Genomic DNA, 72,089 nt, shown 5'->3' with positions numbered 1-72,089 from the left:
GCATGTGGGAGACCCGCGCGTTGAGCGCAACCAGATGGTCATAGGGGTCCCATGGCGCACCCAGATTCTTGTATGCCTGGGCAACCCGGCGCTCTCCAACCTTCTTTGCAGCATGCGCCTGGAAGTCCAGGAAGAGCCCTATGAGACAAAGAAACGAAGCTAAATACATGCTACCGGAACAGATAAGCTTATAAGCAGGAACCGAAAAGGAAAAAAGAGAAACTTACGAAGGGCAAGCGCGTCAGTCTGCTTAACCAGAAGGTCGTACTCCTTCTGTTCCGCATCCAGCCGCGCGGCCTTGTCCTCAGCTGCCTTCCGCGCCTTGGCGGCCTCTTCCAGCTCAGCCTGCAACACCACGTTGGCATTGCCGGCATCCTCCAGCGCCTCATTCAGCTTGGCCTCCGCAGCGGACTCAGCAGCCTTTAGCGCCTGGGCATGGTCAAGACCTAGCTGGATAAGCTGGTCCTTGAGCTCCTTGTAGCTGGCCTTCTGGGCGCTCAGCTCCTCCTAGTGCTTCCGGCTAAGTTTATCCTTCTCCTCTGAAACCCGGAAAGAAAGTGTTAGCCAAGTTGTACTGATACAGGGCAGAAAAGGCAAGTTAACCGGAAAACAGGAAGCTGTACCTTGGGCGGTAGCAAGCTGCGTCTTGAGGGCCTCGATAGAAGCTTCTGGGATGGCTGTTGAAACAGAAAATCATAAGTGTTAAGAATTGAGAGAAAGAAAGGTTTCTGGTATAAAGATGCCGGAGGCGCAGAAAGTTACCTTGGCACTTGCTGTGTGCCTCAGCAAGGTCCCGGTGCTCCCAAAGAAGCTCCTCAAAGAGGATCTTCCGAGCGTCAGCCGTGGTCTATTCGAGAAAATAATGTTAGCTAAGAGCAAAGATCTTAACCCGAAACTCGGGGACTGGCTATGCCGGTTTCGCACGTTTCTAGTTAAGTTTCGCGCTAAGAGCTACGCTCTCAACACGAAACTCGAGGACTGGGAGGATAGACAAGATTCAGCAAAAAAGAGAAACCGGCATAAGTTGAAAGTACAAGAAAAGATAGAAAGAAATCAGAAAAAGAGGAACCAAGATAAATCAAAAAATGGAACAGGCTTTGTGAAACTTACCATCATGTTGTTCGTGGCATCAAACCACGCGCTGTCCAGCTCTTTGACGGCCCGACGCAGCCGCATGAAGTGCTCCTCTGAGCACCGCGCACCAACAGGGTCAGGCGCCGGTAGCCGGTCCTTGCCCAGGCCGCGGGTCACCTTGGACATGTCCGCGGCGTTCCACTTCTCCGCATAGGGCAACAAGTGCCCCAGCTCCCGGCCTTCGCGCTGGAATGCGGTGATCCGGCCAAGCAGGCCGGTGGCCTTCTCGCCGGCAGCGCTAGCGGCACGGGAGACGTGCAGCACCAAGGGCCGCTGGCCGCCGGAGGAGGCGCTAGGGGCCGTTTCCTTCCCCTTGACGAGCGTCAAGGTGTTGGGCGGCGGCGTCGTTGAAGTGGCACCGGCTGGCTCGGCGTGGTGGCGTTGGCGTAGTTCTGGGAGAAGGGGAGCGTCAGGCGCGTCACCCGGGTTGGAGCTTGCCGGCGCGGAAGTTTGCGGCACGGCTCTGGAGGGGGAAGACATCTTGGTCTTCTTCTTCTTCTTCTTTTCTAGGACGGGAGGAACCAGAGGTTCCGCCCGCCCGACAGCTTCTTCTCCGGCGCCGATGTTGCTGGCACCGGTGTCTTGGGTCTCGGGAGGGGAGACAAGTTCCTCCTCCGCGCGGTGATCTGGCGGTGTAGGGGCCGCGCGCCCCGAACTTGTAGTTCCTCCCAGAGGGGAGGCAGAGGTGTTGCCAGCACCAGATGGTGCCGGGCTTGAATGAGGAGGAGGAGTTGAGGTCCTTGCGGATCCGGCAGAGCCCTCAGGCCTGGGGCCAAGCTTGAGCGCGGCGCTGAAAGAGAGAAAAAGAAAGGGTTGGAGAAAAGCAACCGGAAAAAAGCTTGGTAAAAACAAAACAAACAGAAAGACGGGGCCTTACCCAGAAGAGGTCGGCATCTGCTTGCTCTTGTAGCGCCTCACGCCCGCGACCTTCCCCGCAAAGGGTTCAGTCCGGAAGCGCTTGGAAGCAGGGCCCTGGCTCGAACCAGCGTCAGAGGCCGGAGCCTTGTTCTTTTTGCCCTGGGCCATGAGTTTCTCCACAAACTCGTGGCCTGCCTCGGCCTGCAGGGGAGGAACGTGCTCGTGGACCTGTGGGTTGATTTTGGCTGAGGGAACATCTACAGGGAAACAATAATAGAAGAATATGAGAGATAAAAAAGAAGAGCTACCTCGAGCAAGGTCAGGTCGTCAGACGAACCGGAAGGTTCCGGTGGAGACTTGCCGAGGCGCGAGGCTGGAGTCCGGCCCATTTTCAGATCCTGCCAACGGATGAAGGGGTCCGGGTCAAACTTGTCCAGGGCACGCTTCCGGCAAGGGCCTCGCCGGTCTGAATCAATGCGGGCGAAGCGGTCCTTGGCCTGAAAACAAAAGAAAAAAGGATTAGTCACAATATATAAGTTACCGGTAAACCGACCCGAGTTGCGTAATTTCTTACTTCTTGGGTCGGAGGGTTAGTGGAACTGAGAGGCCGGAGACCCCATTCCCAATCGTCCGGCATGGCAGTCTGGCAGATCTGCCTAGCCTTGAGGACAATGTCCTTCTTGCTGAGAGGGATTCCGGTGATCTTGGTAGGATCACCGGGACCGTACATCTCGCTCATCTTATGCATACGGCGCTTGAGAGGAAGCACTCGACGCGAGATAAACGCGCGGATAATATCGTCGGAGCAGATGTCGGTATCCTTCATCAGCTGCTTCATGAAGCGTATAACCCGGTTGGTCTCTATATGAGATTCCTTCGGATTGTAGCTCCAGTTGGCCCTCGTGGGCGGCGCCGGATTAAAAGGCGGCAGATCGATGAGATCTGCGGCGCCGTTGTTCTTCACGTAGAAGAAGGTCCCTTGCCATAACCGGCATGACTCGAGACCGGAAAACTTGAAGAAAGGGCTCCCTTGGCGGGAGCCAATGATGCAAGACCCGCATTGTACGGGAGGTTTGGGTTTAGGGATTTCCTTGCCCTGAACGGAATTGATCCGAAGAGCAAAGAAACGGGCAAACGTCTCGCGAGTGGGACGAATGCCGATGTAAGCCTCCATAAAGGTGGCATAGCAAGAGAGGTAGAAGATGGCGTTGCCGGGAAGATGGTGAGGTTGGAGTTGGTAAAAATTGAGGAAAGTCCGGAAAAAATCAGAGACAGGAAGGCCGAAGCCGCGCTCGAAGTGAGCGACAAAGACAACACGTTCGCTGGGTCGAACCGCCGGCTCAATCTCGCCGCCAGGAAGCCGGCAGGATACTCCTTCCGGAATCCTCCTGGACCGATAAAGCCAGTCGATTTCATACTGGCTAACGTTGGAGCCCATCCAGGCCCCGCGTGTGATGCCGGCGGGATCTACGCCGGAAGCTTCGCTAGAGCTACCGGTTTCTTGGTTGCTACCGGAATCAATGTCCATCTGGACAAGATCGGCGGTTAGTCCGTCGGAAGATTGGCTACGCCGGCTAGCGGAAGAAGAGGCAGAAGAAGAGGTAGAGGAAGATTCCTCACTAGACATGAAATTTGATGCAAAGAAACAAGAATCCCACGATTTACCCCCGCGCGAAGATCTACGAGTAAGAGAAAAAGCAAAGGAAAAGGAGAAATAAATACACTAGCAACTCAAGATCTGGAAAGCAAGCAAGAGAGGAGCAAATGCAGATTGAGCCTAACCTGAGGCGGCGGAGTCGCTGAGGAAGAGGCTCGCCGGTGAAATGGCGAGCTTGAGGTTGGCGAGGAAGTCCGTCGACGGCGAGGTGAGGAAAAGCTCGAAGAAACGCCAATGCCGCAACCGCGACAGGAGCGCCGCAGAGGTTCTTCGCGCGACGAAGTCCGGCGATGTCCGGCAAAGCTGTAGCGAAGATTCGCCGGGCGGCGGAGCTCGAGCAACGAACGAAACGGCGGAGGCGCAGAGAGCAAGGGGCACTGTGCGCGAAGAAGTGGGGAATGCGAGAAGAAGAAGAAGGAGCGGTTTCGCCTTATAAAGGAAGAGAGAGAAGTGGGCCGAAAACCGCTGGGCCGCGACGGTTCGCTCCACGGGCCGCCGCGTGGCGTAGCGATACACGCGTAAAAGCAGGAAGCCACAGGGAGGTACACAGGGATCCAAAACGATGGTTGGGATCCGCTGTGAAGCAATTAATGCGCGCGCGGAAGCCGAAGGGAAGTGACCCCTGACACTGGCGCGTTAGTCACAGTGCGCATGTCTCTGACAGACGCGGGGCCCGAGATATTCTCGACTTCGCCGAGGAGGTATTTGATGACTAAGATGCCGGAGGATAAGATACCGGAGAATGCCTTGCAAGAGAGAAAACGTGAGTCCGGGTAAGGATGCCGGATCTAAGCTAAGCGCCGGATAGATTAAACCGGTATCCAAAGACGTGAGAACCTGGCATGGTCTGTTGGATAAAATCCGTCAGACTATACCAGCTTCGGGGACTAATGTTGGGGGGATCACCCCCGATATGCCAAAGGCATGCCAAACCGGATGGTTTAGGCCATCAAGATACCGGTTAAATGTTCATACCGGAGCACGAAGATAAGAGTTTGGCTAAGTAAAGCTAAGCCGGTATCCCCAAGAGGGTATACCGGAACCGGGTAAGGAAGATACCGGGATACCGGAAGGATGAGCATGTCGGCAGAACTGGTCAAAGATTCTCTCCAGAGCTAGAGGATGAAGATGAGCTAAGCAAAGTAGCTTTAAACGAAGGGCTGACGATAAAGAGGAGGATGACGAAGAAAGAAGCCGGAGAACATCAGCCTCCCTGATTAAAGAGGACCCCGGTGTCATCTATGATTAAAGTAACTTTGTAAAGTAGTTTGTCTAGTCAAAGATGCCATTAGGGTTTCTTGCCCTGTAAGCCACCCTCTCCCCTATATAAGGAGAGGGGGCACACCCGTACTCGGGATCGATCAAGCAACGAACACATATACTGAGAAACTTGTAACCTGTGGAGTTCAATAAAGAAGATGATCTAGAGCGAGTTCTTCCTTGTGTCTTTCTTCTTCAACCTCTAGCCTTGGCTAAGTTCTTGAGGAAACCATCCGGAAGTTCATCACATCTAATCATAAACCCTCCCCGAATCCTCTAGCGTCCATTCGGCCCCAACTTAAGCCATCCTATGGCATCTGTCTGTTCACCACGACGACACCTTAAGCTTATAGCGGTGCTGGCGCAACAATTCTTTGAATATGGAAGCGATGACAAACTTTACATCCTCATTATCCTCATCAAATTCAAACCTTAACTGCTCACAACGGTGGAATGATTGGTGAGTTATATAGCATAGAAACAACAGTAAGCTACAAGAAATGGGACAGATCAATGTGGAATAATTTATCATTACCAGGAGAAGCATGACTTACATGTAAATTATGCACTAAACTCTCGAACTGTGAAGGGGTGTCAACGTGCTGCTTCCACAATGGGAAGGTAGGAAGTTCATTCCTGATAAAATATCCAATATGTGATACAAGATATGAAGATTCATGCGGTTGAAGTGGCCTTCTGCCACCTACAATAGATGTGATGCGAAATCTTGAACCCATTCCGGAAATCTTAGCTGCAAGTTTTCTTCCTACTGTTGGCCCCCTCGTTTTTATTGATCGTGGCGAACCTACCAAGTTAATCATTACATCAAGCTATCATGGTATATAGATACATAAGGGAGCATTAAACTACAAGTCTTGAAAAAAGTATTACCTTTTTTGGCGTGGGTCTCGTCATCGGGAGAGGAGTTGTCTTTTGCAGGACTAAGGGTCGGAGGGAGATCATCACCCGGTTCTTTGGTGTTGTGGCAACTCTTGTTTGGACATTTGAGCTGTATCATCCGGGACTAGCATCATGTGTCCTTGGCCATTATTACCTACCACCACTCCTGATGATGCCAATTGTTGGCTCGAATTTGCTGCGGAAAGCTGGTTCTGTTGGCAATTGTTCTTTGAGAAAGCAGTATTGGCAACTGGTGGTTGTGGAATGTGTGGGCTGGTACATCTTTGGGGCTACTTACATACGATTCGATGGTTTGTGGTTTTTACGAGACCTTTTCTTGTTATCATTCTCGGCCTGTTCGCCACCTCGTGTCAGGTCTTTTGTTAGACCTTGTAATAGGAGGAGCAGCATGAGCATCAGGCTTAACCCTTTTTTATTACGCCTTTGTCACCCATCCTCAGGTATCAGCTGAGGTTCTGTTGAGTGTTCTTCCTCTGTTCGTTCTTGAAAAGTTCTTGCTCGAATCTGCGGATGCTGTCACACATAAATGATATTTCAATGTACAATATTATATGATGATGATATGCGAGATGGAATGGAAAAACGATAAGGCAACATATGCCAAAACATATATGATGCGTTAACTAAGCGAGGAAAAATTTAGTAATGAGATTGAACATGGCATGGGTAACATATTTGGTAGGACTGGGATACAACTATTGGCAGTTGGGACAAATAAGTCGATGACGGAGACAGAGAAAACTCACCTTGTTGTGTTGCGAGAGGATAGTCGACCGGGGCATCTTCTTGAGTCAGCTCGCCATCACAATCAGCGGGATCAAATTACGAATCGAGAGGAATGTTCCGTATCCTTTGTGAGGACGTGGGTGGCATTTTTGCACTAGACCTTGTAGAAGGATGTAGTGTTAGGCCCAACGAGGCTGCAACTCGGCTATTATGCAGGATAGTTTGCCTCCGTTGCTCTTCGTACTCATTCTCGAGTGGAAGACCTAACATGCATTGGCGAGAAATGCAGATGAGATTTATCATGGAACTGTGCATGTAAGAACAAATTAATAGTAGAAGTGAGACTGCTCAAAAGGTGTAATGACAAACAAACTATGGCTCAAAAATAATTGATGTTCATATTGTCAAGCTTCATGCACTAGCCAATGCAACCGGAAGTCCGGACTGATGGAAAGGGCAAACAAATTATGGCTCAAAAATAATTTACGTTGGACCTTGAGAGGGCAGCGACAACAATTTTAGGATAAGTATATGAATGTCAAGCTTCATGCAGTAGCCAACGCAACCAAAAGTCCGAACTGATGGAAAGGGCTAAGCAATCCACATATACACTCAAACACATATAAGTGTCATTTCATGCCAATGGTTAACCATATGGAATGGCGTGTGCTTAATATAATTGCCTAGGGTCTTCCAAGTTCCAACAGATCGGTCTATTGGATGAACTTGCTAGAGCATGCAATTCGAAATGGTATCAGACCTACAAGGTCCTGAGTTCAAATCCTAGCAAGTAGCAACGCTTGATATTCAAAATAAATATTTCCAGCCTTCCTAAAAAAATATCTAATGATACATGCCTAAGGCTCGGTCTATTGAATGAGCGGTTTTATCACTTAGCACCACAAGTTGGGGATTTTTTATCACAAAACACCAACATTTGGGGAAATTATTTCACATAACACATTATTTGTCATTAGTTGGCTTGACAAGAGCATCACCCTACAGCGTGACACCAATTTACAGTACGTGAGCATGTTTGCTACAAACAAATGAATTTTGGTGTGAAATTTTGTAGACACTCTGTGGAAATGATAATATGAGTCACACTTGTTACATATGCTACACACAAAATGAATTACCATATGACAAATATTCATTGAAATTATAACCACACAAGAACATGAGATTTGGGTAATATATTCTGCAGCAGCATAAGGTTTTGATAATGTGTACCAATACAACTACCCTGGACATAAGATTTTTTTGAACTGTCTGGACATAAGATTAAACTACTAGTGTTGACAAACAGCTTTGTATTTAGCGTTTAACAGAAAATACCACAAAATAAAGTCTAATTGTCTTTCACCTGCTGTCACTCTTAAACTGACGGTGGCCTGAAGTCACTAATGGGCTATCAAACAGAGATCATGTATTCTGCGAAACAATTACCCCAAATGTTGGTGTTTTGTGATATAAATTTCTAGGGTTGTGGTTCTGTGATAAAATAAAATCCCGAACTTCTGGTGTTAAGTGATAAAACCTCATTGGATGAACTGGCTAGAGCATGCAATTCCACATGGCGCACAAAGAGTTGCAAATAGAAAAAATACAGGCAGTTTAATACTATCAATAAATTGCTCTGCTAGCTTGACTGCTATCATAACCTTTGTAAAACGTACTACCACCATCCCGAAGTTTTTACCAAAAATCATTATTAACATGCAAAATACAAATTTAATATCATTAAATAGATAACGAATATATTTTTAAAATGCGGTATCTACGAAATATTATATTTCTTGATAGATTGTTCTGAAAGTTTGGTCAAACTTTACTTGGTTTGACTTTTATAAATAAGCCTTCAGGTTTGGGGTGGAGGTAGTATACTTCAAACCCCAAAAAAGTACCGCACAGATGTGATATTTGGAAAAGAAAAGCGTAACGAAAGCGGACATAAGCTCTGCCTCTTCATCAGCAGATGTAAGGTTACGATCAGCAGAGTTCCGAGATAAAAAATACGAGCGGTTTAATACTATCAACAAATTGCTCTGCTAGCTTGACTGCTATCATAACCTTTGTAAAATGCATACTTCAAACCCCCAAAACATATCACACAGAAGTGATTCTCGGAAAAGAAATGCATAGCGAAAGCGGACATAACCTCGATCTTCCTCTCGATCAGCAGATGTAAGGTTGAGATCTCATATAGCTACGCGGCAAACAACTATCTACACTGATCTAATATCTGCAAGAATGCATTGCAAGAAAGCAACGAAAACTAGTGTCAGAAATCAAATGCATATAACAAAAGCGGACATGTAAAGTATTCATCAACCTTCGTCTGAGGCCAGGGCAGATTTACTCTTTGGTTGGGGGTGGTCGATTTTGGGGCCGCGTTTTTTGCCCATCTCGATCTCCGGTGAGGTGGACTAAGAGTCGGGGAAGCAGATCCGGAGCAGATATGGCGCGGTCAACGTCGGCGTCGAGGAAGCTAATCCGGCTTGCTAGACAGCAAGGGAGGTCCGCCGGTAAAACGTGGTCGGTCACTACGGTGGCCGGTGAGGAAAAGCGATGATGGTGAGGAGGGGCGGTAGGCACGGCCGTCGTCGTGGGAGTGTGCCTGGTAGAAGCATGAGAAAGATGTGGTGTTCGAATTGTGCTCTACAGGGAAATATCCTCTGTTGACCGATGTTTTATAGGCCGACGGGCAAACCGCAGGTTTTGGGGTAGCTTGAAAATGGGACGCGCCAACAATTTCGGCGCGTGTTTTGCGGCAGAGACGAAAGTCACCCATAAGAAACTTTCCTCATGGAATACCTTTTGCTTGTTGGTTGGTCGTGTGGACAACATATATAGTGGGAGATGCCCATAGCTAGCTAGGCCATTCATATCAAACTCGAGTGATTATCACTAAGTTTACAATGAATATATTTCATGACACTCGCTATTGGCCGGATAGTAGAAAACATATTTCATGAATATCCCATATTAGTTAATTTATATTATTTCAATTGCTAAAATATTTTCATATTCTTTTAGAGTTCTAAAAACACACTACACAATGACAATGGATATTACCACTACCTTCTAGGTCCCGGCCATCAGATTTAGGGCTCCTTTGATTCATAGGATTTGCATAGGAATTGTGTAGGATTTGGTTCCTATGGAAAATTTTCCTATACATGTTGTTTGATTCATAGGAATATATCCTATAGGAAAAATTCCTATGGAAATCTTGTAGTGTAATTCCTATAGAAAAAAAAACATTAGCTCATACCTCATGAAAAATTCCTTTGCTTCAATCAAACATACTTCATCTTCCTATGGGATTCAAATAGACATGCCATTTAATCCGATGACTTTCCTATTCCTATGCTTTTTCTATCCTTTGAATCAAAGGAGCCCTTAGAGAAAAGTAGCTTAGCCAGAGATTTAGACCTTTGTGCAACAAATACATGAGTTGGTGATATGTGCAAAAGAACAGGTTAACTGAGTGTTCTGTGCAACAACGACAACAATAAGTGGAGTTTCGTGCAAAGGATAAAAGGTGCAAAAGGGATCACACGAAAGGAGAAAGAGAAAGGGAGAGCAGTGCCTCACTGGGCCGCTGTTATTTATGGTGAAAAGAAATGCTTCACTTTTTTCGGTGAGTGATGTTGACTGGCACACAGGGTTTCAGTTCTGTAGACCTGCAGTGCAGGCTACGCGCCCGTCTAATATTCTTTTTTTTTCAGCGACAAATGGAAGAGAGAGAGAGTCTTGACGATGCGTCTTTACTTGACAAAGAAGATTGCTGGGAGTTTGCCTACCTACCGCACGTGACTTGTGCTCACTGATGTGTGGGACCTACACGCATGGGAACCACACGTAAGTGACCGACCTACTTTATTCTAGGGGTGCCCGTCAAGCTAATACATAGTCTGCAACATGAAACTCTATTCGCTTATAAAATCTGAACTTTGAAATCCAATTTAATTTAAGTCTATTATTGGTCATATCAAGTATAAAATTACATTCTGAAACTTGTTCAACGCTTTCTCATAAATTATTATGGTAGTTTTTTAAAATCAAATGCTAATTGATTTGAGATAAAAACATATATTATTGCACAACAATGGGATATTAAAATATCTATTTGTAAATAAAATTAAGAAGTCAATGTTGTGGTAAGTTAGGAGGTTCAAAGGGTAAACCAAATATAACGTTTTGTTCAATCTCATAGTTAATATTACCAAGTTTGATTCTCCCTGGACATCATTGTTTGTTATAGTGTTCCCTAATTGGGCATGGTGGTGCATCTTGCCATTTCTAATACTGTTGAGGACTAGACTTTTCAAGTTTTCGGTATAAAAAATCATTTTTCATTTTCTAGATGATAAAATATGTTTATTTTGTGCATGGGGTAGATAAAATATGGGTCAAAATGGCGCATCTACATTTTAAAATAAATTAGGCCATATTTTAATGCCAATTCCCAAATTTACGGTTTTTAGTGCTTTCTAGCTAGTTTCGCACATTTAAATGACTGTATGCTGATTTATTAAAAGTAAATCAAATTTGAATTGTAGGTGTGTTATAACTTGGTCCTACAAGTCCCCACAAATCATTTTTAGATACATATTACTTACTATATATAGAAACCAGTGATAGTACTAAAATATTCAACCCCTTTGCAAGGATAATCATGTCGACCATTTTGACCTGGTTTAGAAATAAATAAATGAAAATGAAGAAAACCTCAAAAATGAAACCCTTCCGCATGGAGTGTGCTTGTATGTGTTAGTTGACAGGGAAAATAATAAACATGTGATAGGGTAGTGAAAAACAAAATGTCTTCACACAAAGCAGACTATCGTGTATGAAGATTCATGGTTTGCAAGCCAAATGATATAGTTATGGCCATATTTGTGGCATACTTTGTTACAATGTGCCCAAATTGGTCATGATGGTGCATCTTGCCATTCCCAACAATGTTGCTGACTAGACTTTTCAACTTTTCGGTATATAAAACTCATTTTTCAATTTCTAGATGACAAAATAGGTTTATTTTGTGAATGGGGTACATAAGATATGGCTCAAAATGGCGCCTCTACATTTTAAGATAAATAAGGCCACATATTAGTGATAATTCCCAACGCTTTACGTTTCTTAGTGCTTTCTAGCTAGTTTCACACATTTAAATGACTTTATGCTGATTTATTGAAAGTAATTCCAATTTGAAATGTAGGTGTGTTATAACTTCGTCCTATAAATCCCCAAAAATCATTTTTGGATACATATTACTTACTATATACAGAAATATGTGATAGGGTAGTAAAAAACAAAATGTCTTCACAAGACGGACTATAGTGTGTATGAAGATTCATGTGCTTTGGTTTTCAATTTTTGATTTTTTTCTGAATGTTTATGCCCATTTGAATCTTGGTCAAATCCTAGGTTTGACCAAGATTTAAGCAAGTTTAAAACACATGAAAATGAAAAGGTATGCCTGGATCCTTCTTAGTCATTCTAAAATGAAGCTTTTGGGGGGTTCTTGAAATCTCAATGTTTGAAACCCAAAACCACTTCTCTTCATGGTTGGCTTCATAAGAAAGAGTTTAGGGTTAGGGGTAGATACATGATTTGTCGGGTTTGAATATGTCTAGAACTTGATTATCAATTTGAATGCTTACTATATATATGACTTAAGAATACTATGTGCTTTGGTTTTTCTTTTCTATTTTTTTTTGATTTTTTCTGAATTTTTATGCTCATTTGAATCTTGTTGGTCAAATCCTAGGTTTGACCAAGATTTAAACAAACTTAAAACATGAAAATGAAAAGGTAAGCCTGTATCCTTCTTAGTCACTCTAAAATGAAGCTTTTGGGAGGTTTTTGAAATTTCCATGTTTGAAACCCAAAACCATTTCTCTTCATGCTTGACTTCATAAGATAAAGTTTAGGGTTAGGTGTAGATATCACTACAAGAAAAGTTCTGATAGACAACGTCTCAAAATCGTCCGCTAAGGGGTATTTTTCGTCGACTATGGGCCTAACCCGACGATATGGGTTCTGTTGTCGAATCTGCGTCAGGCAAAGTCATACGACGATTTTTTCGGTCCGTCGCGCTTGGGCGCCCTTCCGCCACGGAAAATCGGACCGTTGCCCAAGTGTTTCCGGGAGCCCGTTGACTGCTGACGTCATGCAAAATGACACGTGGCAGACGCTGTTAACTGGCAGTTAACGGTGTTAACAGTGAAACCCGTGGTAGATGGTAGGCCCACACGAGGGCTGCCACGTCTTAAGCGGGCCGGCCCATTAAGTTTGCGGGCCGGGCCAGCTGACTTAATTTGACCGGTCAACTATATAGCTGGGCTGGTCCATTAGTTACGTGGGCCGGGCCTAACCTCTAAGGTTGACTGGTCAAAATTTAAAAGGGCTGGCCCACTAAGCATGCGGGCCGGGCCGAATGCACTCGTTTGACCGGTCAACAGGCAAAAGGGCCGGCCCACAAGACATGTGGGGCCCACTTTCCTGTTATCTGGCCGGCCCATTTAACAAGTGGGGTCCACCTTAAAGCAACTGGGCCGGCCCAAGAAGTTAGTGGGCCGGCCTAATTAGCACGTGGGACCCACTTTCCTGTTAAAGGGCCGCCCATTAAGTGTGTGGGGTCCACCATATAGCAAGTGGGCCGACCCAACAAGTTAGTGGGCCGGGCGAAAAAACAGGTGGGTCCCACTTTCCTGTTAAAGGGCCGGCCCATTTAGTATGTGGGGTCCACCATATAGCAAGTGGGCTGGCCCAACAAGATAGTGGGCCGGGCCAAAAACACATGCGGGTCCCACATTCCTGTTAATGGGCCGGCCCATTTAGTATGTGGGGTCCACCATATAGCATGTGGGCTGGCCCAACAAGATAGTGGGCCGGGCCAAAACACAGGTGGGTCCCACATTCCTGTTAATGGGCCGGCCCATTTAGTATGTGGGGTCCACCATATAGCAAGTGGGCTGGCCCGACGAGTTAGTGGGCGGCCCAATAATAAATGTGGGGTCCCCTATCGTGTAACCGGGCCGGCCCACTTAGCAAGTGGGGTCCACCATAAAAGCAGTTGGGCTGGCCCAACAAGTTAGTGGGCCGGCCCAATAATCTTGTGGGGCCCGCTTTTCTGTTACAGGGCGGGCCCAGATGTGTGTGGGGTCCACATTAAAGAAAGTGGTCCGGCCCAATTAGACGGTGGGGTCCACCAGAAATCAAGTGGGTGGCCCACTCGTTTAGTTGCTGTTTATATGCCGGCAGAATAGGCGCTTTAGGATTTTGCGGGCCGGCACTTATGTGATTTCGCTTAATTGGGCCGTTTAAGGGATGGGAATTTGTGATTTAGATACTGAGAATATATACGCAGCACATGATTTCTGTCGGATAGCCTCACTTACCACAAGCACCATAGAAAAAATGCGCGAAGAACTATAAAAACTAACTAAATATTACATCAGCTGCAAGGCTTTGAAAAAATATTACAGAACCCAGAGAAATTGAATGGTAATTAAACCTAGCAATAGAATGAAGCCATTCGGCAATCTTTTAAGTTGTCCATGCACCACCTATATCTGAAACAAAGACCTTACAAGTTAAGACATCAACAATGGAAAGGCAAAGACACTACAATATTGTTTGCCAAAGAATTTGGAACTCATCATTTCGTCGTTATAAGAAGATCATTGTAATGCGCACAATAAGCAAACAAAGAGTGCATGCCGCATACCAACAGCCAATATAACGAAAGCACGTTAAAATGAAGCAGCAGAGACTTACTACTGTCAAGTCCCATGCAAACCAACATGTTCGGGGAATAACATTTGGCTATAAATTTTGTAACAACGATCGAGCAAGATGAAGTTATGATTGCTACATCTCTGAGCGAGAATGTAAACCAAAAATAGAAGTTACGATGGCAAAAGCTAAAGAGGAGGGAATGTGAACCAACATGTGCCAAGTGCAATTACTTCAAATTGGCCGTGAACTAAATAATACTCCTGAACTTATAGTGAAGGGGATGCAAATCAAGATGTTTCGGGATATAAACTTGTAATGAGCAACACATAGAGGATAGTTAATGCTGGAGCTTAGGATGGACCAGATACAGAATATAGTGGGATCACCTGTGAACTTGTATAAGAGGGAATGCAAACCAATATGTTCAGCATTCCATATGTGAGCGTCATGCCAAGTCAGAGAAACAAGTCAATAATGCAGCTTTTGAAGAACAAGATGGCACACAAAATTATTATCTAGTAGTATGACAAGTTTATTTGTACTACAGGCTAGATAGCAGAGTGATAGCATGCCAAACTAAATACTTACGGTCATAGCTAGATAGCAGAGTGATAGCAGCTTTTGAAGAACAATATTGGCATGAACAAAATAGTAGCAGCCTATAATTTTTGTAACAACGACTGAGCAAGATAGAAGTTATGATGGCTACAGAGCAGGGAATGCAAACCAAAATGTTCAATCGCTTAAAGTTAGCAATGAACTAGAAAATAGCAAGGTGTTACCGTCATAGCTAGGAATGAACTAAAAGAGCTTCAGACAAACAAGCATCTGAACCCAGAACATGGCGCTAAAACAAGGGACTTACATTAGGAGAAGCACTCTGTGGGAGTCACGACGAGATCTTCCTGGGGTTGATAGATCCGGTGATGAAGTACACTACATGTGCTACTTGGGGTTGGACAGACGGCCGTTACAATTCATGGTTAGTCATCTCATCTGCAAAAACGTAACGACGCGTCGTTAGCACAAACAGGTTCCCCCAAGATTAAACAAGAACTTGCAGGCAAGCAATAGAAAAGCGACAGTAGAAGAGTTTAGATCATGCACGGCGCCGGTGAAGCAGATCCGGTTCGTGCACAACGGTGTCGGTGAGAAAGATCCGATGCGGTGGACGATGGATCCGGCGAAGCGGCTCCGGTGGGGTGGACGATACCGCAGCTGAAGCGACTGCGGTAGACTGCTAGATGAGCATATGGTTTCGAGGTTCGGCGGGGATGATCCGATCCGGTTGATGACGGCGTCGATGAAGCGGCTCCGGCAGCCGGATGACGAGGATCGCGAGGCCTCGGGTAGGCCAGGGAAGTCCGGCGGGGATGTTTCGGTGCGGTGGTTGTGGAGGTGGTAGAGAGAGGGACTTGAGAAGTTCCGGTGGGTGGTCTCAGAGGAGAGACTGAGGGAAATGAATGTTTTTGGGGAGGGTTTCCTGGGCTAGGGAGGTGGTGATCCAAAAAATGACGGGCAGACCCCCCCCCCACCAACCGACTTTGCTGTCATCTCCACAGGGGTAGAATGGAAATTTGGAAGCGTGTGAAATTTTTGTATTTTGTAGGCGGGAAGTTTTGCCGCTATGAGATTTTGAATTTCGCTAAGGTCCAAGTATAATGATAAAAAATTGTGAGACCGTACTAGTACCTCTGTTCAAGGCCGAGTGCAAAATCAAATCATCATCACCTTGAATATTGGTCACTACCATGGTCATGATCTATCTCTGAAATTAGCGTATCCGCTATATCTTGCAAAGTATAATGATAAAAAAAATTGTGAGACCGTACTAGTACTTCTATTCTAGGCCGAGTGCAACATCAAATCATCATCACGTTGAAAATTTGTTACCATGATCATGATCTATCTCTGAAATTGGCGCATCCGCTATATCTTTCAAAGTATAATGATAATAAAAATTGTGAGACCATACTAGTACTTCTGTTCAAGTTCGAGTGCAACATCAAATCATCATCACGTTGAAAATTTGTTACCATGATCATGATCTACCTCTGAAAATGGGCGCATCCGCTAAAACTTGCAAAGTATAATGATACAAAATTGTGAGACCGTACTAGTACTTATGTTCAAGGTCGAGTGCAACATCAAATCATCATTACATTGAAAAGTGTGTTACCATGATCATGATCTATCTCTGAATTTGGCGCATCCGCTAAATCTCGCAAAGTATAATGATAAAAAAATTGTGAGACTGTACTAGTACTTCTGTTCAAGTTCGAGTGCAACATCAAATCATCATCACGTTGAAAATTTGTTACCATGATCATGATCTATCTCTGAATTTGGCGCATCTGCTAAATCTTGCAAAGTATAATGATAAAGAAATTGTAAGATAGTAGTAGTACTTCTGTTCAAGGTCGAGTGCAACATCAAATCATCATCACGTTGAAAATTTGTTACCATGATCCTCTGAAAATGGGCGCATCCGCTAAAACTTGCAAAGTATAATGATACAAAATTGTGAGACCGTACTAGTACTTATGTTCAAGGTCTAGTGCAACATCAAATCATCATTACATTGAAAATTGTGTTACCATGATCATGATCTATCTCTGAATTTGGCGCATCCGCTAAATCTCGCAAAGTATAATGATAAAAAAATTGTGAGACTGTACTAGTACTTATGTTCAAGGCCGAGTGCAGGATCAAATCATCATCATGTTGAAATTTGTTACAACGATCATGACATATCTCTAAAATTGGCGCATCCGCTAAATCTTGCACGTGGCGCATCTCGGTGCGGAGCAACAAGCTGGTGCTATCAAGGTTGAGGCGTCGGTAGCGTCATCGGGCTCTCCTCTTTTGATAGATCTTCTACATGGCGTGGCGCACCGCCCACCGAAGCGATCCACATGTGAGATCGAGGTGGAGACGTCGCCGGCATCCTCGAGGCGCGATCGCCCTTCTACGAGCCAGAGTCGACTCAAGGTATGAATCCATGCGTTGTCGCGTCCCTTCTGCATATGAAGTGGGATGCCTTAGATTTATTGTTCTTCTCTTATGATTATTTCTAGCCGGACATGTGTGCTCTTTCTCTGCATATATTGCTTGAAAATCTAACCAAGTTACTTAAATTTACTTCGTTCTTAATCTTGCGTGCTAATTTTGTTATTTTCGCTGACAGTGGTGCGCGCAAGGAAATTTATTTCTGGGTGTGCTGAGCTGTTAGGCCTAAGTCGAAATCCTCAGCTAAACAAGGCCTCAGCTTAACACATAAAAAGGTGTTCAATCTCGCCCACAATGTCCTCTTCTTTCCTCTTCCTTTATTGGAACTTGTTTTGCAGACAAGGAAAGTGGCACGTGTAATGTGAGTAAAACCCTCTTAGCCAAAATCAGCTACGAGCAAGATTTTATGTATTGTAGATTCCCCAATTGACTCTCATCCCCAATGTAGTCTTTTTTATGTCAGTATAGACTTCTTTACTGGATGTATACTATCGTACATGGCATGCATTTGCCTAATGAGGAGCATTGTATTGCCATTCTAGCCAACCTGATCGATCTGTCAAGCTTCATGCACGAGATGCCATGTTTAATTTACTCCCTCGCTCCGATCCATATTTCTTGGTGTAAAATGAATGTGAATCGGAGGGAGTACTCTTCTTAGATAGTACTATACCAGTTCAAAAAAAAGTACTGTACTACTACATCACAAATGCATCAAAAGAGTACTACATCACAAGACCACCACGGTTGTACTAGTAGAGTTTAATGCTTAACTTCCAAAGGGAATAAGATTACACATATGAACTTTAAACAGGCGCTGTCCGATGTCTGCTTTTTTGGGAGCACAACATAAATAATACTACCCCCGTCCATACATAAGTGACTAAACTTTGTCTGAAGATGGTTTCATCTATATATGTTTTTAGTGTGTAGATACATCCGTATCTTGAAGGAAAAAGGTGAGCCGCTAACTTTTTGAATAGAGTGAGTAATACAATTCGGATAAACAATGGTGTAGTAAAACAAATACTCCTGCCCATCATAAAACAAAACACAGACTGACTCAAATATATGTACAGATCACAAAAAAGGTTTCATCGAACCCGAACATATACATGCGAGATGACCGTTTGATCACATAAAACAAAGGTTTCGTGGCATATTTATGCCCCAAAACAAGCGGACGTCGGACAGGCGCCAACGTACTAGCAGCTGGCACTATGGAGCTGCAGTACAAACAAATGGTGCAGCGACATTTCCACCAGAACGAAAACTAAAAGACATCAGACCAAACAAAAGCTGGGCTATCACTTCTTGCCCAAACAAGCCTTGCTCCTTCATATGCGACTTCCTTTTCTCTTATGGATGTTGAACTTTGAATTAGATGGGTTCCTGATAGCGCGTTCTTTTTCATGTGCTTGATGTTGCACTCTGGATCAGGTCGGTTACTGTCAGGAAATGAACAAATTGATCAGCAAAAGTCATATGTAAATGAATGCAAAGGTTACATATGAATGACTAACCAGTCCTAAGCGAGTAGGGATGTAAAGTGCACCAACGTCTAGCAGAATTGTACTTTCTCCACGCCCGAGTTGCTCATATCTAATTGGAATACTCCCTCCTTTGCCCGTACAACCAGCTCATTTTTGTCCTCAAATACGCAGAGTAACCTTACTGCATGTTTCCAATTGTATGGAAATGATGTGTCAAGGCCAAAAAAAGTATCCAATTCAAAATTTATATGACATGTCCATGACTCGTGATCGCCTATTGATGATCTTGTACTGGCCCATGTTTGTAGGGTGAAGTCTCTTATAACAGCAAGGGCAACATCTCCATTATGTCCCTTGAAGATGTGAATGTTAAGCATGAATATATCATGCGTCTCATGAGGGAACTGAATATATTTCAGAGCCTTCTTTGCATGGTCAAGCTCAATGATATATCTAGACTTCGTTGGCCAATACAAAATACCCCCTATGAGAGTTGCCGGTCTACGGTCAATCTCTGACAGCATCGGAGTTGATCGAGCTAGAAACTCCCATTCTTTTGAATCTGGTGAGTAGATATGAGCCTGTGCATCGTAACGTTTAATTGTTATCCAAACAACCGAGAACTTGCCACAATGTGTAAACGGTTCAGAGTTGTTTCTCGAACAGAGAATTGAGCCGCTGCTTTCAATTGTGTGATTGCGCCACAATGGTGGTTCTGGTATCGCTGTGAGAACTTGCCTAATTGGATCCCAGACTGATATATACCCACTGGATACATCAGAATGGAGTAGCACCATACCATCGCGGCATCCCAGGACATAGATTTTGGGACCGTTCACTTGAGACGGGATTGCCAGCATCTTCAAGATGGCCGGGTGAAGATCATGCTCTGTGATGAATCGATTGTCCTCGGAGTTGTTGGCGAAAAACCCTAGCAACGGGTTTCCTCCGTTGTGTGACACAGTTAGCTTTATGAAATAATTGATTCCCATACATTGCCTCCATGCTTTCTTGGTGCCTGATGCAGCTAGTAAGCAGGTTGGATGGGGAGGAAGCCTGACAAGAATCTGAGAGACTACATCTCCAGGCAGATCGTTGATTGTTGTGGGTGTCCTTCGACTGAAGCTGGTAGGATTATGCAAATCGCACGATGCATCGTCAAAATTATGTAAACAACACACTGCATCATCTATTTTTTAAAACAAAATGCAACATCTAATTTGACTAAGCAGCAAAATGCATCATCTAATTCATCATCAAAGTTTCCTAAACTGCACGGTGCATCAGCAAAATCAAAATAGTGTAAACAGCACAATGCATCAGCAAAATCAAAATAATGTAAACAGGACAATGCATCAGCAAAATCAAAATAATGTGAACAACACAATGTATCAGCAAAATCAAAATAATGTAAACATGACAATGCAATTGTAATCCTGTTGCATAATCAATGAAGCCCTTAATTTGCAAAAAAAAAACACCACAAAAATAGGACGCACCAACGGAAGGTAATCTCGCATATACAGTAATAATTGCTAACGTGTCAACACGATTGGAGGAAAAAGAGACCTCTACAGGACCCAAAACACTGTGGTAACATCAGATGGGGGTTAGCTTTGATATAGGTAATAAAATGTAAACAGCACAATACATCATCTAAGTTGACAGCAAAATTCTTCATCGAAATTTCCCACACTGCTCAAGGAATCAGAAAAATTACCTAAAAGGCTAAAAGAGCAAAATGCATCATCAGAGTAAAATATATGTAAACAGTACAATGCATCATCCAACTTTTGGCTAAACAGCAGAGAGCATTAGCTAGGTTGACAGAAAAAAACAAAAACAAAAAAAACCATGAAAAATTCCTGAAGAGGTGAGTGCATCAGAAAAATTACTACCTAAAAAGCATAATGAATCACCCAAATTACAAAAGAAGCAGAATGCATCATCAAAAATACAAAAACATCTCAATGCATCATCACGTCTGGTTTGGGCAAAAAACCCAATCCACCAGATCTAACCTCATTGCAGTTGGGGAAGGTAGAACTTACAAAGGGGTTGACGAGTCACGATCATATGCAACAAGCGCCGCCTTAGATGAAGTCACCATCCAAGCTCTCGACGCGTTCAAAGCAGCCTGCTTCGAAGCCTCCGACGGTTCTCCCGGCTGCGCCGCCAAAACTCTCGAAGCACGCGCCAAGACTTTCCAACAAAATGCAGCTTCGATACGAGCATTTGCCAGCGCCACAGCGCCCGGGCCCGTCCTAGCCACCGCCTTCGCCTTTGCCTCCGCATCCGCATCCGCATCCGCTTTACATGTCTCCGCCGATGCATGCAGAGCATCCGTCTCCGCTTTCCATGTATCCGCCGACGCAGTGTAGGCATCGAGCGACGCCGTTTTCATTTCCTAGAAAACCCAGTAAGTTACTCACATTGCAATCCCCAAATTAAGGTTATATCGAACACAATGACCGATGAACCTCTGTACTCGCCGGAGGTTGGAGATGTACATACCTGCGAAGATCGGTCCGGTGGTGCTTGACGGTGGTGCGTCGGGGACGGGGGAGAACTCGGCGGGGAGAATGGTGGCGCGGCCCAAGACGGCGGCGCGGAGAGGGGCGACGGTGCGGTCATCGAACCTCGGCAGACAGTATTTTGTATATATATATGAGAAGAAGAATAATGTAACACCCCAACTTTCACAACCTTGATTAATTGCCCTTATTGCAAAAATTAGGGGGAACAAAAACTTTTTCTAAAGACTAATTAGATGAATTGCCTTGATCTGTTTGTTGTGATGAATTGCTTTGATCTGCTGGTAGATGAATTGTATTGTTTTGCTTGTTGAGTTTTGTCTTGAGTACCTCAAAGAACAACACCCCTAGTGGTTAAACAAGCAACTCCCCGAATAAAACACATGTGTGGCTTAGGAAGAATTGTTTTCCTTCTTACTACATCAAACCTCTCTCCTGATGACAACATGGGTGTGCCATCTTGATTTTTCTCTTTGTGGTACAAGATAGCTCAATCATCCTTAATTCACAACTTGGTGATCTCAACGCATGGATCTCATCTGTGCATCTCCCTCTACAATTTCCACATCCTGCATGTCTCATTCTACCCTTGCATCACATATATTCAACTTGATCTTATACCCTATCCAATGATTCAACTCTAGATCACTTCCTTCTACTTTTACCTCTTGTTTTTATTCAAGTTTAATCTTCACAAAACCAAGAGTGGGAATGATGGATACATTCTGTAGCCACCATCTACCCTTGAGAACACTCCTCCCTAAATTAGTTTCCCTCCTCAAAAAAATCCTACAGTTTTCCTTCTCTAGTTTTGATCACAAAACTACTTCTAGTTTTATTAAAACTTTCCAAGATTTCTCTTCAAAGAAAACAAGGAACTGAAATGGGTTTTGTTTTTCATCCCATTTCTACCAAGTATTGATTTATAAAACATTATTTCTATTTTTCTTTGTTTTAACAAAAAGCTTGTTTATGGTACCTATACCATTTCTTGTTTTCCTCTTGCTTATTTTTACCTTTGAGAAAAAACTCTACCTTACTTGAGAAAGTAAGTAGAATATTTTGAACCCCTATGTTCCAACTAGTTTTATCTCAACACTTTCAAACTTCATTCCACTTGAGTTCATTCCCAATTGTCCCTAGACAATTGAGGTGTTTCAAATACTTTTCAAACAAGATCTATTTCAAATGACAACTCTTGCACATCTTATGCACATCTCTGATCCACCACATTGTATCCCCTCCATCCTCCAATTCTGGATCAAATGGATGATCATTTGATACTTTCAACTCACTCCCTATTGACCTCTCATTTGTAGAGCAATTTATATTCTTTTCCATCATTACCTTGACCTCATGAATTCATGATTTAAGTCCCCATATTCTTCATTGTGAGTATATGGTTACTTCACTCACCATCTCTCTTAATCTTGCTCTACCATTGTCTCAACCACCATCACCACCATCATCTCTTGGCCAATTTGATAATTTGATCAAAGTACTTTATTCTCCAACATTGCCACCAATGTTTATTATCACCTCTCTCCCAAATTTTAATACATCATCAAACCATTTTTAGCTAACCCCTCAAATACTCAACATTGGTCGACATTCATGAAGTGGCATTGCACTTTGTTTGTTCACTTGTGGTTGTCAAGAAGGAGCCGGCCATGGCAAGAAAATTCGGCCAGCCCTCCCTCCTCATTTCCTTCTCTTCCAAGCCTTGCCTCCCAACTACCCCAATCACTAAATGGGCAGCCACCCACCTTGGCCAATCAAATAAGGAGGCAGCCACTCCTCTCCCTCTATAAATTGGCCCTTGGCCGGCCACTCCCTCCTCCTTTGGTCATTTTTCTCACACTCCACTCCCTCACACTCTCCTCTACCTCTCCCCCCACGAAAATGCTGCTGCCCCTTGCTCCCATGGCCGGCCATGGCCATGGCAAGCCACTAAGATGAAGCTCTCCCTCTCCCTCAAGCTCCTCCTCACCATGAGAGCCTCCCTCTCCTTCTTCTCCCCAACCCTAGATGGTTTTCTCTCCTCTTCTTCTTCCTCCCTTGCTAAGATTGGATCTTGATGCAGGTGCATGTTGGTCCAAGCATGGAGAAGCTTGAGCTATCCTCAGATCTGAAGTTCTTGAGCAAAGTTCGTCCAAAACCTTGCCGTAATTTCTGTATCTTGCTGTTTCAGATTCTGGTACGAACTTGTAAAATCCGCCAAATCTTGTGTGCAGATCCAAATCGAGTGATTCAAAGTTCCGCAGATAGGTATTGAAAAGATCTACAACTTGGCGTTGGTCTCATCCTCAAATTCGTTACGGATTTTGCATGGTAAATAAAGTTCTGCAAACATGCAGAATCACTGTTTGTGAGATTTCTTCCGTTTTACAAAACCTTTTTGAGCAAACTCAACTGCGGTTGAAAGCCCTCTCCCGTACCTTCATTTTGGCGGTGGTTTCACTTCGATTGACCTCCTGAAACTGAAATGGTTTGCAGATCAAGTTCTGGTCAGATCTGACTTTGTCGAATTAAACCAGGAGCTTGGAAACTAATTTTTGAATGAAACCAACTGGGTAAAAACCACCTATTCAATACCTTTCAGATGCAGCAGACCTCATATTTTTGTGATTTCTGTATGATTTTTGGTGAATTAAACTTGTTCTGTGTGTTCTGCAGACATGGATGTTAGATTTTAATTCATCAAAAATCCATTTTTGAACCTAATTGAGTGATTCCAATTCTGTAGGATTACTGAATGTTTTCTTAATCATCTCAAACAAGTTTCAAACCTTTATCTGTTCTGCAACTCCATAGTTAAAGCAAATGGTGAAAACATGCAGTAAACTTGTAAATCCATTTGTGAGAGTTTCAGAAACAATTTGAACCCAAATCCAATTGTGTGTGAATCTCTGTTTAAATATCTTTCAAATGCCAGTGGCCTCATATTTTTAGGTTTTTTCTACGATTTATGGCTTACAGATCTTGTTTTCTGTACAGTCAGATTCAAAGAAATTCCTAAAATTGTAGGTTTAATATTTTTGGGTGATTCCAATTGGGTTAGTCTTGTATTAGTACTGGATATCTAGGAAAAATATTATTAGTCTCTGTTCATACATATTTGTTGCTGTTAGTAATGTTTATGTGTGACATGCATTGTTGAAACAAAACTTTTCGGTTTATCTAAAACCCTTGACCAACTCATTTTAGTAGAGGTGGGCAACCTTTGTTTTATGCTTGCAAAACAAAACCTCTGCAACCTAACATTAGCTCTTTTGTTTTGCTTAAGTTTCCAAATGATGTGGAATATGGTTTGCTTCCTATTTTGGTTGTAGTGTTATGGGAACAAATTAAGTTAGGAAAACTGTTTTCTACTTTTTCAAAAATGTTTGAAAATGCTTTGTGATTGTATTTGATGTCAAACTAATGCACTTGTCCTCTTTAGGATGTTATCTACCAGGGGATATTTGGTTTATACCATAGTGATACCCGAGAGAGGCAATTGCTAAGTTGTGATGCACTCATACCTTTACTAGGTAAATAAATGGGGTTTTCTAAACTAAAACTCTTAAAGTTGTTTTGTGGTATCTATAGGTCCTTAGTATGTTATACCTTGGCTGCATGGTTAGTTTTTGATTGATGAATGTTGTCTTGTTGATGCAATGTGATTGATTGTGTTCCTTTTATATTTTCCGGCGATAGATGCGAACAATTCCGGAGAAGAAGAAGTGGAATCGGACGAGGATTTTATTTATATTGTTGGGATTCTTATATTTATGGAGTTGAAGAAGTCCGGGGACAAATAAGCCAAGGCAAGCCATCTTTTGATCTCTGATTTGGTGTCTAGTTGGATGTCATTTGTTGATGTCCAAAGCACCTTAATTCTATGTGTGTTACTCTCTCTATTTATGTCATCTATGTGTGATTTCAAGTGGGGAACTCCCTAGTGGTGATACTCCACTATTGTCATGGTGATTATGGGATGCATGGTATCATGGCCGTGCTATTTCACTTGGTTATCTTGTATGCTCAACTTGAGCATGTTCCATCTCAAGATAGTAACTTACACCACATCCACCCTCTTTGTAGTATAGAGGTATCAATGTCATGATCTTGGCGTATTCTCAACTTGAGAGAAGTATGCCGTGTACCCATGGGAAAGTAGGTTGGATAGTGATACTCCACCATCTAACTTGTACACTTAGCACCACCAATCTGAAAATGTTTCCTCTTATGTTGTCATTATACATGCTTACCTTAAGCAAGTATGATCCTCTTTACGCCACTCACACATCCCCTCATGGGCGTGATGACCTTCATCTCGGCCATGGTGATGTTTTAGTTCCATTCATGAAACTATAGGATGGGAACCCCTCAAGGTTTACCTTGTTGTAAATGTTTTTGAAAACCTTGGGTGAGTTGGACTTACCCAAGTGTGTGTTATGAAAGGAAAGGATCTTGGCAAAGATGGTTGAAAAGAAAATCTTGTTTTCGAAAACTTTGGCGCCTAAGTATTCACCCGTGACAATTAACCCGCGCAACCACATTACCCTGGAGTGGGACGGGGCTTAGCTCGTAGTTTGTTCTTCTTAACATGGGACACCGCACAACTATATAAGGGTAAGGTTACCCCTGAATCCGGATTGTCGTTGGTGGAGACAATAGTATAACGGGAGGCCTTCGGGGCTGACCCGTCCGGAAGACACTATGGGTCTCCTGGCTTGGCGGTGGAGCCACGCTCAAAGGAGGTGAGCTGCCACGGTGCCGGGGAGGTACATACTCCATAGGGTAGGATCCTGTGCTAAGTCGAATAGGCGAAAGGCTATGTCCGAGTTTTTGTCATTGCATAGGTGATATGCAGGGATGATGCCCAAATGATAAACTCGCGGATCTTGTGGGGAAAGTGTGCAAACTCTGCAGAGTCAAATCTATTCGAATAGCCGTGTCCGCGGTCATGGACGGTTGGAATGGCTGTTGCTTAGCCTGATGAGTTTTTGGTTTACAAAAAAATTGTTTGGAAAATGAAAGAAATGAACTTGTTTTCGAGTCTTAGGAAGGGTACGGGAATGGTTTGGTTGACCATATGGAGATGGTCGGAAAGGAAATAAATTGGGTTACCCCCATCCTAGTGTTTTATGTTGTAGAACTCTTTTGAAGTATCTTCTTCAATAAAGATATAGATATGTCATAGGATCTCTCTAGCATTCCCATCAAATGAGGTGGCGATATGCTAACTCTTCTTCAATAAAGATATAGATATGTCATAGGACTTCCCTAGCGTCCCCATCAATTGAGAGGGCGGTATGCTACCTTCCCTCTTATTAGGTTAGCATGATGTCTTTGAAAACACCATAGTATCCGCATCACTTGAGATGCCGGCATGCTATATCCACAAGCAAGAGAAACTGATCTTCTCATGCATGCTATTTCCATAAGAGAAACTATTCTCTCCCTCTTGTCTTCTCTAGTTAGACTTGTATTCACCTTCTTGATGGTTTGCGAGTACAATTCCCAATGTACTCACGGCTTTGTCCCTGGCTATTTACTTGGCCAGATTTGGAGGAACACGACGGATGAAGAAGGAGTTGGCGACGTCTATGCGAGCTAGGAACGTCTTCCCAGTCAGTTGCCTGTAGGGTTATGGCAGATGACTTGGGTACTGCGCTGCTGAAGTGATGATGTTACTCTGATGTTTAGTTAGGCCCTCCGAGGCTATTATGTAAGTACTGGTCATGTGACCATATTGTAATTTTCTTATTCCGCTTTGTAATGGATGGTGTAATTTGATATCAGTTCGGTTATGTGTTCACGGCGCACTGATCATGGGATCGTGAACTGTATACATAACAGGGAATTTCGGACAGCTAGTCCGGGGTCCCCACAGAGCTGGTATCAGAGCTATCCTGACTCTAGGAGACCTTAGTTAGCATGGACGTTAGTTAGGAAACAATTACTTGGGGAAAACTATTTATGAAACAAATTGTTTCTTTAGTCAGAAGTATAGCTTCTACTACTCTTATTTATTCAAAGCTTCTAAAATTCTTATCTCTCCGCTTTATAAAAAGGTTTGAAAATCCTTACTCTATTGTCTCATCCACTTCAAACCTACATGTTGGACGATGTCCCCAACTCAGACCGAAGACTCGAACTCGAAGATGGCTCAATCCCTCAGGAAGACTCATATATCTCCAACCGCAGCTATTGAAGATTGGAGGCAGACTTAGTGTGCACATAAAAGAGATAATAATATCATGTCTTTGGATATCACCAAAGTCTGTCAGGGAGCTGACCTTGTTCCTCCGTGGACTTGCACTTTTTGCAGTCATCAGGGATCAAGTCCTCAGTTTCTTGACTAGTAATTTTTAGGCCAGCCACGAGAAGATATCGACTTCGGGAGCACCTCAACAGCTACCTCTTCGAAGACCTTATGTTTTCGGGATGTCGAGAATAGAAGTTCTACATAGATTTCTCCTCCGCTTCAACATCAACGACTCAACACCCGGCCCCTTCACCACCAAATGCTACAAGGATCCAAGTTGATGTCGATGCCAGCAAGATGAAGACATCGACATATGTGACCAGCCCCAAACCTATAGGATGGATAGGAAAAACTCAATCGCTTCGATTGAGCTACCCCCACGTGTTAGGTATCTCTAGATACTTAGAGTGCTTTGTTTGGTATGCTGATTGCTTGTAGTTCCCTAATGTGCTGCCTTGAGTGTTTGTATCTGTTTGTTGTGTGCATGTATGTCTTGCTATTTAGACGTTCCCGTCCTTTTTAATTGTTTGGAATTTGTAAAACAGAAATTAAAAATGGAAATCTGCCAGTGTACTGTTTTGCTAATAAAAATAGTTTGGTAGCTCCGATTGATGTGATTCCAATTGCACTAGAACCAGTATGAAATTATCTTTCAGATGCCACTGACCTTGTATTTTTAGGATTTTTGTGCAATTTTTAATAAATAAAACTTGATCACTGTTTCTGGTTGGTATTTTGAGTCTCAAAAATTGAAAAATAAATATTTTTGAATGGTTCCAATTGTGTTGATCTTGTTTTGTTACGGTGCATATAGGAAAAATACCAGTAGCCTCTGTTAGTGATATTTTGTCTCTGGTTATGATTGTATGGGTGCCACATGCAATGATAGGATTAACGAAAAGGCTCTAACTCTAGCCCGTTAGCAGTTGTTTTTCAACCATCAGAGGAACTAACCCTACCCTGATCTACGCTAACTTCCTTCAAGATCAGCTGGAGCATCTCCACTACGCCAAGAAAGAAGAAGCCCTACCTTCAAGAGTGACTGCACCTCTACGAGAAGACCTACAAACTTGGTCCGACCTTGGAGTATAATCGCGCTAACCTCTAGGATATCTTCTTAAAAACCACCCCCTAACACACCATCTAATTAGATGAGAGAACATTAGCGTAAAAGCCGAGCTACATCACATGGTTCATCTGGTCCTCATCAAGTGAAGCTCCTGAAGATACCTCAAGAACTCAAGACTAGGTGCAACTTACCCGTTCACCAACTGGTATAAGTCAGCACCGACCCTCAAGCTGAAGATTGTCTTCGACGACCCCTGTTGCTGCTTCATATGGGTACCAACCAGGCGTTTCATGAACTTACTAACTCATTGCGCGTCCCTTATGGTTTAGTTAACACCGTGAGTGCCCCTTGAAGTTGTGGTCCGCACGTCGCCCCTGAAGATTCTTCAACTGAGTACGGAAGATCGATGACTTCTTCAGAAGCCCCCGACAGGACCGCAAGGTAGACGCTCTGAGTTTTTCCGAAAGCCGATGAAAAATCTTAAGGGTGGAAGACTTCGTCTTCCACTAAAAGTTGGAGCTAACCCTCAAATTTTTAATCTTTCTAAAACAACGATGGAAACGTGGGATGCACTAACCCCTCTTGAAGCCGTGGACTACACAACGCCCTCTGAAGATGTCAAATCAAGACGGGAGATCAATGGCTTCTCCAAGAAGGCCCGACAAGACCCGTGGCCGAAGCTTACAGTTTTTAACGCCCCCTCCCCGATGAACGATTTTAAGGGTGGAAGACTTCGTCTTCCCTTAAATTTAAGCTAACTCTAAAAAGTTTTCAACCCCGCTAAGGCACCATTGGAGTGCACCAAATTTTCTGAGTCGTGAGCTCCACTAGGGTCGTTAAGAAGCTACAGGTCTAACATCTGCAGGGAGTAGTCAACCTCTTCATGAAGCTCGCCATCGGCAGGAATCCATCATGTCTGCGAGAAGATGAAGCAACGACCTTCTCTACAATGGTGCATCTACAGAAGGATGGAGTCTAACTTCGTTAAGCTTTACAACCCCTCTAGTTCTGCGCTCAGTAATCTCGGGACGAGATTATTTTAAGGGTGGAAGATCTGTAACACCCCAACTTTCACAACCTTGATTAATTGCCCTTATTGCAAAAATTAGGGGGAACAAAAACTTTTTCTAAAGACTAATTAGATGAATTGCCTTGATCTGTTTGTTGTGATGAATTGCTTTGATCTGCTGGTAGACGAATTGTATTGTTTTGCTTGTTGAGTTTTGTCTTGAGTACCTCAAAGAACAACACCCCTAGTGGTTAAACAAGCAACTCCCCGAATAAAACACATGTGTGGCTTAGGAAGAATTGTTTTCCTTCTTACTACATCAAACCTCTCTCCTGATGACAACATGGGTGTGCCATCTTGATTTTTCTCTTTGTGGTACAAGATAGCTCAATCATCCTTAATTCACAACTTGGTGATCTCAACGCATGGATCTCATCTGTGCATCTCCCTCTACAATTTCCACATCCTGCATGTCTCATTCTACCCTTGCATCACATATATTCAACTTGATCTTATACCCTATCCAATGATTCAACTCTAGATCACTTCCTTCTACTTTTACCTCTTGTTTTTATTCAAGTTTAATCTTCACAAAACCAAGAGTGGGAATGATGGATACATTCTGTAGCCACCATCTACCCTTGAGAACACTCCTCCCTAAATTAGTTTCCCTCCTCAAAAAAATCCTACAGTTTTCCTTCTCTAGTTTTGATCACAAAACTACTTCTAGTTTTATTAAAACTTTCCAAGATTTCTCTTCAAAGAAAACAAGGAACTGAAATGGGTTTTGTTTTTCATCCCATTTCTACCAAGTATTGATTTATAAAACATTATTTCTATTTTTCTTTGTTTTAACAAAAAGCTTGTTTATGGTACCTATACCATTTCTTGTTTTCCTCTTGCTTATTTTTACCTTTGAGAAAAAACTCTACCTTACTTGAGAAAGTAAGTAGAATATTTTGAACCCCTATGTTCCAACTAGTTTTATCTCAACACTTTCAAACTTCATTCCACTTGAGTTCATTCCCAATTGTCCCTAGACAATTGAGGTGTTTCAAATACTTTTCAAACAAGATCTATTTCAAATGACAACTCTTGCACATCTTATGCACATCTCTGATCCACCACATTGTATCCCCTCCATCCTCCAATTCTGGATCAAATGGATGATCATTTGATACTTTCAACTCACTCCCTATTGACCTCTCATTTGTAGAGCAATTTATATTCTTTTCCATCATTACCTTGACCTCATGAATTCATGATTTAAGTCCCCATATTCTTCATTGTGAGTATATGGTTACTTCACTCACCATCTCTCTTAATCTTGCTCTACCATTGTCTCAACCACCATCACCACCATCATCTCTTGGCCAATTTGATAATTTGATCAAAGTACTTTATTCTCCAACATTGCCACCAATGTTTATTATCACCTCTCTCCCAAATTTTAATACATCATCAAACCATTTTTAGCTAACCCCTCAAATACTCAACCTTGGTCGACATTCATGAAGTGGCATTGCACTTTGTTTGTTCACTTGTGGTTGTCAAGAAGGAGCCGGCCATGGCAAGAAAATTCGGCCAGCCCTCCCTCCTCATTTCCTTCTCTTCCAAGCCTTGCCTCCCAACTACCCCAATCACTAAATGGGCAGCCACCCACCTTGGCCAATCAAATAAGGAGGCAGCCACTCCTCTCCCTCTATAAATTGGCCCTTGGCCGGCCACTCCCTCCTCCTTTGGTCATTTTTCTCACACTCCACTCCCTCACACTCTCCTCTACCTCTCCCCCCACGAAAATGCTGCTGCCCCTTGCTCCCATGGCCGGCCATGGCCATGGCAAGCCACTAAGATGAAGCTCTCCCTCTCCCTCAAGCTCTTCCTCACCATGAGAGCCTCCCTCTCCTTCTTCTCCCCAACCCTAGATGGTTTTCTCTCCTCTTCTTCTTCCTCCCTTGCTAAGATTGGATCTTGATGCAGGTGCATGTTGGTCCAAGCATGGAGAAGCTTGAGCTATCCTCAGATCTGAAGTTCTTGAGCAAAGTTCGTCCAAAACCTTGCCGTAATTTCTGTATCTTGCTGTTTCAGATTCTGGTACGAACTTGTAAAATCCGCCAAATCTTGTGTGCAGATCCAAATCGAGTGATTCAAAGTTCCGCAGATAGGTATTGAAAAGATCTACAACTTGGCGTTGGTCTCACACTGGTGGAAAAACAGGCTTCGGGTGAGCCCCATAAGTCGCGATGCTGCAGGATCCGCGACAAATGGTACCTTTAGTCGCGGTTCGGGAGGAGAACCGCGACCAAAGGCCTGGGCCCAGGGCGCTCGGTGGCCAGCCGGTGCACGTGGGGGGTCTTTAGTCGCGGTTGGCCAGGCCACCCGCGACTAAAATGCCGAAGGCCTTTAGTCGCGGTTGGCCAGGCCAACCGGGACTAAAGCCCCTCCCCTATATATACCCATCCAGCAGCCAACACTTAGCCATTTGGTGCCATTCTCTTCACAAGCTCACAAGTGGGTGTTAGGTTTGCTTTTGGTTCCTCTTATGCACATAAGGTGTTTGATGAAATGCCCCAAGAGCATGAAACAAACATGATATGAAGTGTTGGAGCCACACTTGAGCTTTCTCATTTATTTTTTCCTCCTCGATCGCGGTTAGCAACTTGAACCTTTGATGTGTCGTTGATAAAATGTGCATGTGTGTGTAGTTCATTGTTTAATTTATATTGTTTGTAGCTAGTTAGTTTAACAAATGCATGATGGTTAATTATATATTTTATATTATAATAATGCAGATGAATCGACAATGGATGTACGGTAACCGACTCTCCGGCGAGTTCAGTGCGGGTTTGAAAGATTTCCTCGTAGTGGCTAATGCGAACAAGCAGGAGGGTTTTGTTATCTGTCCATGTGTTAAATGTAAGAATCAGAAGGGTTACTCTTCCTCAAGAGATGTTCACATGCACCTGCTTCGGCACGGTTTCATGCCAAGCTATAATTGTTGGACCAAGCATGGAGAAAGAGGGGTTATAATGGAAGAAGATGAAGAAGGGGATGATTTCATCGATGAAAGCTATCTTGCTCATTTCGGTGATACTTTCATGGAGGATGCTTTGAAGGTGAAGGGGAAGGTGAAGGGGAAGGTGAAGAAGAGGCACGTGATGATCCCGTTGATGATCTTGGTCGGACCATTGCTGATGCACGGAGACGCTGCGAAACTGAAAAAGAGAGGGAGAATTTGGATCGCATGTTAGAGGATCACGGGAAGGCGCTGTACCCGGATGCGATGATGGTCTGAAAAAGCTGGGCTGCACTGCTGGATTTGCTGAGATGGAAGGCACGGGCAGGTGTAGCTGACTCGGCATTTGAAAACTTGCTGAAAATGTTGAAGAATATGTTTCCAAAGAATAACGAGTTGCCCGCCACTACGTACGAAGCAAAGAAGGTTGTACGCCCTCTAGGTTTAGAGGTTACGAAGATACATGCATGCATCAACGATGCATCCTCTACCGCGGTGAATACGAGAATTTGAATGAATGCCCGGTATGCACTTTGCATTGCGTTATAAGATCGAGGCGATGACCCTGGTGACGATGTTGAGGGCCGAGAAACCCGGGAAGAGGGTTCCCGCCAAGGTGATGTGGTATGCTCCTATAATACCACGGTTGAAACGTCTGTTCGGGAACAAAGAGCATGCCAAGTTGTTGCGATGGCACAAAGAGGACCGTAAGTCGGACGGGGAGTTGAGACACCCCGCAGATGGAACGCAATGGAGAAAGATCGACGAGAGAGTTCAAAGATTTTGCAGTGACGCAAAGGAACATAAGATTTGGTCTAAGTACGGATGGCATGAATCCTTTTGGCGAGCGAGCTCCAGCCATAGTACCTGGCCCGTGACTCTATGCATCTACAACCTTCCTCCTTGGTTGTGCATGAAGCGGAAGTTCATTATGATGCCGGTGCTCATCCAAGGTTCGAAGCAACCCGGCCACGACATCGATGTGTACCTCAGGCCATGAGTTGATGAACTTTTACGGCGGTGGGGCAGACCGGGTGTCCGTGTGTGGGATGAGCACAAAGAAGAGGAATTTGACCTACGAGCGTTGCTTTTCGTAACCATCAACGATTGGCCTGCTCTTAGTAACCTTTCGGGACTGTCAAATAAGGGATACAATGCATGCACGCACTGCTTACATGAGACTGAAAGTGTACATTTGCCAAATTGTAAGAAGAACGTGTACCTTGGGCATCGTCGATTTCTTCCGAAAGGCAAGCATTACAACGGCAAGGCAGATCACCCGCCGAAGCACTGCGGAACACTGCTGGTGCTGAGGTATTTGATATGGTCAAGGGTTTGAAAGTCATCTTTGGAAAGGGTCTGGCGGACAATCAGTTCCGAAGGAGCTGACGGGCACGTAGCCATGTGGAAGAAGAAATCTATATTCTGGGAGCTAGAATATTGGAAAGTCCTAGAAGTCCGCTCTGCAATCGACGTGATGCACGTTACGAAGAATATTTGCGTGAACATCCTAAGCTTCTTGGGCGTGTATGGGAAGTCAAATGATACAAAGGAAGCACGGCGGGACCAGCAAAGTTTGAAAGACCACGATGACCGGCATCCGGAACGGTTTCAAGGTCGTGCCAGCTACGCTCGACCAAAGAAGAGAAGGTCATCTTTTTTGAATGCACGAGCGATATGAAGGTCCCGTCGGGATTCTCGTCCAATATAAAGGGAATAATAAACATGGCGGAGAAAAAGTTCCAAAACACGAAGTCTCACGACGCCACGTGATTATGACGCAATTGCTTCCGATTGCTTTGAGGGCTCTGCCGGAAAATGTTCATTGCCCATTGTGAAGCTATGTGCATTCCTCAATGCAATCTCTCGAGAAGGTAATCAATCCAGAAGTTCTACCACGATTCTGAACGATGTGATCCAATGTCTTGTCGGTTTCGAGTTGGTGTTCCCGCCATCCTTCTTCAATATTATGACGCACCTCCTGGTTCACCTAGTCGATGAGATTTCCATTCTCGGTCTGTATTTCTACACAATATGTTCCCCTTCGAGAGGTTCATGGGAGTATTAAAGAAATATGTTCGTAACCGTGCTAGGCCGAAGGAAGCATCGCCAAGGGCTATGGAAATGAGGAGGTAATTGAGTTTTGTGTTGACTTTGTTCCTGACCTTAAGCCGATTGGTCTTCCTCAATCGCGGCACGAGGAGACTAAGTGGAAAAGGCACGATCGGAAGGAAATCAATGATATGTATGGACGGCCATTCTCACGGTGAAGCACACCACACGGTTCGACCAATTCCAGCTTGGTTGCTCCGTACTTTGAGAAACACAAGAATATTTTACGCTCGGACAACCACAGGAAGCTTGAATCCTGGATTAGGAAGGCCCACATGGAGACTTTCGGCAGTTGGTTGAGAAAACATTTAATGAGTGACAATAAGGTTGTAGATCAGCTGTACATGTTGGCCAAGACACCATCTTCGACTATAACGACTTTCCAAGGGTACGAGATAAATGGGAATACATTTTACACGATCGCCCAAGATAAAAAGAGCACCAACCAAAACAGTGGTGTCCGCTTTGATGCGACAACCGAGAATGGGCAAAAGGTCACATATTATGGTTACATAGAGGAGATATGGGAACTTGACTATGGACCCTCCTTTAGGGTCCCTTTGTTCCGGTGCAAATGGTTCAAGCTAACAGGAGGTGGGGTAAAGGTGGACCAGCAATACGGAATGACAATGGTGGATTTCAACAATCTTGGTTATCTTGACGAACCATTCGTCCTAGCGAAAGATGTCGCTCAGGTTTTCTATGTGAAGGACATGAGTAGCAAACCGAGGAAACGGAAAGATAAGAAAACGATCGGTACATCGTTCGATGATCCAAAGCGCCACATTGTTCTTTCGGGGAAAAGAAACATCGTGGGAGTGGAGGACAAGACAGACATGTCGAGAAGATTATAATATGTTTGCTGAAATTCCGCCCTTCAAAGTGAACACCGACCCAAGCATTAAGTTAAATGATGAGGATGCTCCATGGATACGGCACAATCGTAAGCAAGCGGGGACACAAGGGAAGAAATGATGTGTAATAATTTATTGTACCAAACTGTGTTGAATGAATCATGTGGATTATCTTACCCGTGATGTGTTTGGTGTCCATTTTCGAATGATTCAATTGACTCGAGATAGCAACGATGATACATGAAATTTGGAGTGACTAAGTCATACTCCTGCATACATGAAAGTTGGAGTGACTAAGTCATACTCCTGCATCTGAAATTTGGAGTGACTAAGTCATACTCCTACATACTTGAAATTTGGAGTGATTTAGTCATACTCCTGCCTAGGCGTATAATATGCATACTCGTAGTCTTCATAGCCGCCGCCATTGTCTTGGTAGTCGTCGCCTTCTAAGTTGCCGCGTCGTCGTCGCTCTTTGTCGTCGCTCGTCGGGCGGCGCTCGTGGCTCGGGCGAGGGTAGCGCGGGCGGGGGATATCGCCGGCCGTGATGTAGTCCATGACGCTCTGCGAGTCCGGCCGTACCACCATAGCCGACGGCCGGCCTCGTGGAAGTTTCCGGGAGGCGGACCGTCCTCCTCATACAGCGAGCGCCCTCTCACGCCGATTGATGAAGAAGGCGTCCCAAGTATGCTGGTTATCGGGATGCCGGCGGGGATTCATCCGCTGCTCGGCGTGAGGTCGAGGTAGTAGTGGTTCGTGATGGCCGCCGGCGCGCGGTACCACGAGGGACGGGAGGGACCGGCACGCCGCCGGCGCTTAGGCTCCGGCCAGCGAGGACGCGGTAGCCGGAGGGCAAGGGTAGTTCGAGGCGCAAAGCTCCTCCACCTGCTGGTAGGTTAGAGTGGGTGCGGTGGAAGCCATGAGAGAGTGATGAGAGATTGTAGAGATGTGATGCTGGCCAAGCCGGGCTACCTATATGTAGTGACAAATGGCGGGAAAAATGGGAGCGGGAAGACAGGAGGCGGGAAGAAAGAGGCGGGAGAAAGTGGCGGGAAGAAATTGGCGGAAAAAATTGGCGGGAAGAAAGAGGCCGGAAGAAATTGGCGGGAAACAATTGGTGGGAAGAAAGAGGCGGGAAGACAGGGAAGAAATGGCGGGAAGACGAGGAGGGAAGAGGGGGTCGGCGGAAAGAGGCGGGAAGAGGGGGCCAACGAACTTTTGAATTGAATTAGTTTTATTTTTTTGAATTTTTGATAATTTGTATTTTTAAGATTTTTGAATTGAATTAGTTTTATTTTTCTGAATTTTTTGATATATTATTTGTATTTTTAAGATTTTGAATTGCATTAGTTTTTTTTTCTGATTTTTTTGATATATTATTTGTATTTTTAAAATTTTGAATTGAATTAGTTTTATTTTTCTGATTTTTTTGATATATTATATGTATTTTTAACATTTTGAAATGAATTAGTTTTATTTTTCTGAATTTTTTGATATATTATTTGTATTATTAACATTTTGAATTGAATTAGTTTTATTTTTCTGATTTTTTTGGTATATTATTTGTATTTTCAACATTTTGAATTGAATTAGTTCTATTTTTCTGAATTTTTTGATATATTATTTGTATTTTTAACATTTTGAAATGAATTAGTTTTATTTTTCTAATAATTTTGATATATTATTTGTATTTTTAACATTTTGAAATGAATTAGTTTTATTTTTCTAAAAATTTTGATATATTATTTGTATTTTTAACATTTTGAAATGAATTAGTTTTATTTTTTCTAAATTTTTTGATATATTATTTGTATTTTTAAGATTTTGAATTGAATTAGTTTTGTTTTTCTGATTTTTTGATATATTATTTGTATTTTTAACATTTTGAATTGAAAAGAAAATTGAAAAGACCTTTAGTCGCGGTTGGCCACACCAACGCGACTAAAGGTCTTTCCGCGGAACCGCTCAAATCCAGCGAAAAGACCTTTAGTCGCGGTTGGTGTGGCCAACCGCGACTAAAAGTACCCTTTAGTCGCGGTTGGCCACACCAACCGCGACTAAAGGTGCCGCCCTATAAATATCGCGCGGCGCGCGAGCGCGATTCGATTCCCCTTCTTCCTCCTCGAAACACTTTGCCGCCGGCTGCACGGACGACGCCGCCTGCGCCAACGACGCCGCCTCCGTCGTCGTCCCGCGCCGGCCGCCTCTCTCGCCGTACGTCCCGCCGCCGCCGCCGTGTATGCTCGTTAAATCGTCCGCCGTGACCGCCGGCGCCGCGCCCGTGTTGACCGCCGCCGCGCCGTGACGCGCCACAGCGCGTGTCGCACGCACCGTGCGTCGTCGCCGCCGCCGCCGCTCGCGAGAGAGAGGACGTACGCGCGCGCGTTGCAGGTGCCCCCGCCGGCCGTCGCGTTGCGGGTGCATGCCGCCCGGCCGGCAGCGCGCGTCGTTGAGAGAGAGAGAGAGAGGCCGGAAGGAGAGGCGCCGGCCGACCCTTTTTTTTTTAATTAACTCACAATTTGTTAATCAAAATTGTAAATCTAAAATTTTGTTAACTTAAATTTTTTTAAACTTAAAATTTGTTATTCAACTTAAATAACAAATTTTGTTAACTCACAATTTGTTAACCTAAAATTTTGTTAACCTAAAATTTTGTTAACTTAAATTTTGTTAACTTAAATTTTGTTAGCCGGTCGATAACTAAGTACTTAACTCACAATTTGTTAACCTAAAATTTTGTTAACTTAATTTTTGTTAGCCGGTCGATAACTAAGTACTTAACAACAAAATACTTAACAAAAAATAGTACTTAAAAATTAAAACTTCAAAATTTGTAACTTACAAATTGTAACTTAAATGAAAAATAGTTTTAAGTAATTTGTAACTTCAAATTTTTATTCAACTTAAAAATATTGTAACTTTAAATGAAAAATAGTTTTAAGTATATTGCAACTTAAAAATAGTGTAAAATTTAAGTTTAAAGTTTGTGTAAAAGAAGAACTACAATTTGACTTAAAAAAAATTGTGTAAAAAGAACTAAATTTTAACTAAGTCAAATTTATGAAAAATCCCGTGCTCGTCGACTTTTCTTCCCCGTACGTCCTCCTTCCCCACCGACGGCGCCCACCTCGGCATGGGAACGAGAGGGGGGCGGCGAGGGTTATGTGTCGGCGGCACCGCCACCGCGCCCTTTCGCCACCGGTTCGCCACCGCCACGCGGTCATTGCGAGGTCGATCGTCCGCATATAACACGCGTCCCCCCTCTCGCCTCCCGCTCGTCGCCCTCTCTGTTTATATGTAGAAGAGATGTGATAATGCATATACACAATTAATTTGTTTTGACTACATGTTTTCGGGGTGACATATGGCTGACGATAGAGCTGACCCGATTCTGGCCAACTATGATCCGGAAGCTGAAGACCATATGTTCGGCATCATAAAAGGCGATATTCTATATGTGCCGACCGGAGAAGAAGAAGATGATATCTCTTCTTATCTGAACCTTGAGGGTGAAGATGAAGGGCGCCGTCGACAAGCGAGATGATGCCGAAGAAACGTCGATAAACGACGATCTTCAATTGGAAGTAGCAACCACCTCCGGCGCCGAGGTATATATATATACATATTGAGCGTCTGGTGATACAAACTAACTGATTTGAATAAATGTGTGTGTACTAACGCGCGCGACTCTCTTTCTTATTTTAGCCCTCGGCCGGATCGTCGAACAAATCGAGTACGTCGTCAAAGCGTGGCGCAACCAAGACGATGAAAGCAGGAGAAACATGCACCATCGATGTTGTCGATGAAGCAACCGGCAGGCCGCTGGAGCCCAGCAAGAACGCCACCAAGTTTGTCAGCCAATGCGGAGCCGTTGTTAGAGACAACGTCTCGATCACCCGCCAGGAGTGGAATGAGCCAAAGAAGGCACGTGTTGGTTTCACTTTTGTCGATAAGAGAGAAAAAAAAGATTGCTTCAACAAGCTTATGGAACATTTCGTTCTACCTCCGGAATACCGCAAATACGATGAGGAGGGTAACAAGATTGCGGAAAACAAGGAGAGGCGCAAGCTAGTCAAACAGTTCGCTCTTTCTAGGATGGCCAACGCATTCGGAAATACAAGCAAAATCTAGCCCATGACTTTGTCAACCAGGGCAAGACTCCGGATTTCATAGGACAATATGAGAAACTGCAACATGATTGGCCAGAATTTGTGAAGCAAAAGAAATCGGAGCAGTTCCTTGAACTATCGAGAAAAAATAAGGAAAATGCGGCCAAGAAGGAGTACTATCATAAAGTGGTGCGCGGAGGGGATCGCTTTTGGCAGCCTAAGTGGGCGAAGAGGGAGAACGAGCTGAGGGCGCGAGGAATCCGTCCAGGTGCGGAGGGATGGGACCCAAGGGCCAAAAGCTGGTGGTACGGGCATGGGGATCGGCTGAACCGGAGACAGGGAGTGTGTTTATCAGGGCAAAATAATTACACCCACCCAAAAGCTTATTGAGGCAATGAGGGAGGCTCAAGAGGGGAGGATCAGGTTCAACGAGAGAGAACGACGCCACGACAAAAGCCCTCGGGAATCCTGAACACGGAGGACGTATACGAGGCATGGGGCCCATTCCGTGGAAAATAGGGTTCCCCGGAACGATGACCCGTACGGTTACGAAGCCGTAAGAGAAAGATGGATCGGGATGCGAGATGTTGTGGCGAAGTTGGTAACTGAAATGGATGTGATGAAGAAAACCGTGAGTGTACTAGTCGCCGAAAGAGATGCAGCTCGGGCGCGACATGCTGAAGATCATCCAATGGATCTCGGAAGCCAGCGAGAGAAGAAGCAGCGTGGCTTCCACGGAGGCCTCACCGGCTGGTGCACCGACGATAGAAATTACTGCACCGGAGCCTGCGGTGGTCGAAATTACTGCACCGGAGCCTCCTCGCTACCCCGTGGACGATATAAAGGAGATGAAAGCATGTCATCTGTATTATCCTATCGGGAACATGTCCATGAAGGTAGCCATCGGCGGTGCTTTACCACCTGGAGCACTCCACCACAACAACCCCATTCAAGATGGCTATGCTCGTGTGACGGTGGAGGAGATAGTCCAAGGGTTTGAGAACCTGGACATTGACATTGCTACACACGAAGGGGTGAAAAGACTTGGAGATGTCAAGCGCGAGTTCATTCTATGGCGAAGAAATTTATCAAGTTTCCGGCGAGGCGCCAACAAGTCCACCCCGTACGGTGGTGGTGGTGGCGGTGGCGGTGACGGTGGCGGTGGCGGTGGCGGTGACGGTGGCGGTGGCGGTGACGGTGGCGGTGGTGCTTCACCTAATACACCTCATTCACGTCAGCCCACGCCGCCGCCCGATCCTCGTCCGGCGGGTGATCAGACACCGGTACCGCCCCAATCCACCTCCGGCGAAGAAGCGAAGCAGTCTGGGTTATTAACCCGGACCCTTACGTACCTAAGAAAACAAAGGTACCGGAGGTATCACGAAGCCTCTCCCCACGAGGCCTTGGGAAAGTAGTGCCGAGGAAGTCGAGGCGGGCGCGGCTGCTGATTTAGAGAAATGGAAGGCGGCGTCAAGAGGAAAATAGAGGCGAGCCCAAGCCGGTATATTCGACAAGGAAAAGCAGTGGGCTAAGTCATTTTTGAACACACCGTCCCAAGCCGCGAAGAATCTGCACGACGACTATTTACGTGAACTTCGTAGGCAAGCACTCGCGTTCAAGAACAGGAAAGAGTTGGCGGAGAAGAAAGCCGTGAAGGACGAGGCCGAGTCAAAATTAGAAAGGGGGAAAGAAGTTGCCCAGCTCGGGGAACAAAGTAAACAATCGATCGCCCCGCTCATAGTGGAAGCCGCCGTTCCGGATGCCCGGGATATGGTAGCAGCTGCGGCAGCACTTTGTGGATTGACTGTAACGAGTGCCGAGAGAACAAGCGGCCGAGTTAGGTATCACTCTTCGTGCCTTTGCTAGGCCTTGATGAGGCGCCAATGAAGGACGTAGTATTTACATATGTGAAGAATGGCCCTCTCGTCGAGCCTGCGCGAGAAGGGGATCTACCTCGACAAATGCTAGGTCTGCTAAATTGGTACAAGGGTTACATAAAACATAAAAACGCCAAAGACTATATCTATGCGGAAGTTAGATATGAGCATCACTTCAAACATTACTGGGTACAAATTCCTACGAGTGAATTGTTCCAGCTGTTCAATCTGCGCGACCTCGACAAATCTATCATCGGTTGCTACGTTACGTAAGTGATTTATTAATTTCTACCCCATCTCGTTCATTGCCTGCCTTGTCCTAACTATCTTGTTGTGTACGCTATTATGCGAGAATGAAGAAGCGGGAAATGCGAATAAGGAACATCCATGATGTTGGGTTCATTGACCCACACATCGTTAATTCACATGTGTTAGAACACCACCCCGCCGACGTGGAGGATGACCTGTGGCGGTTTATTAGAAAACAGCAACGAAAAAGTGATATTCTATTTCCTTACCATTTTGGGTGAGTGTTTCTGTCTTGAGCACATTCTCTTTTGTTTACTCCATGCATGGTATGTGGCTAATCGATGAGTTATGCATGGTGTGCATGTATCGTGTCCGCAGGTTCCACTTTGGATTCTTATGGTAATTAAAGTTCAGACCTCCTCGGTTCTCGTCCACGACTCTCTGAATATGGATCCGGCGCTTTGGGGCGACATGAGAAAAATGTTGCAAAAGTAATTATTTTCATTCATTTGCGCTCTATATCGATCGGCCTATTTCGTTCATCATTTCCTAATATCAAGTAACTAATTAATAACTCTCTTGTTTATTTAATTTTCTTTGCCTCGTAGGGTTTGGAGACGGTTCGTAGATACCAAGGTCGGTGAATTCAAAAAAGAGCTATCTTTTAAAATGGCGGTGCGGACGGCGGGGATACTCAGCCACCGGGGACCAATCTATGTGGATACTATGTTTGTGAGAGGATCCGGAGATACGCAATGAGCGGGACCAGACGTGTGAGAACAACATCACGAGGAATAACCTCCGGAAGACGCTTAGTCCAGAAGCTCGCTTCCGACCACTTCAAGAGGAACTAGCTGGATGGTTGGCGAGGGAAGTCATCGATCCTAAAGGAGAACACTATTACGATGACGTAGAACTTTATATGCACCAGAATTTGTAACTAACTTGTTCAAAATTGTATATGGTCATCCGATATTGAATATATATTGTATATGGTGATCCGATATTGAATATATATTGTATATTCCTCTTGAATTCTTTTTGGTTCTAATTTCAAATTTGTTTGAAATTGTACATTCATATGCATGTATGTATACAGTACCGTAGAATATGTGAAACTCCTTCAAAATTAAAACCCAAAAGAAATAAAATAATACAAATTAAAAAGAAACCAGATTTAGGGGGAGGGGGGCTAAAACCCTAAACCCTGCGGAGGCCTTTAGTCGCGGCTGGCCAGAAGAACCGCGACTAAAGGTCCTCCGCCCAGCGCTCGCTGCGGCCACGTGGACGGGCCTTTAGTCGCGGTTCGTAAGGAACCGCGACTAAAGGGGGGGGCCTTTAGTCGCGCAGCTTTGGTCGCGGTTGCGCCACCGCGACTAATGGCAGTTGCCAACCGCGACCAAAGCCCTTTTTTCCACCAGTGTCATCCTCAAATTCGTTACGGATTTTGCATGGTAAATAAAGTTCTGCAAACATGCAGAATCACTGTTTGTGAGATTTCTTCCGTTTTACAAAACCTTTTTGAGCAAACTCAACTGCGGTTGAAAGCCCTCTCCCGTACCTTCATTTTGGCGGTGGTTTCACTTCGATTGACCTCCTGAAACTGAAATGGTTTGCAGATCAAGTTCTGGTCAGATCTGATTTTGTTGAATTAAACCAGGAGCTTGGAAACTAATTTTTGAATGAAACCAACTGGGTAAAAACCACCTATTCAATACCTTTCAGATGCAGCAGACCTCATATTTTTGTGATTTGTGTATGATTTTTGGTGAATTAAACTTGTTCTGTGTGTTCTGCAGACATGGATGTTAGATTTTAATTCATCAAAAATCCATTTTTGAACCTAATTGAGTGATTCCAATTCTGTAGGATTACTGAATGTTTTCTTAATCATCTCAAATAAGTTTCAAACCTTTATCTGTTCTGCAACTCCATAGTTAAAGCAAATGGTGAAAACATGCAGTAAACTTGTAAATCCATTTGTGAGAGTTTCAGAAACAATTTGAACCCAAATCCAATTGTGTGTGAATCTCTGTTTAAATATCTTTCAAATGCCAGTGGCCTCATATTTTTAGGTTTTTTCTACGATTTATGGCTTACAGATCTTGTTTTCTGTACAGTCAGATTCAAAGAAATTCCTAAAATTGTAGGTTTAATATTTTTGGGTGATTCCAATTGGGTTAGTCTTGTATTAGTCTTTTTGGATATCTAGGAAAAATATTATTAGTCTCTGTTCATACATATTTGTTGCTGTTAGTAATGTTTATGTGTGACATGCATTGTTGAAACAAAACTTTTCGGTTTATCTAAAACCCTTGACCAACTCATTTTAGTAGAGGTGGGCAACCTTTGTTTTATGCTTGCAAAACAAAACCTCTGCAACCTAACATTAGCTCTTTGGTTTTGCTTAAGTTTCCAAATGATGTGGAATATGGTTTGCTTCCTATTTTGGTTGTAGTGTTATGGGAACAAATTAAGTTAGGAAAACTGTTTTCTACTTTTTCAAAAATGTTTGAAAATGCTTTGTGATTGTATTTGATGTCAAACTAATGCACTTGTCCTCTTTAGGATGTTATCTACCAGGGGATATTTGGTTTATACCATAGTGATACCCGAGAGAGGCAATTGCTAAGTTGTGATGCACTCATACCTTTACTAGGTAAATAAATGGGGTTTTCTAAACTAAAACTCTTAAAGTTGTTTTGTGGTATCTATAGGTCCTTAGTATGTTATACCTTGGCTGCATGGTTAGTTTTTGATTGATGAATGTTGTCTTGTTGATGCAATGTGATTGATTGTGTTCCTTTTATATTTTCCGGCGATAGATGCGAACAATTCCGGAGAAGAAGAAGTGGAATCGGACGAGGATTTTATTTATATTGTTGGGATTCTTATATTTATGGAGTTGAAGAAGTCCGGGGACAAATAAGCCAAGGCAAGCCATCTTTTGATCTCTGATTTGGTGTCTAGTTGGATGTCATTTGTTGATGTCCAAAGCACCTTAATTCTATGTGTGTTACTCTCTCTATTTATGTCATCTATGTGTGATTTCAAGTGGGGAACTCCCTAGTGGTGATACTCCACTATTGTCATGGTGATTATGGGATGCATGGTATCATGGCCGTGCTATTTCACTTGGTTATCTTGTATGCTCAACTTGAGCATGTTCCATCTCAAGATAGTAACTTACACCACATCCACCCTCTTTGTAGTATAGAGGTATCAATGTCATGATCTTGGCGTATTCTCAACTTGAGAGAAGTATGCCGTGTACCCATGGGAAAGTAGGTTGGATAGTGATACTCCACCATCTAACTTGTACACTTAGCACCACCAATCTGAAAATGTTTCCTCTTATGTTGTCATTATACATGCTTACCTTAAGCAAGTATGATCCTCTTTACGCCACTCACACATCCCCTCATGGGCGTGATGACCTTCATCTCGGCCATGGTGATGTTTTAGTTCCATTCATGAAACTATAGGATGGGAACCCCTCAAGGTTTACCTTGTTGTAAATGTTTTTGAAAACCTTGGGTGAGTTGGACTTACCCAAGTGTGTGTTATGAAAGGAAAGGATCTTGGCAAAGATGGTTGAAAAGAAAATCTTGTTTTCGAAAACTTTGGCGCCTAAGTATTCACCCGTGACAATTAACCCGCGCAACCACATTACCACAGGAGTGGGACGGGGCTTAGCTCGTAGTTTGTTCTTCTTAACATGGGACACCGCACAACTATATAAGGGTAAGGTTACCCCTGAATCCGGATTGTCGTTGGTGGAGACAATAGTATAACGGGAGGCCTTCGGGGCTGACCCGTCCGGAAGACACTATGGGTCTCCTGGCTTGGCGGTGGAGCCACGCTCAAAGGAGGTGAGCTGCCACGGTGCCGGGGAGGTACATACTCCATAGGGTAGGATCCTGTGCTAAGTCGAATAGGCGAAAGGCTATGTCCGAGTTTTTGTCATTGCATAGGTGATATGCAAGGATGATGCCCAAATGATAAACTCGCGGATCTTGTGGGGAAAGTGTGCAAACTCTGCAGAGTCAAATCTATTCGAATAGCCGTGTCCGCGGTCATGGACGGTTGGAATGGCTGTTGCTTAGCCTGATGAGTTTTTGGTTTACAAAAAAATTGTTTGGAAAATGAAAGAAATGAACTTGTTTTCGGAGTACCGGAAGGGTACGGGAATGGTTTGGTTGACCATATGGAGATGGTCGGAAAGGAAATAAATTGGGTTACCCCCATCCTAGTGTTTTATGTTGTAGAACTCTTTTGAAGTATCTTCTTCAATAAAGATATAGATATGTCATAGGATCTCTCTAGCATTCCCATCAAATGAGGTGGCGATATGCTAACTCTTCTTCAATAAAGATATAGATATGTCATAGGACTTCCCTAGCGTCCCCATCAATTGAGAGGGCGGTATGCTACCTTCCCTCTTATTAGGTTAGCATGATGTCTTTGAAAACACCATAGTATCCGCATCACTTGAGATGCCGGCATGCTATATCCACAAGCAAGAGAAACTGATCTTCTCATGCATGCTATTTCCATAAGAGAAACTATTCTCTCCCTCTTGTCTTCTCTAGTTAGACTTGTATTCACCTTCTTGATGGTTTGCGAGTACAATTCCCAATGTACTCACGGCTTTGTCCCTGGCTATTTACTTGGCCAGATTTGGAGGAACACGACGGATGAAGAAGGAGTTGGCGACGTCTATGCGAGCTAGGAACGTCTTCCCAGTCAGTTGCCTGTAGGGTTATGGCAGATGACTTGGGTACTGCGCTGCTGAAGTGATGATGTTACTCTGATGTTTAGTTAGGCCCTCCGAGGCTATTATGTAAGTACTGGTCATGTGACCATATTGTAATTTTCTTATTCCGCTTTGTAATGGATGGTGTAATTTGATATCAGTTCGGTTATGTGTTCACGGCGCACTGATCATGGGATCGTGAACTGTATACATAACAGGGAATTTCGGACAGCTAGTCCGGGGTCCCCACAAATAAAGTCTGGTCGAATGAGGCAGCGCGACCGGCAGAGTACAACCGAAGGCTACTAGTGCTACCTTGGAGTATTGTAGTAATATAACATAATAAAAATAATGGCCTTGTTTAAACCACTCTTGTCAGTGTGGCATCGTGTCCAAATTTAATGCATTCTGTGGAAATCGGAATAATGCTGTAAAAACTCTCATACTAGTGTGGTATATAGCATGCACCGACACTTTTCAACAAAATGTCGTCTCCATTTCATAGGAGACTGCTTGCACACTGGGATACGATGCTGACATGATGAAGGGCGCAAAAGTATTTTGGAGTATTTCATTCGAGCAGATCGGGGCGACGGTGCGTCTTTGGAGGGAATACCGTGTGGTGTGTCTTTGGAGGGAATACCGTACGTACTTAGGAGTATTTCATTCGAGCAGACTGCTTGCACACTGGGATACGATGCTGACATGACGAAGGGCGCAAAAGTTTGCGAAAATGGTTGTACTACCATCCGACCATTAGTATAATCATTGCGCGATAGCTTACACGAGAAGGAAAAGAGCCGAACAGCTGTGGATAATAAAAGCATTTGGCTCTTCGAGGATCCTTCTTCTACTGCCTTCTCAAAGGAGTACTACTATTGTAATCTTTTTGTTTTTACGGGACCTTCGGGTCCCTTCCCCGTTGAAAAGTGAAGTGTTTCGAATACATTCATATGCCTATGTTTCTATTTTTACAAGCAAATAAATAACAAAGGATGACTCAATGCACAAGTTGATCTCATTTTGATTTTTTTTAAACTTCTTCTATTGTATTCAAATTTGATTAGAAGGAGTCGATCGATTGTACATGCCAATCGTATAGCTTGGTGGGTGGATTGGCATTTGAAGTTTGGTCATTGTGTTCTTGTTTGTTACCACCCTCGCAAGGCACGTCCAAGTATTTCCTGTCAGAATTTATGGCATGTATGTAGTTAAATAACCTACATTATTTCAATTATGAGTTTAATTACTAGGCAAAAGCTTAAAAATCCATATATAGTTGCAGATTAAGATGAACAAATCTTTGAACCTATATCTACAAAATTGATGGCACTAACACATCCTACCAAGCGGAAAGCATGTCTACCCTACTGCTTCCAAAAGGTGGAATTATGACAATAATGTGCAACTGTTAAAATTTGGTAGCCCTCCTTCACAAATAAAACACATCTAGCCATTTTTGTACAGTAATAAAAAAGGGAAATCATTCTTTCATGCATGCATATAATTGTTAGAATCTCTTGTTTGTGAAGTTGCTTAAAATACGATCTCTTCCAAACTTGAGGTCATATGATAACTAAAAAGTTTTGTATGGCGGGATTTTGCATCAAAGTACATGCGCACAATACTCACTTGTGGGTAGAAAGCCAAACAAACTCATATTACTAGGTTTGTATTAATTTGTTCTAGAAATTTCACCATCACACATGATTTTGTGCTTGCGTTAATTTTACTTAAAAAACTTCTTCCAAATTCAAATTTTCTTCAAACATGCCAACGGTACATGTCTACCAATTAATAATTAAGGGTACACCACACGTACTGCCTCGTAGGGTACATAAAAAATTACTATATTTTATGGCATGTACTAATTTCACATAATCTACAACTCAATGTTGAGTTTAATGATCAGCCCAGAACTAGAAAACAAATATACATATAGTTGCAAATTAACATAGAAAAGCTCTAGTATCCTTTAAAACCCTAGAAAATGGCCATGCATGCATGCATCCTACCCATAATAATTAATTAAGGTCTCGATCTCTATACTGCTCACGAAGTTTGGAATTCTGGCAAATATGCAACTTGTTTCATTAATTTACCATGGCGAGATAGATGCATGCACATCGATCTCTTAAAAAATATAAGGGCTCCTTTGATTCATAGGATTGATATAGGAATTATGTAGGAATTGGATCCTATAGGAAAATTTCTATACAAGTCATTTGATTCATAGGAACATATCCTATAGGAATTATTCCTATAGGAATCTTGTAGTACAAATCCTATAGGAAAAAAGCATTAGCTCATACCTCATGGAAATTCCTTTGCTATAATCAAAGACACACCATATTCCTATAGGATTCAACTTGGCATGACATTCCAATCCTACACCTTTCATATTCCTACACTCTTCATATTCCTATGAATCAAAGGAGCCCTAAGTTTGTAAAGGATTTGGCATCCATATATGCTCACCGGATATATAGGTAAGGCCAAGCAAACACATCGAATATTTGTGAAGAAATGTTTTTGCTAGAACCTTCAAATTTTTAGATTTACATCACACACAAAGAACACACCTTTAATTTCGCCAGGTTTGTGCACTAATAAAGTACTCCTACAGTACTAGAAATTGGATTGTTCTACTCCGGAGTGATATGCTCACCGGAGTATTTTTGGATCTTAGCTGGAGCGGCGTTTGGCGGTTGCACGAAGCCGTGCTGGATGTTAAGCCTGTCGAGGCACGCCTGGTGGAAAGCGTGCGCCACCTTAGCCTCATCGGCGCGCCGCTGCAATGCTGCGTCCCTGGGATTTGCAGCCGCCGCATTCTTAGCCTGCACGAAAGCTTGCAGAGCATCCCGGCATCTATAGAGTGCCGGGAACATCACGTTATATACGAGCTCCTTGGCGGTGTTGCTCCTGCAAAGGGCGTCGCCGTGATGCGCTTCGAAAGAACGGCCTGGCTCCACGGCCGGCACCGCCTGAAGTGCGGTCGGATTAGGCGGCTGGCCACGGGAGCTCCCTGCCTCCGCATCGTTCGCGCCGGCCGGGAAGGGGATCTCACCTGCTGGCAAAGAAAACCATGCGGCATGCGCGGGCGGAAAAGCCGGCCAGGGCCGAGCGGGCGTCGCATGCGGGGTTGCGTGGGAGATCCCTGCCTCTGCATCCATCGGCCCGCACGGGAAGCGGCTGGCGAGGGGCTCCACGGCCAGCGCCGCCGCCGCGGGTTGAATAACCGGCCAGTGCAGAGCGGGCGGGTTATGCCTTGGTGCACGATGGACGAAGCGAAGGTGGCGCTGATGCTCCGCTTCCTCGTCGGTGGTAGGACTACGCGCGCGGCGACCAGAGCCAAGTCGGAAGGCCATAGCTATGTCGATTGGTCACTTAAGCTGGAGAGGTTCTCTTACCATTTCGGAGAAGCAGAGTAAGAGGAAGTTGTTGCTTATACGGGTTCACTGCCACATTGGGTTAAGAGGGGCAAAGTTGGTCAATGCCTAGGAAGTTGGAATCGTTTTGGCCCCAATTTTTTCATTACCTTGCGGTTCATCTCTCGGTCTCTCCCACCTCTTCACTATCCCTCCCCTTGCCTCCTTTCATGCTTCATCGTAGTGCATCTTGTTTTTCTAGCACCTTCACAAAAATCATACACATTTGGCCGATTCTGTCATTGTGTGCACTAATAAAGTAAAAAAAATCCATTATATGTGAATACATGTTTAATACACTAGCTCGCAAAGATGTTTCTCAAGGCGATATGCACAATGCCTGCCAAAAATGGGTCATGATAACTAAATTTCGTGTTAATTTTTGCATGACATGTACTCACTTGTGTATGAAGCCAAGCAAACTCATAATCTATACCAAAAAAATGTGAAAGAGTTCTTTTTAGTATCCTTCATACATGGGGTTCCTATTTTTACTTTCTATTTTTACTAGTTACAAGTACTCATGCATGAAAACTTTTGAAAATATGTGCATTTTGGGCTGTGTGGAGACATGGTACAATAATATATTCAAGTTGATATACAAAGTCTAGACATATTCAAACTAGACAAATCATGTATCTAACCCCCTAACCCTAAACTCTGTCTTATGAAGTCAAGCATGCATGAAGAGAATTGGTTTTGGGTTTCAAACATGGAAATTTCAAAAACATCCCAAAAGCTTCATTTTAGAGCGACTAAGAAGGATCCAGGCTTACCTTTCCATTTTCATGTTTTAAACTTGTTTAAATCTTGGTCAAATCTAGGATTCGACCAAGATTCGAATGGGCATAAAATAAAAAAATAGAAAAATGAAAAACCAAAGCGCACATAGTCTTCTTACGGAAATACATTTGTACACCCAAGCATGGGTATGGGTGTTGTCCCAGCCATCCGATTGTTGGAGATTCGGATAAGATGGGAGGTAAGAGAAATCCTTTTAAACCTTTTCCTCTATTTTTACAAGTCGGGTAGGTCCCAGCAAAACAGGCGGAAAGCCACCCGACATGGAGCGACAGAGCCTAGCTATTCCTCTCTCACCCGATACACACCCCGTCCCTCACCTCTGTTCATGTCCACCATCCTCTCCTCCCCTCCTTTTCCCCGGCGGTTGCGGTGGCGGATGCAGCGACGGCTGCGGCGTAGGGGGGATGAGGCGACGAGCCGACGACTACAGCGTGGGCGGATGCGACAGGATTCCCGGGGCACTGACCTTCCTCCTGAAAATCCCGATTCGCCTCCGTCCCTCCAAGCCTGTCCTCCCGATTCAGAGAGCTCCAAGGCTAAAATCGAGAAAACTCCGGCGTTCGCTAAAGGGCCAAGGCAGGAGTGGTCAAGTTGTGCTCCCGTTCATGTCCATCACCGCCCGCCCGTGACTCCCTAGCTGGCCAGCCGCGTGGCAACTTCTCCCACCGCCGGTACGAATCGGCTCCTCCCACCGCCGCATGCTGCCCAAATAGCGGCGAGCTATAATCGACTTCTAACTGTCGTCCTGCTCGAGGCCGGCGTCCAAGAAGGTGATCTACATTGACCTGGGCCTGATGGGGAGCTGCGTCCGCGTCGGCGGAGGCGCTGGGCAAGTTCTCGTTTAGGATGTACATGGCAGGATGGGGAGCTGCGTCCGAGTGCCCGTCGAAGTTCCGCCGCAATCGTTGCCTTGCAGCACGAGCTGTTGGCATCATTAATTCTAGCACTGTAGATCGTGTAGTTGATATGCTATGTGCTTCTCTTTATGCATTGCAATCGTAAAATAAACTAAAACAACAAGAATCTGGAACATATCAAAATAATTGATGTGGAGGACACCCATTTTAATGCACTAACAAGAACCAAATCGGGAACACCCACCATTTTTGGATAAGAACATCAACAAGGAAATCACTCCATACAACATGAACAAATTCAGCATTCGCGAACAAGAAAATTTGGGGAAAACATGAAGAACCGCCGCCACCTACAGGAGTTCTCGCAGGTGTGTGTTAGGCCTGATGGTGTTTCTCCACAGCTGTAAGACGGCATCCTAAAGAGAGCTCTCAAACGAGGCACCCAAGGCGGAGCAGCGGTGGCGACCTAAGGCGGAGCTTGGAGAAGAGGCAACGAACAGGCACCCGTGTCTGCCGATGGGAACTTGGTCGAGCTCGCCCGTCCGGAGCTGAGTTGCTTAGAGCTCCTTGCCCTTGACGTCATGTCACCGATGGCCTTGCTGTCGTTTCCTCTGCGCAACGCAACAACACCGCAAGAACAACAAGCAGGTCCGCACGGCCGTGTCACGCATGTGCACGGTGCTGGCCGCGGCGACCTTCGGCCGCGACAAGCTGGACCATCACGCCGACGGACACCATGCGACGTCCACCTCGCCGGAGGTGTAGGACAGGCCACCGGGCACAGCCTCCGCAAGGGCCACTTTGTCGGCGTAGGCCTCGGCTCCCGCCAGCACGAACTCCGGCACGGTGATGCCAGGGCGGCTCTCTGTTTTGGATAGGAGCAAGCAACGCTAGCTCCGGCAGGTTGAGCAGCATGAGCGCGTCGCCTGCGTCCACCGCCAATGCAGGCAGCCCGTGCTCCCTCGCCGCCTTCGCCTTGGACGGCGGCATTTTTCTAACGCCCTGCTCCTTCCCGCCAGCCGCAGCAGAGGCGGAGTGCTTGAGCAGCTCCGGCGGAAGCAGCAGCGCGACGAGGCCGAGCTCCCGCACGAGCTGCCAGAGCTTGTAGGAGGCGGACGCGACAAGGAGTAGCGCGAAGGCCACGAGCCACTTCGAGCTGGAGCACGCAGTCAGGTCCTGTTCGCCGTCGCTTTCATCGGCCGCGACAAGATGGAACACACAGCGGGAGACAGAGCAGCCGCGTCGGCCGGAAGTAGGCGGCGCGAAGCAGGCGAGCCGGCGAAGCAGGCCGTCGACAAGAAGTAGGTGGCGGCGCAAAGCGGAGAGAATCTCTGCCGGCGGAGAGAGGAAGAAATGGGGAACCAGAGGACCCCTACTTGTTCTGTTTTTTTTTTGGATAGAGTCCAGCAGCAGACAACATGGCCTAGCCTCGTGCCCCGGGTCGCGTGGAGAAAAGCCACAGGAAAAGGAGCAACGATGTGACGGCAAAATGTGCGAGGTGGAGAGAAAATGTCCAAGTGACTTTCCATGCACGAATCTCCAGATTGCAATGAGTGGTACATGATACACCCACACCCATGCGTGGGTGTACAAAATCCACACTCGTCTTCTTATATGTCATATAATAAGCATTAAAGTTGGTAACAAGGTCTAGACATATTCAAACTAGACAAATCATGTATCTACCCCCTAACCCCTAAACTCTGTCTTATGACGAAGTCAAGCATGAAGATTAAGTGGTTTTGGGTTTCAAACATGGAAATTTCAAAAACCTCCCAAAAACTTCATTTTAGGGTGACTAAGAAGGATACATGCTTCCCTTTTCATTTTCATGTTCTATACTTGTTTAAATCTTGGTCAAACCTAGGATTTGACCAAGATTCAAATGTGCATCAAAATTCCAAAAAAATCAGAAAAATGAAAAAGCAAAGCACATAGTTTTCTTATGTCATATAGTAAGCATTAAAGTTGATAAACAAGGGTCTAGACATATTCAAACAAGAAAAATCATGTATCTACCCCCTAACCCTAAACTTTGTCTTATGTAGTCAAGCATGAAGAGAAGTGGTTTTGGGTTTCAAATATGGAAATTTCAAAAACCTATCAAAAGCTTCATTTTAGAGTGACTAAGAAGGATCCATGCTTACCTTTTCATTTTCATATTTGAAACTTGTTTAAATCATTGTCAAACCTAGGATTTGACCAAGATTTAAATGGGCATAAAATTAAAAAAATCGGAAAAATGAAAAACAAAAGCACATAGTCTTCTTATGTCACATATATATAGTAAGCATTCAAAAGTTGATAAACAAGGTCTAGCTAGACATATTCAATAAGACAAATCATGTATCTACCCCTCTAACCCTAAACTCTGTCTTATGAAGTCAAGCATGAAGAGAAGTGGTTTTAGGTTTCAAACATGGAAATTTCAAAAACCTCCCAAAAACTTCATTTTAGAGTGACTAAGAAGGATACATGTTTCCCTTTTCATTTTCATGTTTTAAACTTGTTTAAATCTTGGTCAAACCTAGGATTTGACCAAGATACAAATGGGCACAAAAAAATGAAAAAAAAGCATATAGTGTTCTTATGTCATATCGTAAGCATTCAAGTTGATAAACAAGGTCTAGATATATCCAAACCAGACAAATCATGTATGTACCCCGTGTCGATCTTATGAAGTCTAGCATGAAGAAAAGTCGTTTTGGCCGGGTTTCAAACATGGAAATTTCAAGAACATCCCAAAAGCTTCATTTTAGAGCGACTAAGAAGGATCCAGGCTTACCTTTCCATTTTCATGATTTAAACTTGTTTAAATCTTGGTCAAATCTTGCTCAAGCAAGAAGATAAGTGGTTTTGGGTTTCAAACATGGAAATTTCAAAAACCTCCCAAAAACTTCATTTTAGGGTGACTAAGAAGGATACAGGCTTCCCTTTTCATTTTCATGTTCTATATATACTTGTTTAAATTTTGGTCAAACCTAGGATTTGACCAAGATTCAAATGTGCATCAAAATTCCAAAAAAAATCAGAAAAATGAAAAACCAAAGCACATAGTCTTCTTATGTCATATAGTAAGCATTAAGTTGATAAACATGGTCTAGACATATTCAAACCATACAAATCATGTATCTACCCCCTAACCCCTAAACTATGTCTTATGAAGTCAAGCATGAAGAGAAGTGGTTTTGGGTTTCAAACATGGAAATTTCAAAAACCGCCCAAAAACTTCATTTTAGAGTGACTAAGAAGGATACATGCTTCCCTTTTCATTTTCATGTTTTAAACTTGTTTAAATCTTGGTCAAACCTAGGATTTGATAAACATGGTCTAGACATATTCAAATCAGACAAATCATGTATCTACCCCCTATCGACCCTAAACTTCGTCTTATGAAGTCAAGCATGAAGAGAAGTGGTTTTGGGTTTCAAACATGGAAATTTCAAAAACCTCCCAAAATTAAAGCTTCATTTTAGAGTGACTAGTTAAGAAGGATCCAGGCTTACCTTTTCATTTTCATGTTTTAAACTTGTTTAAATCTTGGTCAAACCTAGGATTTGACCAATATTCAAATGGGCATAAAATAAATAAAAAACCAAAGCACATAGTCTTCTTATGTCATATAGTAAGCATTCAAGTTCATAAACAAGGTCTAGACATATTCAAACCAGACAAATCATGTACCCCCTAACCCTAAACTTTGTCTTAATTATATATGAAGTCAAGCATGAAGCAGAGAAGTGTGGTTTTGGGTTTCAAACATGGAAATTTCAAAAACCTCCCAAAAAGCTTCATTTTAATTAGACTGACTGGTTAATTAAGAAGGATCCATGATTAATTACCTTTTCATTATCATGTTTTAAACTTGTTTAAATCTTGGTCGAACCTAGGATTTGACCAAGATTCAAATGGGCATAAAATTCAGAAAAAAATCGAAAGAATGAAAACCCAAAGCACATAGCCTTCTTATGTCATATAGTAAGCATTCAAATTGATAAACATGGTCTAGACATATTCAAACCAGAAAAATCATGTATCTACCCCTAACCCTAAACTCCGTCTTATGAAGTCAAGCATGAACAGAAGTACGGTGGTTTTGGGTTTCAAACGTGGTAAATTCAAGAACCTCCCAAAAGCTTCATTTAAGAGTTACTAAGAGAAATATCCAGACTTAATTACCTTATCATTTTCACATGTTAAACTTGTTTAAATCTTGCTCAAACCTAGGATTTTACCAAGATTCTCAAATGGGCATAAAAACCAAAAAATGAAATACCAATGCACATAGTCCTCTTATGTCATATAGTAAGCATTCAAGTTGATAAACAAGGTCTAGACATATTCAAACAAGACAAATCATGTATCTACCCCCTATCGACCCTAAACTTCGTCTTATGAAGTCAAGCATGAAGAGAAGTGGTTTTGGGTTTCAAACATGGAAATTTCAAAAACCTCCCAAAATTCAGCTTCATTTTAGAGTGACTAAGAAGGATCGATGCTTACCTTTTCATTTCCATGTTTTAAACTTATTTAAATCTTGGTCAAACCTAGGATTTGACCAAGATTGAAATGGGCATAAAAATTCAGACAAAAAATCTAAAGAATGAAAAACCAAAGCACATAGCCTTCTTAATTATGTCATATAGTAAACACTCAAGTTGATAAACAAGGTCTAGACATATTCAAACCAGAAAAATCATGTGTATATCTACCCCTAACCCTAAACTCTGTCTTATGAAGTCAATCATGAAGAGAATTGGTTTTGGGTTTCAAACATGGAAATTTCAAGTACGTCCCAAAAGCTTCATATATTTTAGAGTGACTAATTAAGAAGGATCTTGGCTTACGTTTTCATTTTCATGCTTGAAACTTGTTTAAATCTTGGTTGAACCTAGGATTTGACCAGAATCAAATGTGCATAAAATTCTTTAAAAAAATAGAAAAATGAAAAACAAAAGCACATGGCCGGTCTTCTTATGTCATATAGTAAGCATTCAAGTTGATAAACAAGGTTTAGACATATTCAAACCAGACAAATCATGTATCTACCCCCTAACCCTAAACTCGGTCTTATGAAGTCTAGCATGAAGAGAAGTCGTTTTGGGTTTCAAACGTTTAAGCCAAAAGCCCCATTTCAAATATTTCAAACTTATTCAAATTTGGTTCAAATTTGAAAGACACACAAGTTATAGCACACATAGTGCATACATTCTCACACATACTGCACTAGATGCTAACCCGGCCTATAGTTTGAGGCCATTGGATGAGGTCGAAAAAATTCTTGGATTAGAAATGGGGTTGTTTGAACCCCGTAGTTGGATTTTTTGAACCTTGATCTGTAGTACTGGGCAAAACCCTAGTTTAACCTATTTAATTATAGATTCGTAGGTCGATTTTTCTACCTTTTTATTATTACTATGCAGCACATGTGTGTTTGCCCGTCGAGTGAAACTCGGAGGAAGTGGGATCACTCGGAAGGAGAGAAGAAGGGAGAGAATTATGGTGTCTCCCCTTTTTCGGGTGATGATGTTGACTTTTGTGCAGGGTTTGTTAGTGAGCAGGAGGTGCGAGCGAGCGAGCGAGCGAGTCGAGCGAGGCCGAGAATGAGAGAGATTTGTTTTTTTTGTGAGAGGGACAACCGAAGGATCCAGAAGGACCCACAGACTTCCAATATCCTGATGCGTCTTCTCTTGACAAAGAAAATGGCTGGGAGTTTGCGTACCTATTGCACGTGACTTGTGCTCACTGAAGTGTGGGACCTCACGCATGGGCACCACACGTAAGTGATAGACCTGCTGGTGTAAAAGCTCGGTTGATTATTATAGTGCATTAGAACAAAGTTTCCTATGGATTCAAGGGTAGGAAATCCAAGTTAACTCATTTACATGACATTATTTTTTCCATGAAGCAAAGTTAACGCACCTATCAATTGGTACATTTTGGAGTGACTAAGAAGGATCCAGGCTTACTTATTCGTTTTCACGTGTAAAACTTGCCTAAATCTTGGTCAAACAAAATTGGCAGAACATTAAAAAAAAAACAGAAAAATGAAAAACCAAAGCACATAGTCTTCTTATGACATATAGTAAGCATTAAAGTTGATAAACAAGGTCTAGCCATATTCAAACCATACAAATCATGTATCTACCCGCTAACCCCTAAACTATGTCTTAAGAAGTCAAGCATGAAGAGAAGTGGTTTTGGGTTTCAAACATGGAAATTTCAAAAACCTCCCAAAAACTTCATTTTAGAGTGACTAAGAAGGATACATGCTTCCCTTTTCATTTTCATGTTTTAAACCTGTTTAAATCTTGGTCAAACCTAGGATTTGACCAAGATACAAATGGGCACAAAAAAATAAAAAATAAAAAACAAAAGCACATAGTGTTCTTATGTCATATCGTAAGCATTCAAGCTGATAAACAAGGTCTAGATATATCCAAACCAGACAAATCATGTATCTACTCCCTGTCGATCTTATGAAGTCTAGCATGAAGAAAAGTCATTTTGGGTTTCAAACATGGAAATTTCAAGAACATCCCAAAAGCTTCATTTTAGAGCGACTAAGATGGATCCAGGCTTACCTAGGATTTGACCAAGATTCAAATGGGCATAAAATAAAAAAACAGAAAAATGAAAAACCAAAGCGCACATAGTCTTCTTATATGTCATATAGTAAGCATTAAAGTTGATAAACAAGGTCTGGACATATTCAAACTAGCTAGACAAATCATGTATCTACCCCCTAACCCCTAAACTCTGTCTTATGACGAAGTCAAGCATGAAGATAAGTGGTTTTAGGTTTCAAACATGGAAATTTCAAAAACCTCCCAAAAACTTCATTTTAGGGTGACTAATTAAGAAGGATACATGCTTCCCTTTTCATTTTCATGTTCTATACTTGTTTAAATCTTGGTCAAACCTAGGATTTGACCAAGATTCAAATGTGCATCAAAATTCCAAAAAATATCAGAAAAATGAAAAACCAAAGCACATAGTTTTCTTATGTCATATAGTGAGCATTAAAGTTGATAAACAAGGTCTAGACATATTCAAACAAGAAAAATCATGTATCTACCCCCTAACCCTAAACTTTGTCTTATGTAGTCAAGCATGAAGAGAAGTGGTTTTGGGTTTCAAATATGGAAATTTCAAAAACCTACCAAAAGCTTCATTTTAGAGTGACTAAGAAGGATCAATGCTTACCTTTTCATTTTCATATTTTAAACTTGTTTAAATCATTGTCAAACCAGGATTTGACCAAGATTTAAATGGGCATAAAATTAAAAAAATCAAAAAAATGAAAAACAAAAGCACATAGTCTTCTTATGTCACATATATATATATAGTAAGCATTCAAAAGTTGATAAACAAGGTCTATACATATTCAAATAAGACAAATCATGTATCTACCCCTAACCCTAAACTCTGTCTTATGAAGTCAAGCATGAAGAGAAGTGGTTTTTGGTTTCAAACATGGAAATTTCAAAAACCTCCCAAAAGCTTCATTTTAGAGTGACTAAGAAGGATCCAGGCTTACCTTTTCATTTTCATGTTTTAAACTTGTTTAAATCTTGGTCAAACCTAGGATTTGACCAATATTAAAATGGGCATAAAATAAAAAAATAAAAAAAAACCAAAGCACATAGTCTTCTTATGTCATATAGTAAGCATTCAAGTTCATAAACAAGGTCTAGACATATTCAAACCAGACAAATCATGTATCTACCCCCTATCGACCCTAAACTTCGTCTTATGAAGTCAAGCATGAAGAGAAGTGGTTTTGGGTTTCAAACATGGAAATTTCAAAAACCTACCAAAAGCTTCATTTTAGAGCGAGTAAGAAGGATCGATGCTTATCTTTTCATTTTCATGTTTTAAACTTATTTAAATCTTGGTCAAACCTAGGATTTGACCAAGATTCAAATGGGCATAAAAATTCAGACAAAAATCTAAAGAATGAAAAACCAAAGCACATAGCCTAGCTTCTTAATTATGTCATATAGTAAACATTCAAGTTGATAAACAAGGTCTAGACATATTCAAACCAGAAAAATCGTGTATCTACCCCTAACCCTAAACTCTGTCTTATGAAGTCAAGCATGAAGAAAAGTGGTTTTGAGTTTCAAGCATGCATGGAAATTTCGAGAACCTCCCAAAAGCTTAATTTTAGAGTGACTACGAAGGATCCATGCTTACACCTTTTCATTTTCATGTTTTAAACTTGTTTAAAACCTGGTCAAACCTGGGATTTGACCAAGATTCAAATGGGCATAAAATTCAAAAAAATTAGATAAATGAAAAACCATAGCACATAGTCTTCTTATGTCATATAGTAAGCATTCAAGTGGATAAACAAGCTCTAGACATACTGAAACCAGACAAATCATGTATCTACCCCTATCCCTAGACTATGTCTTATGAAGTCTAGCATGAAAAGAAGTGGTTTTGGGTTTCAAACATGGAAATTTCAAAAACCTCCCAAAAGCTTCATTTTGGATTGACTAAGGAGGATCTAGGCTTACTTTTTCATTTTCATGTTTTAAACTTGTTTAAATCTAGGTCAAACCTAGGATTTGACCAAGATTCAAATGGACATAAAAATCAACAGTTTACAACAACACACAAAATAAACATGAAATTACATCTAAATCCCTAACTTTTACATGGAGGACCCCAGGCTGAAAGCAAGAAATGCGACCGGGTCTTGAATCTTGATGCGTCTTCTCTTGACAAAGAAGATCGCTGGGAGTTTGCGTACGTACATCACGTCACTTGTGCTCACTGAAGTGTGGGACATGACGCATGCATGGGCAACACACGTAAGTGACATGGATTCAAGGGTAGGGAAGCCAAGAGAAAAAAACGAGAATTTGGACAAAAATAACCCAATCTTGCTAGTATGTCGAAAGTTTGTTTTTCCCAATCTTTTCGACTTTGGGTTATTTCTGTCTATTTTGCCGAAAAAAAGAGGACAGAGACTGGAAACGGTGATGCATCTAGCTTCAGAGTACGTCAGATTAAGACTTCCTGAGCAACACTAGTCTGACGTAAGTACAGTGTATACAGACAAGACAGGGACTAGACATTGCTACCCACGTCCCTCTGCGCCCTGATACGTCTCCGACGTATCGATAATTTCTTATGTTCCATGCCACATTATTGATGATATCTACATGTTTTATGCACACTTTATGTCATATTCGTGCATTTTCTGGAACTAACCTATTAACAAGATGCCGAAGTGCCAGTTGATGTTTTCTGCTGTTTTTGGTTTCAGAAATCCTAGTAAAGAAATATTCTCGGAATTGGACGAAATCAACGCCCAGGTTCCTATTTTGCCCGGAAGCATCCAGAACACACGAGAACCGCCAGAGAGGGGGCACAGGCCCACCAAACCCTAGGCCGGCGCGGCCAAGGGGGGGCCGCGCCCCCCTATAGAGTCGGCACCCCTTCGACCTTCTGACGCCGCCTCTTCGCCTATATAAAGCCCCTCGACCTAAAACCTCGAGACGGAAAAGCCACGGTACGAGAAACCTTCCAGAGCCGCCGCCATCGCGAAGCCAAGATCTGGGGGACAGGAGTCTCTGTTCCGGCACGCCGCCGGGACGGGGAAGTGCCCCCGGAAGGCTCCTCCATCGACACCACCGCCATCTCCATCAACGCTGCTGTCTCCCATGAGGAGGGAGTAGTTCTCCATCGAGACTCGGGGCTGTACCGGTAGCTATGTGGTTCATCTCTCTCCTATGTACTTCAATACAATAATCTCATGAGCTGCCCTACATGATTGAGATTCATATGATGATGCTTGTAATCTAGATGTCGTTATGCTAGTCAAGTGAATTTTACTTATGTGATCTCCGAAGACTCCTTGTCCCACGTGTGTAAAGGTGACAGTGTGTGCACCGTGTGGGTCTCTTAGGCTATATTTCACAGAATACTTATTCACTGTTATGAATGGCATAGTAAAGTGCTTATTTATATCTCTTTATGATTGCAATGTGTTTTGTATCACAATTTATCTATGTGCTACTCTAGTGATGTTATTAAAGTAGTTTTATTCCTCCTGCACGGTGTAATGGTGACAGTGTGTGCATCCGTGTTAGTACTTGGCGTAGGCTATGATTGTGATCTCTTGTAGATTACGAAGTTAACTATTGCTATGATGGTATTGATGTGATCTATGCCTCCTTTCGTAGCGTGAAGGTGACAGTGTGCATGCTACGTTAGTACTTGGTTTAGTTGTGTTGATCTATCATGCACTCTAAGGTTATTTAAATATGAACATTGAATTGTGGAGCTTGTTAACTCCGGCATTGAGGGTTCGTGTAATCCTACGCAATGTGTTCATCATCCAACAAGAGTGTAGAGTATGCATTTATCTATTCTGTTATGTGATCAATGTTGAGAGTGTCCACTAGTGAAAGTATGATCCCTAGGCCTTGTTCCTAAATACTGCCATCGCTGCTTGTTTACTGTTTTACTGCGTTACTACTGCTGCGTTACTACTGCTTGTTTACTGTCCTGAGCAAAGCACTTTTCTGGTGCCGTTGCCACTGCTCATATATATTTATACCACCTGTATTTCACTATCTCTTCGCCAAATTAGTGCACCTATAGGTGTGTTGGGGACACAAGAGACTTCTTGCTTTGTGGTTGCAGGGTTGCATGAGAGGGATATCTTTGACCTCTTCCTCCCTGAGTTCGATAAACCTTGGGTGATTCAATTAAGGGAAACTTGCTGCTGTTCTACAAACCTCTGCTCTTGGAGGCCCAACACTGTCTACAGGAAAAGGAGGGGGCGTAGACATCAAGCTATTTTCTGGCGCCGTTGCCGGGGAGGAAAGGTAAAAGGTACTCACACTCCGGATCTCGGCTACTAAGCTATTTTCCGGCGCCGTAAGTACTCGAAGCTATTTCCTTTAGATCCTGCAATTGCATCTTTTTGTTTCTTGTTTACACTAGTTTGGCATAATGGACAAAAATGAGCTTCTTATTCTATTTCCTGATTTAAGACATGGATGGTTTGATGCGAAAATTAAAAAACCTATGGAACCTTATTTGCATGCTGGTAGTAATATTAGTATGAACGCTTTGAACACCATTGTTGATAATAATATAGAAAATTCTAAGCTTTGGGAAGCTGGTTTTGATGAGCATGATCTTTTTAGTCCCCCAAGCATTGAGGAGAAAATTTACTTTGATGATACTTTGCCTCCTATTTATGATGATTATAATGATAGTAGTCTTATGGTGCCACCTGCTATGGAGGATAAATTTGATTATGATTACAATATGCCTCCTATATTTGATAATGAAAATAATAATGATAGCTACTTTGTTGAATTTGCTCCCACTATTACTAATAAAATTGATTATGCTTATGTGGAGAGTAATAATTTTATGCATGAGACTCATGATAAGAATGCTTTATGTGATAGTTATATTGTTGAGTTTGCATGTTGCTACTGAAAGTTATTATGAGAGAGGAAAATATGGTTGTAGAAATTTTCATGTTACTAAAACACCTCTCTATGTCCTGAAATTTTTGAAGCTACACTTGTTTTATCTTCCTATGCTTGTTACTTTGCTCTTCATGAACTTGTTTATTTACAAGATTCATATGCATAGGAAGCATGTTAGACTTAAATGTGTTTTGAATTTGCCTCTTGATGCTCTCTTTTGCTTCAAATATTATTTCTTGCGAGTGCATCATTAAAACTGCTGAGCCCATCTTAATGGCTATAAAGAAAGAACTTCTTGGGAGATAACCCATGTGTTATTTTGCTACAGTACTTTTATTTTGTATTTGTGTCTTGGAAGTTATTACTACTGTAGCAACCTCTCCTTATCTTATTTTTTATCGCATTGTTGTGCCAAGTAAAGTCTTTGATAGTAAGGTTCGTACTAGATTTGGATTACTGCGCAGAAACAGATTTCTTGCTGTCACGAATCTGGGCCTAATTCTCTGTAGGTAACTCAGAAAATTATGCAAATTTACGTGATTGATCCTCAGATATGTACTCAACTTTCATTCAATTTGAGCATTTTCATTTGAGCAAGTCTGGTGCCATTTTAAAATTCGTCTTTACGGACTGTTCTGTTTTGACAGATTCTGCCTTTTATTTCGCATTGCTTCTTTTGCTATGTGGGATGGATTTCTTTGTTCCATTAACTTCCAGTAGCTTTGAGCAATGTCTAGAAGTGTTAAGAATGATTGTGTCACCTCTGAACATGTGGATTTTTGATTATGCACTAACCCTCTAATGAGTTTGTTTCGAGTTTGGTGTGGAGGAAGTTTTCAAGGGTCAAGAGAGGAGGATGATATACTATGATCAAGAAGAGTGAAAAGTCTAAGCTTGGGGATGCCCCAGTGGTTCACCCCTGCATATATCAAGAAGACTCAAGCGTCTAAGCTTGGGGATGCCCAAGGCATCCCCTTCTTCATCGACAACTTTATCAGGTTCCTCCCCTGAAACTATATTTTTATTCCATCACAGCTTATGTGCTTTGCTTGGATCGTCGGTTTGTTTTAGTTTTTGTTTTGTTTGAATAAAATGGATCCTAGCATTCTTTGTGTGGGAGAGAGACACGCTCTGCTGTTGCATATGGACAAGTATGTCCTTAGTTTCTACTCATAGTATTCATGACGAAGTTTCTTCTTCGTTAAATTGTTATATGGTTGGAATTGGAAAATGATACATGTAGTAATTGCTATAAATGTCTTGGGTAATGTGATACTTGGCAATTGTTGTGCTCATGTTTAAGCTCTTGCATCATATGCTTTGCACCCATTAATGAAGAAATACATAGAGCATGCTAAAATTTGGTTTGCATATTTGGTCTCTCTAGAGTCTAGATAATTTCTAGTATTGAGTTTGAACAACAAGGAAGACGGTGTAGAGTCTTATAATGTTTTCAATATGTCTTTTATGTAAGTTTTGCTGCACCGGTTCATCCTTGTGTTTGTTTCAAATAACTTTGCTAGCCTAAACCTTGTATCGAGAGGGAATACTTCTCATGCATCCAAAATCCTTGAGCCAACCACTAAGCCATTTGTGTCCACCATACCTACCTACTACATGGTGTTTCTCCGCCATTCCAAAGTAAATTGCTTGAGTGCTACCTTTAAATTTCCATCATTCGCCTTTGCAATATATAGCTCATGGGACAAAATAGCCTTAAAAACTATTGTGGTATTGAATATGTACTTATGCACTTTATCTCTTATTAAGTTGCTCGTTGTGCGATAACCATGTTCACTGGGGACGCCATCAACTACCTTTTGTTGAATTTCATGTGAGTTGCTATGCATGTTCGTCTTGTCTGAAGTAAGAGCGATCTACCACCTTATGGTTGGAGCATGCATATTGTTAGAGAAGAACATTGGGCCGCTAACTAAAGCCATGATCCATGGTGGAAGTTTCAGTTTTGGACATATATCCTCAATCTCATATGAGAAAATTAATTGTTGCTACATGCTTATGCATAAAAGAGGATTCCATTATCTGTTGTCTATGTTGTCCCTGTATGGATGTCTAAGTTGAGAATAATCAATAGCGAGAAATCCAATGCGAGCTTTCTCCTTAGACCTTTGTACAGGCGGCATAGAGGTACCCCTTTGTGACACTTGGTTAAAACATGTGCATTGCGATGATCCGGTAGTCCAAGCTAATTAGGACAAGGTGCGGGCACTATTAGTATACTATGCATGAGGCTTGCAACTTGTAAGATATAATTTACATGATACATATGCTTTATTACTACCGTTGACAAAATTGTTTCTTGTTTTCAAAATCAAAGCTCTAGCACAAATATAGCAATCGATGCTTTCCTCTTTGAAGGACCATTCTTTTACTTATATTGTTGAGTCAGTTCACCTATTTCTCTCCACCTCAAGAAGCAAACACTTGTGTGAACTGTGCATTGATTCCTACATACTTGCATATTGCACTTATTATATTACTCTATGTTGACAATATCCATGAGATATACATGTTACAAGTTGAAAGCAACCGCTGAAACTTCATCTTCCTTTGTGTTGCTTCAATGCCTTTACTTTGAATTATTGCTTTATGAGTTAACTCTTATGCAAGACTTATTGATGCTTGTCTTGAAGTACTATTCATGAAAAGTCTTTGCTATATGATTCACTTGTTTACTCATGTCATATACATTGTTTTGATCGCTGCATTCACTACATATGCTTTACAAATAGTATGATCAAGGTTATGATGGCATGTCACTCCAGAAATTATCTTTGTTTATCGTTTACCTGCTCGGGACGAGCAGGAACTAAGCTTGGGGATGCTGATACGTCTCCGACGTATCGATAATTTCTTATGTTCCATGCCACATTATTGATGATATCTACATGTTTTATGCACACTTTATGTCATATTCGTGCATTTTCTGGAACTAACCTATTAACAAGATGCCGAAGTGCCAGTTGCTGTTTTCTGCTGTTTTTGGTTTCAGAAATCCTAGTAAAGAAATATTCTCGGAATTGGACGAAATCAACGCCCAGGTTCCTATTTTGCCCGGAAGCATCCAGAACACACGAGAACCGCCAGAGAGGGGGCACAGGCCCACCAAACCCTAGGCTGGCGCGGCCAAGGGGGGGGGGGGCGCGCCCCCCTATAGTGTCGGTGCCCCTTCGACCTTCTGACGCCGCCTCTTCGCCTATATAAAGCCCCTCGACCTAAAACCTCAAGACGGAAAAGCCACGGTACGAGAAACCTTCCAGAGCCGCCGCCATCGCGAAGCCAAGATCTGGGGGACAGGAGTCTCTGTTCCGGCACGCCGCCGGGACGGGGAAGTGCCCCCGGAAGGCTCCTCCATCGACACCACCGCCATCTCCATCAACGCTGCTGTCTCCCATGAGGAGGGAGTAGTTCTCCATCGAGGCTCGGGGCTGTACCGGTAGCTATGTGGTTCATCTCTCTCCTATGTACTTCAATACAATAATCTCATGAGCTGCCTTACATGATTGAGATTCATATGATGATGCTTGTAATCTAGATGTCGTTATGCTAGTCAAGTGAATTTTACTTATGTGATCTCCGGAGACTCCTTGTCCCACGTGTGTAAAGGTGACAGTGTGTGCACCGTGTGGGTCTCTTAGTCTATATTTCACAGTATACTTATTCACTGTTATGAATGGCATAGTGAAGTGCTTATTTATATCTCTTTATGATTGCAATGTGTTTTGTATCACAATTTATCTATGTGCTACTCTAGTGATGTTATTAAAGTAGTTTTATTCCTCCTGCACGGTGTAATGGTGACAGTGTGTGCATCCGTGTTAGTACTTGGCGTAGGCTATGATTGTGATCTCTTGTAGATTACGAAGTTAACTATTGCTATGATGGTATTGATGTGATCTATGCCTCCTTTCGTAGCGTGAAGGTGACAGTGTGCATGCTACGTTAGTACTTGGTTTAGTTGTGTTGATCTATCATGCACTCTAAGGTTATTTAAATATGAACATTGAATTGTGGAGCTTGTTAACTCTGGCATTGAGGGTTCGTGTAATCCTACGCAATGTGTTCATCATCCAACAAGAGTGTAGAGTATGCATTTATCTATTCTGTTATGTGATCAATGTTGAGAGTGTCCACTAGTGAAAGTATGATTCCTAGGCCTTGTTCCTAAATACTGCTATCGCTGCTTGTTTACTGTTTTACTGCGTTACTACTGCTGCGTTACTACTGCTTGTTTACTGTCCTGAGCAAAGCACTTTTCTGGTGCCGTTGCCACTGCTCATATATATTTATACCACCTGTATTTCACTATCTCTTCGCCGAACTAGTGCACCTATAGGTGTGTTGGGGACACAAGAGACTTCTTGCTTTGTGGTTGCAGGGTTGCATGAGAGGGATATCTTTGACCTCTTCCTCCCTGAGTTCGATAAACCTTGGGTGATTCACTTAAGAGAAACTTGCTGCTGTTCTACAAACCTCTGCTCTTGGAGGCCCAACACTGTCTACAGGAAAAGGAGGGGGCGTAGACATCACGCCCCTTCAAAGAAATCATACTCCGTACTAGAATCTCGAAACGTAGGAATTAGTCTGACACGATTTCTGATTGTTTAATTCATAGGATTGCAATTTTCAGAATTCATTGACAATACATTTTTATACAAAAACAAAAAATCCTTCATTGTGTAACCGTATGTTACTACTAGTATTTCTTTTGGTTTTCACACGCAATCAAATGTTATTGGATCCAAATACCGTTGTTTCTCAATCCTATATATTTGGAGATGATCATCACTCTCTAATCATAAAATTTTCATATTCCCGCACTTTGAAAATCTTGCGAATAATCAAAGCAGCCAAAATGTATGGTGTGTATTGTATATGTTTATGCCATGCTTAGTTTCATCGAATATTGTTTGGTTGCATCGCGGGGAAACCGCGTGAATTTAGATTAATTGTTGCATGTTTGTTTGTGGTGTGACCAACTGCTTTTGCAACGAAACAACCCCCCCCCCCCACCATGTACGCATTGTTTGGGTCGCATGCATGATGTGTACAAAATGTTAAAATAGAAATAATGTAGGAATTGAATATGATTGCATGTTGAATTAATCCTATATGAAAGAAATGACACAAATTTGAATTGCATGTTCTTTGGTTGTAGTGCTACACAAAAAACACGTGAATTAGTATGATTTATCATGTATTCAAGAATCAAAGGAGCCACTGAGATTTGAATCCCACAAAATTTCTATGAATTTTCTTCGAACCAAACAAGCCCAACAAGATTCCAAAGGAATATAATACAACGAATCAAACAACATCTGTTGTTGGAATATTTCCTTAGGACATCAATCCAATAGAAACTATATGATCCAGTTTCAGCGACAATCTGGTCGGTGTTGGATCGAGGAGGCCAATTGTATATATATGTTTGGACCCGGTTGGTTGAGTGATCATGCTCGTGACATCCAGCCTGAAAGGTAAAATTTGGGCAAGGCCAGCGTGACGCCACAATACTTTTGAAATATTCAAAAGCGCGTAATATTTGTGAAATTTTAATAATAGCTACTACTTATGTGAATTTTTTTCGTTCATACGCTTATTGGGGGGTAGGCTAACCCTGATGGCCTCCTCAAGATCCCTACCTCTACCAAGGTTTCCCGAGTTCATCCACCTCGACGGGTTCCTTGCCACTTTCGACCATGTTGTGGGCATCATTTTGGGTTCCCGTACCACGGCCAGTCCTTTTCAGGAGTCCCGAACCCGATGCCATAATATTTGTTTGAAAAAAATTCAAGACCGCACAATATTTGTTGAAATAAATGAATAAGCATTTTTAAATAGCTAAATAAAAGAAGCATGAATTTTGAAAAATTTATTTTTTCTAAAACATTAATTGGAGTATTGACATGTTGAACCCACTTGTCGATTTTGCTATCAACATGACTAACTAGCTGATTAGATAACCAAGTGGTGAAATTTGCAACATATTAGACCACCACATGGTGGAAACTGCAAAAAAAATGTCCAAGTGGTGGTTTGTGCAACATATAGAGCAGTACAGTATATGGTAGTACAAGATGAATGTGCACTGCCGTGGGCCCGTGGTAATATATCATGATGATGGCAAAGGATCTTTTCTCTGCTGAAACTATCTAGAGCTGAATTGATGAGACAAAATACAGCTCCACAGCGTGCAAGGACAGTATATAGTACATTAGCTTCTTCTCGGGTCACACGCCTTCACGACAGGTGCAGTAGTGCAGCAGAGACCAGAGAGAGAAGGCACGCCCGTAGTACTCGTATTATTGATTTCAATTCAAATTGTTTTTTTTGCCTGCTTCTCCGTCTTCTTCATCTCCATCTTCTCTGGCGACCCCGCCTACACCAGCAGCCCCTGCACCACCGCCGCCATGCCTTTTTCGGATCATCTCGAGCCACCTGTTTGATGGTACTAGTAGGAGTTGTGGACTTTTATCCATATCTCTCTACCAGCTGCCGCTTGCACTGTCCTCCAATACCTCATACCCAAACGCCAGCGTCCCACTCCCACACCCCCACACCCACTTGACCGCATCCTTCCAATGGCGAGATCGATCAATGAGAGTGGCAGTTCTTGGGTGTTTCCTGATGGCCCCCTGGAAGAAATCGCATCCCGATGCGATGTCATCACCGCCGCGAGCCTCGTCGGTTCATGCAAGTTTTATCATGATTCAGCAACACAAAGTGTAGCTCTGCCTGTATCTCAGCCGTTTGGCATGCCCTGTGTTCTTCATACTCACCAAACTGAGGTACCGCCCGCGCACAATCCCTTCTCCCGCGTCCACAAGTTCAAGCAGCAGGGTGCGGAGAAGGACAAGCAGCATGATGCAAAAGATCGCAAGGGTACCTTGTGCCAACTGACGCCGCTGGACAGGATCTCTTCCGATGCCGTGATTCCAGATGGTGGTACGGGCATGTGGGCAGGCGCGAATGGAGATTGGATCGCCCTTCTTGGCTTCCCCTGGAATTGGGAGCTTGTCAATGTGTACACTGGTCGCCGAATTCCTCTACCACCAATAAGTGAGTTTAAATCCACCCCGGATAAACTTGTGTTCGAGTCTAATGATCAACATCTTCAACTGCTGAAGATAGCTATTTGCCGAGTTCCAACAGCTGCTTCAAATTATACTAGTTTCTCTGTTCTTGCCATCTTCAACGCGGCAATTGCAGTCCTTCACTGTGCTTCTAGCAGATGGACAGTTCTTGACAACCAGTTCTTAGCGTACGGCTACTCCGATGCAATCATCCACAAGGGTATTGTATTTGCTGTAACTCAGACAGGCGAAGTTTATGCATGGAATCAACTTTCTTGGGGTAATTTTTCTCATCTCATATGATGTGTTTTCGCTATTACCTGCTAGTTTCAGATTTAGCTTTAGCCTTTTTCTTTTTGTTGTGCAGTTTTCGTGTCATGCCTGTACCTTTCCCCCTCTATATTCAATCAAAATCAGCAATGATATGCCTTTGAGTCAAAATAAAGTACTCCCTCTGATCCAAATCAATTTGACTCAGCTTTGTCTAGCCAGTGCATCTAGCTAGACAAACTTGAGTCAATTAATTTGTGCATATCTAGCTAGACACATCCACTTGAGTCAATTAATTTGGATCAGAGGCAGTATTTTAGCTACATCATTATTCATGTATGTAATGAACTAATCAAGTTTTGCTGAACTGACTTCAAGCTGTGCTTTCCTTTGCAAGGTCCTTTGTTGATCAGCACGGCACCTATTCCGCCAGAACTTGATGAACAAGGTCGGTACAATCTTGGCTCCTGGTGGTTAGCACGATCTCCTGATGGTTCTAGACTTTTTCTGGTCCATACCTGGGGCGTTACTGACAGGCGGGATTATACTGGACTGGTTCGGATTTTACCTGCTGCTGCTACCTCTGAGGGTCATCATGGTCGCACTATTCGCGGGTATGGTACAGATTTACTTGGCTGCGAGGTGTACAGCATGGACACCAGTCAGTTGATTCCACCGAGGCCATGGAGGAGGATTATTTCCCTTGGATAATATTCTCTCTTCCTTGGAGTGAACTATCCGATTATCATTCCAGTAGAAGACGGGGCAGAACATGACCGTCCAAATATGGCGAGAAGCAACTCTGTTTACACATCGCACCATGCAGTAGGCCTTGCATATCCTCCTTCTCCAGAAATTTGCCGCTTCAGTTTGAATTCTGAAGACTGTACTGTTGGTTTCCAAACCAACATTAGATGGACATGGCGGCAGGTTCCGTTGTGGCTCATCCCAAGCTTTGCCAACGCCCGGCAATGGAACCTGCCTTCGCGTCACAGGTCCAGAAACAAGGGCTGATGTACTTTATGTAATACTCGTGTTGTAATGCAAGATTTGTATCTGTTGAACTATTTCATTTGCATGTTTATCTCTACCTAGGCTACTCCCTTTCCGTAGTTGTGTTGTACTATCTGTTGAACTATTTCCTTTGCCTGTTATCTCTACCTAGGCTACTCCTCCGTAGTTGTTAAATTGATGTAATGCTCCTACAATGCAGGCTACACTGGGCGTGTGGCCTGTAATGTTATCAAACACCTTTTGTACTCGTTCTAGTAAGCATTTCACACTATAGCTCACATAATTAAAGTACTCCTACAACGTATTAGTTGAAAGATATCTCTCATAAGTAAGTACCCCTCTTTGAGCTTATGCGAAACATAAATGACTATTTTAGAAATATATACTCTCGACACAAGATTATATTAAAAACAATGGTACATAGTTCTATTAGAAAAAGAAAGTGTGAATAGTAGAATGATGGAGAAGTGTTTTTTGAGGTCTGTGCATAGCTAGTGTTCATGGTG

The 72,089-nt window shown here is 43.0% G+C and overlaps 2 long non-coding RNA genes across 3 annotated transcripts; both read left to right on the top strand.

Annotated features, from left to right (window-relative positions):
- The first annotated feature begins 23,242 nt into the window (after positions 1-23,242).
- LOC127308555 (uncharacterized) lies at positions 23,243-25,412 on the top strand. 2 transcript variants are annotated; one of them, XR_007856655.2, is made up of 5 exons: positions 23,243-23,490; positions 23,579-23,675; positions 23,841-23,917; positions 24,787-24,877; positions 25,044-25,412. It is a non-coding gene; the product is annotated as an uncharacterized lncRNA (long non-coding RNA). The 2 variants fall into 2 exon arrangements; XR_007856656.2 differs by lacking the exon at positions 24,787-24,877.
- An 18,956-nt stretch (positions 25,413-44,368) lies between these two features.
- LOC139831872 (uncharacterized) lies at positions 44,369-45,089 on the top strand. Its single transcript, XR_011746172.1, has 2 exons — positions 44,369-44,554; positions 44,721-45,089. It is a non-coding gene; the product is annotated as an uncharacterized lncRNA (long non-coding RNA).
- The last annotated feature ends 27,000 nt before the right edge of the window (positions 45,090-72,089 follow it).

The sequence above is a fragment of the Lolium perenne genome, chromosome 6, assembly GCF_019359855.2.
Source record: "Lolium perenne isolate Kyuss_39 chromosome 6, Kyuss_2.0, whole genome shotgun sequence".
In the NCBI taxonomy this organism is placed as follows: domain Eukaryota; kingdom Viridiplantae; phylum Streptophyta; class Magnoliopsida; order Poales; family Poaceae; genus Lolium; species Lolium perenne.
Note: the sequence above shows the minus strand (reverse complement) of the source record. Positions and strands in the feature narration are given on the sequence as shown.